This window comes from Schistocerca piceifrons, chromosome 1 (assembly GCF_021461385.2).
Source record: "Schistocerca piceifrons isolate TAMUIC-IGC-003096 chromosome 1, iqSchPice1.1, whole genome shotgun sequence".
In the NCBI taxonomy this organism is placed as follows: Eukaryota; Metazoa; Arthropoda; class Insecta; order Orthoptera; family Acrididae; genus Schistocerca; species Schistocerca piceifrons.
In genome coordinates, this window is record NC_060138.1 from 365,114,124 (window position 1) to 365,186,212 (window position 72,089).

At 40.9% G+C, this 72,089-nt stretch overlaps 1 protein-coding gene across 3 annotated transcripts; it reads right to left on the reverse strand.

Moving 5' to 3' along the window:
• Positions 1-15,242: 15,242 nt before the first annotated feature.
• LOC124794562 (MAD2L1-binding protein) lies at positions 15,243-50,787 on the reverse strand. Of its 3 annotated transcripts, XM_047258105.1 has the most exons (5): positions 50,191-50,787; positions 42,057-42,149; positions 35,301-35,476; positions 34,632-34,728; positions 15,635-15,768 (listed from the first exon to the last, which is right to left on the reverse strand). In XM_047258105.1, the coding sequence occupies exons 1-4, from the start codon at positions 50,410-50,412 to the stop codon at positions 34,644-34,646; spliced, it is 576 nt and encodes a 191-aa protein (XP_047114061.1). In that variant the 5' UTR covers positions 50,413-50,787; the 3' UTR covers positions 15,635-15,768; positions 34,632-34,643. The 3 variants fall into 3 exon arrangements, with proteins under 3 accessions (XP_047114059.1, XP_047114060.1, XP_047114061.1); XM_047258103.1 differs by lacking the exon at positions 34,632-34,728 and having other exon boundaries at positions 15,243-15,768; positions 50,191-50,776; XM_047258104.1 differs by lacking the exons at positions 34,632-34,728; positions 42,057-42,149 and having other exon boundaries at positions 15,243-15,768; positions 50,191-50,778.
• Positions 50,788-72,089: the final 21,302 nt, after the last annotated feature.

Sequence of the window (72,089 nt, forward strand, 5' to 3'; positions counted from 1 at the left end):
CTTTATGTACTGGAAATGGTACACGAGCATATGGCCAGACTTCACCCATCCACTGTTTCAAGACATGGGGCGGTAACTACGTTTGCGCACAAAGACCTACGGTGACTTACACATGTGATGCTACAGATGTTCACTGTCAAGTCCCCATATTCTGGGCCCTACAGAGTGCTCTCTCAGGATAAACATGCCATGCATATAGATCAAAAAGGGGAGAGCAAAATGGTATCATTGGGATGGGTCAAACCTGCACATTACTGACATACATGCTGAACATGGAATGTCACCTTACACACTGCTGGATACGGTTGATACTGTCTCAGTGCCAAAATAGTAAGTACCACCAACCCTGCCCGCATCAGAAATGGAACAAATTCAAGCAGCACCTTCAGTACACATGAGAGCTGGATGTCGGGTGAAATATAAATACCCCTACATTCCCAAAGCCCCACTCCCTGAGAAGCGAGACTGTGTGGGAGTCACCAGAAGAACATCTGTGAAGGCACAGTGAAGCACAGCATTATTCTGTGGAGATGAGGGCATGGAAAATCTGATTTATTCTTTGCACTGACAGATTTTTCAGTGGATTGGTGTTCGAGCTTAAGAAAATAAAAAGTTATTGCCTGACTACTTCGTTGGCTCTCTTTCGCAGACAGGGATACACTGTAGTTAGGTGAAAGGTTATCATTACATATAAATAACGTCTTCCTGGACTACTTTGGTCCCATTTAATTATTTTTGGAATTGTAACAGAACTAACTGTATGCACATTTATAGTTGATGGGGGTACAGAATATTTCACACTTTAATGTTTATGCCAAAAATTCTGAATTAAATAGATTCAAGAATGAGAATTTAACTCTGCAGTGGAATGTGCACTGATATGAAACTTCCTGGCAGATTAAAACTGTGTGCCCGACCGAGACTCGAACTTGGGACCTTTGCCTTTCGCGGGCAAGTGCTCTACCATCTGAGCTACCAAAGCATGACTCACGCCCGGTACTCACAGCTTTACTTCTGCCAGTATCTCGTCTCCTACCTTCCAAACTTTACAGAAGCTCTCCTGCGAACCTGCAGAACTAGCACTCCTGAAAGAAAGGATATAGCGGAGACATGGCTTAGCCACAACCTGGGGGATGTTTCCAGAATGAGAATTTCACTCTGCAGTGGAGTGTGCACTGATATGAAACTTCCTGGCAGATTAAAACTGTGTGCCTGACCGAGACTCGAACTCGGGACCTTTGCCTTTCGCGGGCAAGTGTTCTACCATCTGAGCTACCAAAGCACGACTCACGCCCGGTACTCACAGCATTATCAGTGCACACTCCGCTGCAGAGTGAAATTCTCATTCTGGAAACATCCCCCAGGCTGTGGCTAAGCCATGTCTCCGCTATATCCTTTCTTTCAGGAGTGCTAGTTCTGCAGGTTCGCAGGAGAGCTTCTGTAAAGTTTGGAAGGTAGGAGATGAGATACTGGCAGTAGTAAAGCTGTGAGTACCGGGCGTGAGTCGTGCTTCAGTAGCTCAGATGGTAGAGCACTTGCCCGCGAAAGGCAAAGGTCCCGAGTTCGAGTCTCGGTCGGGCACACAGTTTTAATCTGCCAGGAAGTTTAAATAGATTCAAATTCTGTACCCTCACACATACCACCCCACATAAATGAGTAAGCGTGTTTCTATTTTCTAAGCCATCTAAATCAAATATGACATATTATAACAAACCTTCCTTTTAATTATACAAGTACTTGAGTGTTCATCATGTGTTTATTTTTTTCTCATCAATTAATTAATAATCCACTAAAATATTTGTACCATTCTTGATTTTCTTTTGAAAGCTATTAGTTTTTGACTTACATTAGGTAAGTATGCACATGTTTTTAAAAAATATATTTTTATCATTACTTATTACGAGCATCATAAGCACCACCACCACCACCACCACCCTTTTTTTTTTTTAATCAAAAAGCTGTGTGGTCTTTAATGGAATCAGTTCTGTTAGTGTTATAATAAATCTAGAGTGAAATTTTCACTCTGCAGCGGAGTGTGTGCTGATATGAAACTTCCTGACAGATTAAAACTGTGTGCCAGACTGAGAATCGAACTTGGGAACTTTACCTGTCGCGGGCAAGTGCTCTACCAACTGAGCTACCCAAGCACGACTCACGATCTGTCCTTATACTCACAGTTATGACAGGTGGTGAGTTGTACTTGGGTAGCTCAGTTGGTAGAGCACTTGCCCACGAAAGGCAAAGGTCCCAAGTTCGAGTCTCGATCCGGCACACAGTTTTAATCTGCCAGGAAGTTTCATAATAAATCTATGCAATCATTTATCATTATCTTTATTTCCAATTGAAACTTAAAATATACCACATGCAGCTAGGTTCCACTTTAATGGAGCTGTTACATCTGACTCACCGCTTTTTCTACTCACCCTTATTACAACCAAAGACGCACTGACCTTTCAATGACAATATCAACACGGTATTTAGGTAATCTGCTTCTTTTACACTATTACATAAAATGTTTACTCCATATCTGGTTGAGACATTATATTTTAATATAGAGATGAAAGAGATTACTTATACAGAAAAACATTAGGTTCTTTCAGATGAAATACCATATATACCTTGACTGGAAGCGATTTGGACATTGCTTCACCTCAGGCGGACCTGTGAAAACATGTTTTGAATGTACTGGAAAGGAGAATGGTTCACTCAATTGAATGTTAGGGTATGGATTACGGACGGATAGAATGGTACCCCACTAGGGGAAGTAAGAATGGAAATTGAAGATTAGGAATACCATATATACCTTGACTGGAACTGATTTGGACATTGCTTCACCTCAGGCAGACCTGTGAAAACATGTTTTGAATATACTGGAAAGGAGAATGGTTCACTCAATTGAATGTTTGGGTATGGATTACGGACGGATAGAATGGTACCCCACTAGGAGAAGTAAGAATGGAAATTGAAGATTAGGGATGTTAGAGCCCAAGAAGGAAAGAAGACAGCCCTGAAAGAAAGACAGCCTTCCCATCTAAGATCCCTCCCTAGGAGTACTTTTCTGCTGGAAGAATAGAGATGTACATCAATCCTACAGAATGGACACTACCAGCTTCATCCCCATAGTCTCCAAAAATATTGGTTCTAACACCTTACGATGGAAAGTCTATGGAGAGAGCCACAATGCACACTGTAACTTTTGTTCAACATCTGAGTCAGACTACAAAGTGGACTAACTCTCACTATAAAAATGAATAAAACTATACATCAGTGACCTTAATCTAGAGTTGTTAGGGGATGGACACAATTAATAAATTAGATCATGTCTGTCATAGTGGAAGACTCCCATAGTATGTTCTCCTTCCTCCAGAATTGCCAATACTACCATTACCATTTCTGATGGATTCTCCTACAAGTGCTAAACTGCAATTAAACATGTAACAAGGGAAAAAAGATTCCACTTCTTCACACTACATCAGTATACACACTATCAGTACCCATCCCATAAAGCAATGGTTGTCAAACTTTACTCAAGAGCCAGTGCTGACATTTTTGGGGCAGAACCTCGGACTGCATGCATACTGATATTATTATTAACTGGTAACCTACATACATTAGTATGTTACGAGGCCCCAAAAGTATAGCTACAGTAATTGGAACTCTTTGTGTCAACTGTTGTCTTTTTCAGTTTGCTGCCACCATCAAGGGCCCCAAATAAGTGTTCTGTTAGTGTGTGAGCAGATGTGTAACTGATTAATAACAGTAACTGTACTTATGTGTCAATGCATTATGAAATGTGGTCACAAATGTTTACTAGATTTTTTTAATGTAATTTTTCTCCTAGTCACTGTGTTGTATTACAACAGCCTTAATATAATTTCAAATTCCTTGTTACAAATATGTACTCATTTGAAGATGACCATCTCTGTAATGCACATTCACAAATAAATGATTCTCATATTTGAAATTCATACCTTAGCGGCTAATCTGTAAAAGCTGTGCACACCCATGAGTTGCCAGTACTGAGAAGATGAACAATAAAACACTCTCACTCTCATATCCACCAGTCCTGTAGTGGGCACACTACATACCCCTCTGTCCCTTGGGTAAGTGGCCAACTTAATTTAGCTCATGGCCGAATTCACCAATGTCAATTAAAATTAAGCATGCCTTAAGTTATTACTATCTCTGTAAGAATTTTTGTTCATTACTGAATAGGAATGCAAACTCTCTTAAGAAGTTCTTATTGTAAGTAGACATTTTTGGTTTCAGTTGTTAGCTGAACGATACTTATCATTATAAAATATGACTGAGAAGTGCAGGCCACACGAATACTTCATTAGGGCTGCATGTAGCCCATGGGCCGCAGTTTGACAACCACGCCTGATTTTCGACACAAATTCAGTCTCCTGCTTTGTACTGCACAAGATCTCATGTAACCATCTTTTCCTCCATTTCTCTCCTTCTTTGATTAAAAAGGCCCTCAGCCACAAAATCCTAAAGGCATTCTGGTACTATTGGATATTTTTACTTACACACACACACTTGCAAAGTAACTACTTTAACTATATGCTATAAGGCCTCAGTATTTTCTTTACTGTTCTAAACATATTCCTTAAGTTGTAATGCTTTTTCATAAGCAGTACACACTGTGTGTGACCAAAATATAAATCCTTTCCTTACCTCACTTCTGACAAATTGATAGTTTAGATACTTACTGATATGTGACTACTGTGTATTATATCTTTTATCCCCACAGTTATTTATTAAGCATCCTATCTCAGCTTATACAGAAGAGAGTTCCTTCACTATCAGAAGATTCCATGGTAGCTTCCAATTTCTCCAATTGTGGTTCCATTTAATTTTTAAATACTGCAAACAGCTCAACATTCTTAGTTGTGATTTGGTCTAAATTATCCTTTGTCTCAATTAAAGCTTTTTCTAATATTTGTACTCAACTCACTAAAATACCTTTTACTGAGTAAATAGTACATAAAAGTTGAACTTTACTTTCTAACTCTTATTTTGCCAAGTCTAAATTATCACCTAAATCTTGAATATGTTTTTATTCGTAATTCCATTCTCTTTTCTAGTTTGTCTTCTCCCACTTAACTGGGAACCTAAACCAAGCACTTTACTGTTGATGTTAGAAAGTTTCCCATCATTTTGAGGGGAAAATCCTCTAGTCTATTTGAGAAAATCTTTTGCCTGCCTGATAATATCCTCCATCCATTACTGCTGCCTGGTGAGAAGCCATCAACAGAATTTTTTTGAATGCTTCCTTTCCTTCCATGAGAATCATGGCCATCAATCTCCTCACCCATAATAATCATAAAGAATCACATAAGTGGTATTTACAATAATTTGGAACATACTTATAGCAAAAGGTGCATGTTTCTTTTATCTAAGTTGCTCATAAATCAATGAAATTTGCTAAGCAAGTTCAGTGTGTAAACTGACATTCATCTCAACAGGTCACTCTATACATTGAAATTAATAACCCGCTGCACAATAAAATGATATCTCACCCAACAGAAATAATCAGCTTTCAATGAAGTGATCCCCAATTAAAGTTTTCATATGCCAAGCCCACTGCTCATTTATAGAGGATGTGGGCACACAATCATTGCCGGATTCCCACTGCATTGGCTGGTCACAATGTGGGGAATGGCTGAACACATATTTCCAGCAAGCAGGTGTACTATGGTCACTGTGTTCTCTATTGTTACAGCCTCAAGGTGATCATCTGGACAATAAGCTATTCGCCTATCACTCAGGTAGTACAAGAAGTGTCTACGTATACAGGGTATTTCAAAGTCTTTGCACAAAATGTCTAGGGATGAAAGATCCCATCACAGGGCACAACTTTCGTTGGAGACAAAATGTTTGTTGATGCTCCCTGACTGCTAGGCATACTTTAGTATTCACCAACCTTGGGATGACTAGATTTCACCAAACTAGCAGGGTCCACTAGCCAGGTGTGCTGAATATACCTACCACAGCAAATTTATAAGGTTGCTTTTCAAAAATAAAACCTTAAAAATGAGTGTCTCTAAGTAGAGAAACATATTTTAGAAGCAAAGCAGTAACTTTAATTTTGCTGGGCATACCCAATTTCACATGGAGTAGATGACTGGGTTATAAGTAACATGCAAGGTGCACGCGCGCACACACACACTCACTCTCTTTGCAGAGTGCCTAAGTCCTGCTGCCTATCAGTGGAATAATGAGTATAAAATGACGCCTTGTGTTGCTGGAGTGTCAGCGAAAATTTTGTCTAACGAAAGTTGTTCCCCATGACATGATCTATCACCCATAGACTTGCATGCAGAGACTATGAAACATCCTGTGTAACTCTGACTTTCAGCTTTTGATTTTTCCTCACTTAATACCATTCAAAATTACGTTCAGTTTCCACAGTGTTCTTTGTATTTAATATTAACCACTAAATATTGTGGAGCAATGGTTATTACTTTTTGTTCTGTCTGTTGACTGTCTTGTTGATTACTGTTGCTAATATATTTAATATATTGTGTGACGGCAACATTGTTACTCGCTCTTTTTTTTTCCTGCATCGGGACCCGATTGGTATGGTCATTAACATATGTGGCATTGTTAATTTAAGGGATTGCCAGATGACTTTCCTGTGCCCCCCTCCCATACATGTACCCCCAACTGTCTGTGTGTAATGTTGTTAATGTGAAAGTAAGAGAGAGTTTTCTAAATGTTTGAGAATCATGTAATTGAGGTGAGAGATGGGTACCAGCCCACTGTTCATCTAGTTGGAAGCGGTGCTTTAAAATGACCAGCTATCTGGGAGTGCCCTGTGAATTCAATATTAATTAATGTTTAAGATTCAAATCATGAAGCATTAGACAATTTCTTGATCCGTTAATCAGCTGTAAGGCTGACTTCCGATAACTGTAAACATTATATACACATATCTCACACTTCACTGAATCACGGTACTTCAATATCACTTGTAAATAATCCTTCAACTCACTTTAGAAAGGAAACCTTTAGTCCAATCTTCAGTTTTATAATAAAACCCAAAAATATCACTAAAGTCTGCAGTTCTTTAGTTTCTCAAGCCTTGATTACTGTACTATAGCACTTCCACATGTAATGAATTAGTTTGAATTTTTTAACTTCTTGCAGATTCAGTCTTCTTCACCACTATCTCACATGAAAGGCATGAAATTCACAAGAACTCACTATTAAAAGATGTGCATTTTCTTTTAAAATGTCTCTTCTCCTTTCTGAATTTTGAAAAACCACCAACCATGTAATATTTTCAGATCTAGAGCTCATCCGTTATCCGGTTTCTCCAGTTACTACAGTTTCATTTTCCAACATTTTTAATTCCCAGTTTCATGTTGATCTTGTTGTTTTGGTTTCTTACTTTTCTGTTGTTATTTACTACATTTAACTTCCATCATTTTTAAACAATAATGAATTTTTATTACAATGTAAGTACAGGTATGTGGTTTGAGCAATTGCTAAGCTTGTACTCAACTAAAAAGTTTTACAAGAATTCATATTACAATTTTTTACTATCTCCTTTTTTCACATCCATGGAACAAAGTACTCTGAAGTTCTTGGCATTCTACACAGTGTCGGTAGCTCCATACAGCACCTGCTGCAGCATATGGGTGTCTGCTGTCAAACTCCATCTGCTGTACACTGCCCAAGGAGTATGCTAACAAATAATAAAAATAGAAAACAAATATTTGAAAATATAAAGGATATCATCCACAAGCAAATAACATATTTCTCCAACACTTTGGTCCCATTTAATTATCATCAGAACTACAACATAATTAACCATATGCACAATTGCTCATTTATAGATGACATGGGTACAGAAAATGTCTTAATTAAACTTGCCTGACTTCTGTATCCATAACACACAGTACGTGTCATGCCATAAGGTGTCACCTAGATTCATAGTTGACCTGAAGACTGGAGTGGATACCTTAGCAGTTTGGTGAATATGACATACTAGCAATGTTCACTTTTCAAACATTTCAGCTGGCTTTCACAGCACCCATCTGGATGGTTTTTTGCTATTTCAGTCTGGTGTTTCTTGACTGAGGAATGAGTGTAATTCTTCAACCATTTCTCACTGATCAGTGTGTGCAACATCAGGAGAGCATATTGAGAGATTGGTAGCAGAGAATGACCCTGTAGTAATGCCAACATTCATGTCATATAGCATTCTCAACACCTTGAGTCAGAAGTCGGGTAAGGATTTCACTTCTGGAGCAGGAAGTTACTAAGCCTCATAGCACACAGTGTTTTGGAATCTTCACATAAGAAGAAGAATTGGGGAGCTTATTTGTCAAAATTTTCATAAAACTTTTTTGTGGGGTTACATCAAGGATCATATGTATACAACACAAGTCAATGTCACTGCTAACCTTCTTGCACGAATCAATGATGCAGTCAGAACTGTTGAAGCTGCCAGAACTCTAATAACACCTTGATGTTGTACGAATGCCTAGCAGAATTTACTTTAAAATTCTACCACAACAGAAAAAAAATTGAGAGTTGCTAAACATTTTACAACAAACCACAATGCTCTAATAGTTTCAAAGTTGTGATTTTTTTAAAATGATGCTGGGACATTATAGACACCCTGTTCTTACCTCATCTCAATAGGAATTCAGATCCAGCCTTTTTACAGCCAAAGCAGTTGACAGCTTGGTAATAAAGGTATAAAACTCTTTTGAAAATAAAGATATGATCTGTGCAACTGTGTCAGATCAAGAAATATATTTAATATGATCTCCTACAATATTCTTAGCAAAAGAATCCAGTACTATGGAGTGAGTGAGAATTCTCTATACACCTAGTGCAGTCGTACATGGGCAACTGGAAACATTTAATGAAGATAACTAATCAGAAGTCAGAATGTCTTCCAGTTGTAAAAGTTCTGCTTCAGTGATCTGTTCTCAGACCTTTCCTTTTCATTATTCACTTGAATGTTTTACCAACAGTTGTGCCATATGAACAGTGGTATACGCAAATGACACACAAAATGCTGCAGTGATTGCTTGTAAGATAGTGGTGTATGGGAGAAGCCAAAAGTGTGTCATTACCTACAAATACATGTATTTCCCCTTCAAAAATAATCCCTGAATGCAGGGGCATCATAAAAGAGTCTCCACTGTGTTACAAGTTTCAGTTCCTTTATGTATCCTGAAGCAATTCATGTTCAACTGTAGTATGGTAGCCACTTTAGTTGTAAGATCTGTTTCTTTACATCTGGCTGTTTTCTCCAAGGAGAGGAGATTATGGCAGATGGAGAGGGTTACTTGAGGGTTTGTTCAGGCAGACACTTAAGTCCATATCATAGAGTGAAATAGTTGTCATCTGAACTTTAAATGCAAACATGTTTGCTTAGGCTTTACTGTGGCTATTATTGATATAGAATGAAACAAGTTTACTGATACCAGTCACCATTTATTCATTTCCACGATGCATTTCAGAGGTTTAAACCTCTATTAACAAGTGGGATAATACAATGTGTGTGTGTGTGTGTTTTATGACTTTTGGGTAACCTGTGGCACTATTTCTAATGGTCATAGGCTCGTTTTCCTCTCATGCTACATCATATACACCATCAAACTTTGTGTCTGCAATAAGATTACAAGAGAGAGTAGTATAGGTTACCTGAAATTTATAAAAGAACACATACATGCCATATTAATCTACATAAACCCACCAGATGTAGGTTAAACCTCCAAAATGCACCATGGAAATACGTAAAGAAATACTGACTACAACATTGTAATTGTATGACGCAGACAGGAGTCCAGAGTTGTACTCAGGGTGCACATTGGAGCTAGCCAGTGTATCATTTTGCCATAGTGACAGCTTCCTCAATAGCGACCCTAGTCCCTAGTTCTCCAGGCAATGATCAGTCTTCAAGAAGTTTTGATGGCACTGAAGTATGTGGCAGTACTTGTCCTTCACATTAACAAGCCCTCATTTTCTGTATATATATACCCCTGGACAAGCCAAGCAGATCATCAGTATGGCTTGGCTATGCATCAATGGCTAACATGTGTAGATCTCTGCCAACGGGTCACTCTTCTGATGCAACTATCATTAACACAACTGATCTGCATCCCAATGACTGCTGCCTGACTGCCTAGCCATCAAGTCACCTTTCCTCTGCACCATCTCCAAGAGACTGCCAGTGGGGGTCCTACCTCATTGTCCGACGTACAAAATGAGGTCCTCCCAGTTACAAACTGCTGAGGGCTGACACTGTCAGACACAGTGCCCCAACCATCAGTCCAGGGTTTGTTATCTGGAATTCACTGATATATCCTGCTAGATTGTCCACTGGTCTGCTTCATTTTGGCCACCTGAGGTTGGACTCTATCACACCATCGTAACTCAACAGCAGCCAGTGGCTTGGAATGTACTATAGTCGAGACTTCTCAGTACCAGATTTCTCTTCGAGAAACACTTATAGCATTGCGTCCACACCTGTGTACCTGGATGCACAGTTGAATGCCCAACATCTATCATCTAATTGCAGCATGCACACTGCACTACGTCTGTTTATAGTTAAAAATAAACAACTTTCGCAACATCCGGCTGCCTTCGTCACCTAATCGTCCAGCCATCGCCTCCATAGAACCATGTGTCTACTCTGTTCTCCCCAATACCATTACAACTGGTGTCAGAAGTTGGATGGCGTAGATGGAGACAGAGTGCTGATGCAGATTGAACTGGTAGCTCAACATGTGTGAAGCAATGAATGTAAGTAGCAGCAACCGCTTATATCACTTATAGAGTCCCTGCACTTGTCCTCTTCCCATTTTGTAATCATTTGTCTGGCATAAACTCAGTTATGGTACTTGGGTAGCACCTGAGGGATGAACCAATGACACCAAATGTGTGTAAGCAATGTTATTTTTTTGGGCATGCAGCCCCATGAGCTGAATCACACATGGTGCACAGACAGAAAGGACATTACCCTAGGCAGTAAACTCAAAGTCTGTGGCTAAGGTGAGGAAGGCCCTGCATACTGAGAACATTTAGGTGAATGCAAATAATAGGCAAATACAAGCAAGGGTTGTTTTAAATAGAGAAATAGAAATTTAGTCGTTTGTTCTAGTGGATATGATATGTCTATCTGAAATAGAATGAGTGTTATAAATAGTTAAAGTTTGTACTAGGAAACGAAATAACCAATAGCTTATCAAGAGTTAATAATCTGGTAGTACGACAACCGTCATGATATTACTTAGTGAATACTGCTTAGTTCTAATAAGGTAGATGTGTTTCCATAAAACAACATGGATTAAGTGTCACAACAAAACTTTTTAATGTTTCCTGACTTTGAATCATGTGCACTGACTCAAAGCAGCAAGGCACCGAGATAAAAATGAGTCTTTGGCCATGATGTCATCAGTTAAACTGCTCCAGGTCCTTGAGTTACAAGGAGCATGATGGCAGAAAATCCACCTCATATATATGTTCAAGTCAAGGAAATGACATCATGGGGAATGCTTCAGATATTAAGGGAATAATTATAAAGTATTGACAACAGCCTTGCTGAAGTCATAACACCGGTTTCCTTCAGATCGCTGAAGTTAAGTGCTGTTGGGCGTGGTTATCACTTGGACGGTTGAGTGTCCAGGTTGGCTGAGCACTATTGGCAAGGGGAGGGGGGGGGGGTGCTCTCAGGCTGATGATGACACGGCACTCTGTCAGTACCGTTGGGCCTTCTGAGGCCTATTTGGATGGGGTTAGTTGTTATACAGTATCATAGAGTGCACAGGAGGGAGTTGTTGAAAAGCAGCCCCCAAACAGTAAGTCAGTGATATTGGAAATCTCACGTAGCACAGTACATTGGACAAGTGTCTCTGGATGAGAGGTTTTATTACATTGAAATTTTTGTAGTAATATGAGCCACAGAAATGTGGAGTTTTGATAGTTTCCCGGTCATTATGTCTGAGAATTCGACCATAGCAATGTTACCAAAGACTCCTTCCTTCTGTAACTAATAATTACCCTTATTTGTTATAAGGCACAATAGGGCACTGTGAATATGGGTAAGTTTGTTCAAGCCAAGACATGCTTGCTTTGACCTTGAGTGCTGGAAGATTGCCAAATACTGCTTACTTAGGATAGCACACGGCATGGCTCTAGAAGACATACACTATGTGATCAAAAGCATCTGGACACCTAGCTGAAAATGACTTACAACTTCATGGCGCCTTCCATCAGTAATGCTGGAATTCAATATGGTATTGCCCCACACTTAGCCTTGATGACAGATTCCACTCTCACAGGCATACGTTCGATCAGGTGCTGGAAGTTTTCCTGGGGAATGGCAGCCCATTCTTCATGGAGTGCTGCAGTAAGGAGAGGTATTGATGTTTGTCGGTGAAGCCTTGCACGAAGTCAGCGTTCCAAAACATCCCAAAGTGTTCTATAGGGTTCAGGTCAGGACTCTGTGTGTAGGCCAGTCCATTACAGGGACATTATTGTCATGTAACCACTTCGCCACAAGCCGTGCATTATGAACAGGTGCTCGATCATGTTGAACTCGGTCATGTTGAAAGATGCAATGGCCATCCCCAAATTGCTCTTCAACAGTGGGAAGCAAAAAGGTGCTTAAAACATCAATGTAGGCCTGTGCTGTGATAGTGACACACAGAACAGCATGAGAATCATGATCACACCATAACACCACCACCTGTGAACTTCACTATTAGCACTACACTGCTGGTAGATGATATTCACCAGGCATTCGTCATACCCACACCCTGCCACAATGTATTGCCACATTGTGTACCGTGATTTGCCACTCCACACAACATTTTTCCAGTGTTCAATCGTCCAATGTTTACACTCCTTACACCAAAGTGAGGCGTCATTTGACATTTACCAGCATGTTGTGTGGCTTATGAGCAGCCGCTCGACCATGAAATCCAAGTTTTCTCACCTCCTGCCTAATGGTCATAGTACTTGCAGTGGATCCTGATGCAGTTTGGAATTCCTGTGTGAAGGTCTGGATACATTACGATGCTCTTCAACTGTCAGTGGTCTCTGTCAGTGAACAGACAAGGTCGCCCTGTACACTTTTGTGCTGTTTGTGTCCCTTCACATTTCCACTTCGCTATCACATGGGAAGCAGTGGACCTAGGGATGTTTAGGAGTGTGGAAATCTCATGTAAAGACGTATGACACAAGTGATACTCAATACCTGACCATGGTCAAGGTACATGAGTTCCGTGGAGTGCCCCATTCTGCTCTCTCATGATGTTTAATTACTATTGAGGTTGCTGATATGGAGTACCTGGCAGTAGGTGGCAGCACAATGCACCTAATACGAAAAATGTATGTTTTTGGGGGTATCCGGATACTTTTGCTCACATACTATATACATTACTCTGCCTTCTTAGAAGTACTCAGAATAAGTGATGTTGAGAAAGGCACTAAAAATGTGGGTATTGTTAGTGAGGTTACAGTGATACAATGCCTCCAATTCTGATCCCCCCTTCTTACAAGGTGGAACAACAGAGTAGCTTACTGGGTTAAAAAGGGAGTGAGAGATGAAGCAGGGTGGTGCAAAATAGGACCCAAAGACTCTATGTCTGTGCCTCGCAAGAGTGACACTCTGAACATAAAATAAATACAGAAATGGAAAAAAGACAAAGTTATAGTTTACTCAAGCACGATTCCAGTGGACTCAAGTAGAAGAACGCATACTGCTCTGGGTCTGATATCACTAGGAACAGTGCAGCAGCTTTCAACCCAGTGTTTATCATCCAAATGTCACCACCATCTTTCACTACGCTGGTCAGCAGGCCGCATTAACCCAGCCATCAGAGCCAGAACAGTGTCACACCATCCTGACTCAGCCACAGCTGCCTGACTGGAATACACCAGTAGCCAAGGCTGTTCACTATCGAGCCACCTCTTTGAGAAAACACATACAACAGCATATCCAAACCAGTGCACCTGGGTGCAGGGTTCAATTATCATCGTCTGCTTAGTGTAGGCGCACTGCACTATGTCTGTCTGTGGTTAATAATAAAGATAATAAAGAACTTTGACAAAATTTGGCTGCCTTCATCATCTCTGGCTCCACCCAGCTCTAGCAGAGAACCACTCACCCACTCAAATCTAAACAATACCATTACATTAACATATGCATTCTTTCGCTACTCCATGTTTACCTAATGTGAAGATTATTGTTCCTCTAACAGTACATTCAACTGTCACTGTTAATTTTGTTCAAGGCATATTTGGACGTTTATTACCCACAGATTTGCAAAATCTCACCCAGCCACGATCAACCAAGTTCCCTAATGTGTTCCCCACCTGCATTATCTATGGAACACACAGAGCTTATGAAATGTTATAGATACAACAAGCATTACTCACTCTTCTCAAATTATAGCTTATTATCTATTAATTTGTGTCTCTATTATATTTCCAACTGTTGTGTAATAGCATTGGTAATTTATATTCTGACCATGCAAGTAGTAAAAATGCCTTGTCATGAGACTTTTTTCTTAGACAAAATGCATGTGGTAATAAATAGTATGAGAAACTTCATTACACATTAAAATAGTGAGGAAGATCAGGACTCAAACATGGAACATGTTCATCGCTACGAGTATGAAAATTCAGCTTACAGGAGAAGCACAAGACAACTGATCTGAAAATTCTTTGAAGCTGACTTACAGCACACAATACTCACGACCTCCGGAGGGGGGGGGGGGGGGGGGGGGGGGGGGGGGGGGGGGGAGCAGTGCCTTATGGTATTCCCTATTAATGAACGAAAGCATATTCCATTTCTGCACAAGAAAGAAGAATGAATTTATGCACACATTGGCACCTGAAGTACAGAGAGACAATCTATGTGTTGTTGATGCAGTAATTTTTCTTAGAACATATATATGAATAATGCAGTTTTCATAAAGCCTACAGGAATTTGGGGCACTCTAAATGATAAGCTAATCCTGTTCAGCACAACTCTACAAGAAAAGGATCAATGAAAAAAACAACTGTGATTTTTTATTTAGTGTGTCTGTATTTTATCACACTTGTGTGTATACGCAGTGTATCTTTCTAGTTGTGTTCTTGACACTTGAAATAGAAATGTGTGGGTGACACAGTACGCAAAAAAAGGCAAAACAAGGGAGGAAAAAATGGTAGAGACTGTAACACATATAAATTGATTGAAATACTACACATATACTAGACACTGCTCTGCTCCAAATGCACTTTATTGTGAAGCACGTGAACACCACCACGATAATTTAATTTTTTTTGTACACAAACACAAACACACAGAATTAAAATTGCATCTCATTTACAAATCCTCTGAACACATGTTTTGCTTGGTACCAGTGCATGTCATCAAAATTCTTATCCACAGAATTCTTTTTTAGGTCATGTGACACATAACTGTTTCTATGTAAGGGATTATGTCCTTCATTGTAAGGAAGCCTGAACTGTTCTTCACTATCTTCAGTCACTAAAGCACAATCTGGATAAATCTCTGCCTCTTGACCAGTATCATTATCCACATTACTGCTGATAGACTGTTCTTCACTAGTAGAACCTTTCAATGAAAATATAATATGTTGCCCCATGTTAGGTGGTTCATACAGTCTTTTGGGAAGAAGCCATGGACTATTCAGCCCAGCTCTCTTTTTCACAAACAGATAGGTGTTAGTAGTGCTGAGTGACTTGGTAACAAAGTTCTGCAACTCTTCACAAGTCATAATGCCCCTGAAAATGAATAAGAAAAAGTGGTTTCAGAACAACTGGCATACAATGTTGAGATGTCTTTAATATACAATGTTGAGATGTCTTTAATATTTTAAATCTGTCTATTAGTATACAGCAAACATTCAGATTTACTCTAATCAGTAAATGTACTGGACAGCAAATTAAACTATGTTACTTAAGTAATTTGTGAAATAATAAAGTTATTTCCAAAATAGAAGTTCAAAACATAGAATCACAACAATCTTACTAATAATAGGGCAAAAGCAGGAATCACATGAATAGGTGGTGACCACAGTGCATGAATCCATGGACTGTATTCATCACCACAGGACAAAAGGCTTGACAGCTACCACCTACACCTTCCTGTGGCAATGGTTCAAATATTTTTCGGCTGTAATCCTGATGATTTCAGATAACATGGCTTTTCAGAAGGTGTAATATCAATATGCTTGACACATTTTGATCCAATATAATGGTGAATCAGATAATTGTGATGACAGGTAAAGCGTCACTCGGTGTGAAAAAAGTTGATAATTCCCAGGACAAAGAAACCAATTTCTCTGTTTCTCCTTAAACATTAAATTTCTGTAAGAGATTTGAAGCTGATAAAGAATTTTTAAATGCTGATCACAATGTACAGTGAGAAAATCAACATTTTTTAACAGCTAAAGGAAATAAAACATTGTACGGGTTGTTACTGATACAACTGAAAGAGGGATAAAATTAATTCAAGACTTCATTTACAGGTTGATAATAAATGAAGAACAATAAGTTTCTTTAACAGGCTCTCTAAACATAGACAATTTTTGCTGAATCTTCAAAAACTATCAAACCAAACCCATTACCAACTTAATCACAAACGTTTAACTTACATTGATTTAATATGTATATTGTATAATTTAATAATTTATTAGCAAAATTAATTTGAATGCCATTACTTATTTTATAACTCCCATGCTCCTCTTTTTTTCCTAATTTCTTCATTTATAGTTTGTACATAGTTGCACTTACTTTTGTAAACTTCTCCAATTACCGATTTTGGACATACAAAATGAAAAAAATCTGGAGAGCAAATGCAAGTGACTGATGTAATGGTATTTTCCCTTCCTAAGTCAACTAGGAATGAAACCAAAAGAAAGTGCTGGGAAGTTAAATGAAATGGCTGCAGGAAAAATGCAATGAAACAGAAAAGGAAAAGGTTGTCAGAACAGATTTAGCATATAGAACAGCCGAAATGAAATTAAAAGCAAAGTTGTCAACACTGAGAGTGTAAGAGGAATTATATTGTGAAACACACAGGATAGAGCAAAGATAGGAAAAGAGTGAATTGAGAGCTCCTGCGAGGAGGAGGAACTATCTGCTGACAATAGAACAAGAAATGGATGTTTCTCCAGAGGACATAGGGGAATCTAGTACTAGAGTAAGAGTCTGGCAGAGCTTTAGAAGTCAATCAAATAAGACAGAAAGTATAGAAAACATTAATACAGAATTGGAGAAATTACAGGAGAAAGTGTCAACCAAACGATTATTCAAGATAGTCTGTGGGGTGTATGAGACTGGAGATGTACCATTGGGCTGTAGAATACCATCATTCACTCAATCCTGAAGATACTCACTGGAGATGAATGTGATACATATTCCACAGTCAGTTTACTAGATCTTGCATCCTCATAAGAATAACATACAGAAGAATGGGAAAGAAAAATTGAGGAATGAAATGATCAAGTAGCCTCAGTTGTGGGTAAAGCAGGTGGTAGGGTTTGGTTTATTGGTAGAATACTGGACAAGTGCAATCAGTCTACAAATGAGACTGCTTATAAATCATTCATGCAATCCATTCTAGAGTATTACTCAAGTGTGTGGGACCTGTACCAAATAGAACTAGCATGGGGTACTGAACACATACAGAGAAGGACAGCACAAATGGTCACAGGTTTGTTTGACCTGAGGGAGGGTGTTGCAGTAATACTAAAAAAACTGAACTGGAAGACTCTTGAAGATAGATGTTGACTACCCCACAAAGTCTAGTAACAAAGTTTCAAGAACCGGCTTTAAATAACTCTAGGAATACATTACAACTCTCTACGTATTGCTCACACAGGGATTGTGAGGACAAGATTAGAATAATTACAGCATGTGCAGAGGCATTCATTCAATCAATCATTCTTCCTGCACTTCATACATGCATGGAATGGGAAGAAACCCTAATAACTGGTGGATGTAGCTGTGTTACATGACAGTTAGCTTAGCTTTAGGCATGGTAAAAGCACCAGAGAGGCAACTGTGATGATGTGCTTTTATTGTTGAGACTAAACTTTATAAAAATCAAAAAACAATCATAGAAGTTGTCAACACAGGAAAAGCTTCAACAATGTAAAATGTTGTAAAGTGTTTGAAATTCTCAGAAAAGTAAGGACAAGTTATAAAGAAAGATGGGTAATATACAATATATACAAGAACCAAGAGGGGAAAAATATGAATGGAAGACCAGGAGAAAAGTGCTTGAATTAAAAAAGGCAAAAGTTTTTCTCCATTACTGTTCAACTTTCATGCAGAAAAAGCAATAATGGAAAGAAAGGTCCAGGAGTGCGAAAAAAAATTGAGAGTGAAAGAATATCAATGATAAGATTTGTTCATGATACTGCTAGTCTCAGAGAGGCTGAGGATGAATTACAGGATACATTGCATGGGATCAAGAGTCCTCTGAGCACAGAAACTAAAGGAAAATGAAGGCAGTGAGAAGTAGCAGCAATGAGACAGCAAACTAAATATCAGAATTGGGTACTACATCAAAATTGGCATCACAGCTCAATGAGTATGAATACAGACATCGTTACAGATCATTTAAAATACACCATGGAAGAACAATGTCCTTTTTCAAAATTTGGGACCACATAATAAAGGAAGTAAAGGAAGTCTTCTAAACTGGAAGCAAAAGATCACACACCAAAGGAAGCTAGTGGGAAGATGATGCAGACTAGCAGAAGAAAAAAAAAGATAGCATTCCTCGATGCAGACTAGCAGAGAAGAGAGAGCATTCCTCACTTCAAGAAATCTACCAGTATCAAATATAGGCCTTAATTTGAACAAGAAAGTTCTATGAAAGTGTTTTTAGAACACAGGGTTGTATAGATGGGGGAAAACAAAAAATAAAGAGAAATGTGGTGTTACAGAAGGATGCTTAATATTAAGAGCAGACCAACAAGTTAATATTTAGCTTTTTCTTTGTTTTCTTCCTCGTTTAATTCTTTAAATTCCGTGCATGTTTTTCTATGTAAGAGCTGGAACCTCATTTTTTGTAACTGTAAAGTGTAGATCTGTGCAGTCTGTAGGTGAGTTTTCACTTCTTTTGAGCAACCATTTACACAGTTCAGTAGGAGTCAGCTGCCATTGGAGAAATGTCAGGAGGGCAGCAAGTTGGGTATCTACATTGCTCTTTGTACTTTTATAGTATACTTCTCCAGTTAGTTTTAATAGGATGGGAAAGAGGTGTGCATGCTGTGTGCAGACCCAAGAGTAGCTGGCCATAGTTTGTAACAGCTGAATACATTTTTGGTTATGGTAGCTGTCCTGAGGATAATGCCTCAGTATGTAGTTGTGGCAAAGAATCTGGTACATTGCATGTGACAACTCAGGTGTCGGCCTTATCAATGTACCCAATGCTGTGGATACACCCTCACCGCAGAGTGGGTGGCAGGTTGTAATGTGTTTGCGCCACTCAAGACGGAGGGTCAATGTGGAGACTGGCTATCTGTCCTCGCACATCCACTCTATGAATGGACAGGTGGTCGCTCCTTCAGCAGTGTGTGATCAGGCACACAAGGGCAGGGGGCTTGCTAGTTATTGGGAGCTAGGCACATTACGGAGCCCCTTAAGCAAATAGCATTTGGGGCCAGAAAGAAAGTCAATGCAAACTCAGTATGCCTGCTGGGTGGGGGGTCTCATCTGTGAGGTGGTGGCGGCCTTGACTGTGGCTACTGAGCATGCAGTGGGCAGTTATCTGCAAGCTATGACTTATACCATCACCAATGACACCTGCTGCTTGGGTTCTGAGGCCATCCCCAGTTAATATTAGTGGCTAGTGGGCAGAAGAGGTGATGGCTGTTGTTGGCCTTGCTTTGGGGGGGGGGGGGGGGTCCAAACTAAGCTCACAATTTGATTTGCACCTTGGCTGCAGGTTTCTGGATCAGCATGATTGGATGGAAAACTATGGGACTCCCCTTGATAGGTCAGGGATGCATTACACACAGGAAGCAGCTACTCAGGTAATAGAAGACTTGTGGAGTGCACATGGGTCTTTTTAGGCAATGTGGTAGGCTGAGGTATTGTGATGAACACTTACCAATGAATACTCAGATAGTGAAATCAGACCACATTCAGAGTAAAGACACTTTGATTGTTAAAATTTTATCAGTAAACTGCCATTACTATTTGTAATAAAATCCATGAATTTACTGCCCTCCAGGAAATATGCCATGCTCAAATTATTCTAGAGACTGAGAGCTGGCTGAAACCTTAAGTAGAAAGCTGTGAAATATTTAGTGAATCATGGAATGTACAGCGGAAAACTGATCAGATGTCATAGGAGGGGGAGCGTTCATTGAGTCTACAAAAATATTCTCTCTATTGAGATTCAATTTGAGTGTGACAGTGAAGCCATCTGGACATGTACAGCAGGTTTAGGTGAAATCAAGCTAATTGTTGGATGTTTTTGCCAGCCACATGATCCCACTGTGACAGTTTTAGTCATTCAAAGAAAGTTTATGCTCAGTGGTGTGGAAATGCCCAGACCATGCAATGTTAGTTGGAAGCGACTTTAATGAACCGAGTATCTACTGGGACAGGCAGCCTTGTGAAATATGTTTAAACATATCTGGTAGAAAGAAATTAGAATTATATTAATACCTTCAGCTGCTAACGGGCGTTGATATATATCAACGGGGACAGGTGAAAATGTGTGCCCCGACCGGGACTCGTACCCGGGATCTCCTGCCTACATGGCAGACACACTATCCATCTGAGCCACCGACGGCACAGAGGATAGTGTGACTGCAGGGACTATCTCGCGCACGCCTCCTGTGAGACCCACATTCTCACCTTGTATGTCCACACACTACATTTGTACTGTACCACCCCAACACACTCATTACTCGTGGAATACATTCTTACCAAGTCCCGTAAGAGTTCGGGGAATGTGTGTACATGCACACAGAAGGAGGTCATGGCCGGTGTTGCCAGAACTATATACTTATATGGCTATAGACACAGACACAGAATTCGTGCATCTGTAAAAAGATCAATGTGCAAAGCATACAACTACCACTATCATACATTAGCAAAAGATCTTGCTAAGATCCTGAGAAAATTCTGGTCCTACATACAATCACTATGCAGGTCAAGGCTTCTATCTAGTCACTCATTGAGCCATCTGTTGTAGCAATACAAGATAGCAAAATGAAAACTAAAGTTTCCACTTTCACATCTTAAAAATTGTTCACACAGGAGTATCGTACAAACATACCATTATTTGACCATAGTGCAGACTGCCAAATGGAGGACAAAGTAATAGGCATCCCTGTCATAGAAGGCAACTGAAAGAGTTCAAAACAGATAAATTACCAGGTCCGCATGGAATCCCAATTTGGTTTTACAGAGAGTTCTCTACAGCATCAGCTCGTACTTAGCTTCCATTTGTCGCAATTTTTCTGCCCAGCACAGAGTCTGAAGTGAACAGCTCAAGCAAAAAAACTCTTGTATATAAGAAGGATAAAGAGCAGACCTGCAACATTACAGACTGATATTCTTAACATGGTTTTCTGCAGAATTCTTGAGCATATTCTTAGTTTAAAAATAATAAATTTTCTCGAGATGCAAAAGCTTTCGCCCAAAAATAAGTGTGGATTTAGAAAAAATTGCTTGCACAATACTCAGCTTTCCCTTTTCTCACATGATGTCCTGTGAAACATGGATGAAGGGCAACAGGCAGATTCCATATTACCTGAAAAGTGTTTGGCAAGATGCTCCACTGCAAACTATTAATCAAAGAATCAGCATACTGAGTAAGTTCCCAGATATGTGAGTGGCTCGAAGACTTCTTAAGTAATAGAACCCAGTATGTTGTCCTCAATGGCGAGTGTTCATCAGAGAGAAGTGTATCATCAGGAATGATTAGGGAAGTGTGGTAGAACCACAATTATTTCCTATATACATGAAAGATCTGCCAGACATGGTGGACAGCAATCTGTGGTGGCTGGCTGATGATGCTGTGGTGTATGGGACAATGTTGATATTGAGTGACTGTAGGAGGATACAAAATGACTTAAACAAAATTTCTAGTTGGTGTGATGAATGGCAGCTGGCTCTAAATGTAGAAAAATATACGCTAATATGTATGAATAGGAAAAGCAAACCTGTAATGTTACACTACAGCATTAGTAGTGTCCTGCTTGACACAGTCACATCATTTAAATATCTGGGCATAAAGCTGCAAAACAATATGAAATGGAATGAGATGTGACTGTGATTTTCACATCTCATCCAAAATTCACTCTCATTATTTGCCGCAAATAGGGAAGAAATGCATCTGCCCATAAGTGAAAGAATCCCTATGTCCCTAAAGAGGCACATGAAAGATATTCAGTTATCAGTTTTACAAAATACTGTTACTGCACACTTCTGTAGATTAAACACTTTTTGACCTTAGTTGGACTGTGCCGGGTAGTTTCGATGATTATCCTCTAAAACAAATTATGTAATCAATTTTTCGTTTGTTTGCTGATACATGTCTGCAGTCCTGGTACACATTGAAATCCCTGCACCACAGTAATACAGCACAGCAGTACAGACGCCAAAACAAAATGGCGTAGTTCATTAGTAAACTAGAGTATCATTTAGTCAGTTACTTTCTACAGTTGAAGGCAAACAACACTGCAACAGTCCTTGCCAAGTTTGTGGAAGTTTGTCAATGCTGCACAATCATATAACAGTGGTTAGCTGACACAGACGCTTCCAGTGTGGTCAAACAAATATGAATGGGGATGAACCAACTGGTAGACCATGTGTCCTCTGGAGAACTGGGATTTACAAGAGAAACCACCACTTGTTGTCACTCATTAGTAATGTTAAAATGCCAGATCAGTGAACCACCTAGACTGTTGCCCCTGCAATTACTGTAGAGACTGCTGCCTCTATTCAGAAATCCATAGTTACCTTCTGTTGTAGTTGCATTTAAACTACGGCTATCTGTATCACTTAGGCACACAAGCCACACTGCAAGATCCATGGTTTGTGGGGGTATCATAGTTATTTAACAAGATATCTACTCGTTTCCCTTTACTGGAACCACACTTGCCAAGACTGTGTCTGCAACTGTACATTCAACTGTGAAAGCGAGAGAAACCATCTGTAAACAGTATATAAAATTTATAAATCACAATGCACTTAGGAGTATTAGCTCCATTTTCATATGGGGAGTTTGAATACTGGATCATCCATAGAGCGCTAAGGTTCTGAAACCTTTAATGACTGATATATAAAAATTTTAATTACTGACTATGAGGTGTTTCGTTAGGGCAATGCCCTTAATCGGTTCTTGACACTGAAGAAGCATTGCGTAAATCACTATAAAAATTTAGCTCAAAGGACAAATCTCCTCCCAAATTGGCAAGAAGGAACTGTGCTGTGGAGCTGCAGATGAAGTGTCCGGTGCAGTACTTGCCTATGAGTGTCATGCTGCTAAATATGCACTCCTGTGTTCCCATACAGCTATGTTTAGCTGAACAGAACTATGAGTGATAGTCTATGTTAAAAGTACCACCATCACAGATCCTCAAATAGAAGATATCAAGGTAGAAATGTTAAGGATGGTAACTTCCTGTGCAGATGTATCTTTTATAAGACCTCACAATACACACAAATTAGCTTTGGCGAATTTCAACATCAAATGTTTCAGTACTACAAGACAACTGGTAGCATATCGGGATGAACATCCACCCTATTACATCCCTATGATTCAGAAGCCAATGTAGAAGGTTAAGCAATGTTACCCTATCTGACACAAATGTTCTAATCTCAACCAAGTCAGTAGTGGTCATGGTAGATGGTCTGTAATGAGGAAATTGAGTATTCAATAAAGTGCTGGTATGGGTGTTGTGCAGAGGAACAGACACTGTACAACAATAACCACACCATTCATTTGATGATGGTCTGAGAGAGTTACATGAGGTGATACCAATTTCTGAAACCTGGCAGTGAAACATTATTTGTGATTATTCTGTAATTAATTTATATCATCATCATAGCTATGTCCAAGCATGTTTTGTTACCTCACTGTGAAAAAACAGATTGGGCCATTGGACTGAATAATGACAAGTGAGATAGTATGGGGCACCTACACTACTAAACAACAGAAAACAGTCTGTCCCAGTATAAGGTTGCTATCTTACGGCCCTAGGGCAACAAAAATCTGATTTTAAGAATGTCATACAATTACCGACCAAAATTAAAAAAATAAAATGCTTACATAATCTACTCATTAACAGATATAATCTTACAATAGAGGTTTAACACATTACATCAAGTATTAAAATTAAAAACTCTGTTTATGTCTTGATGCTGTGTAACTCATGACATGCAAAGTACCACTATATTCATTCAGCATTTAAGAATGAGAGCGCTTAGTGCCTTTCAACAACATTTTCGCTGTTCATGCAGTAAAACTTGAGCATCAGGCATGACATTTAAATTTATTGTTTCTTTACTATTAACTCTATTTGCAACACATTTTGCAGACAGTTTCCACATATACCACTGAAAGCAACTGCAAAATTATATTGTTGTTTGATACACAGTTCAGGAGATATGATACCATAAACATTGAAATGCATGAAAAACTAGGTTTTCCTAAAATGGAATGTTTTCAACCATAAATGTTTTACATGCTTAATATCAAGATTTAACACATTAATTCATTTGTAGAGTAATCAGACATTTGAATATGTTCTATACATGGGACTTTGATTCTTTAAAGAATCAGAGTGGAGCTGCTATTTGTGACAATTAATTATTTACTATGTGTTTGGCTTGTATGGGCGCCCAATGGCAAGGTCATCAGCATCCCTACAATTATCAGCACAAATGAATGTGGAAATGAATTAAAACTGTGTACCTGTGTGCACTCGAGATGGCCACATACTCACTCTATCTCACATGCAATGAAATCAATTAGGAGGGAAGATAGCTAATCAACAAATTAAAACAAAGAGAAAACAAAACACAGAGGATCTAAAAGAAAAGCACAGGGAAATGTGACTGGCTGACCACCACTGAGCCAGCCAACATGTTGACACATTAAAAACATCTCCCTAAAATCTTGTTAACAATGTTGGGCAATTCACAAAACTTTAAAATTCAAACCACATTTGTTTCATCATTACATAAAATACACTGCAGGTCCGTTGGAAATTCTTCTGAAGACAGCTGGTCAGCAAATAAAATACAGTCCAATAAAACGTGGCACACTGTTACCTGCACACCACAAGCACCATACATTGGAGGGTCCTCTCACCAGAGTAAGAAGCCATGTGTCATAGGGCTGTGGCCTGTGTGAAGACGAGTAAGAAGGACCTCATCCCGTCAACATGCCTGGAAGGAAGTACTCCATGGCTGAGTTGTGGGCTTGATGACACGGAGCTTGTTGTCAGTCACTTCCAGCCACTCATCTTCCCATTGACACATCACTTTGTACTTCAACAGCGAGGTGATAACTTGCAGGGGGATAGCACTCCGAAATACTTGAAGATCACGACAAGCCTCCTTGGCTGCTCGATCTGCCAATTCGTTCCCCGCAATCCACAAGTGCCCTGGTTCCCAGCAGAAAGACACCTCCTTCCCCAGTTGTTTTAGTTGGAGGAGAGCATCCTGGATATTTTGGATTATTTTATCTGCTGGGTACAAACACTGGAGGGAGTAAAGGATGCTCAGAGAATCCGAACAGATGAGAAATCTAACACTGGGAGAACACCTTATCTGCTCCAGGGCCCACAAGATCACATATAATTCCGTGTCGAAGATATTAAATACTGAAGGGAGTCTGACGTCAAAGACATGATGTGGGAAAACAACAAAGCAACCAACGGAGTCTCCCTGCTTAGACACATCCGTAAAAACGGCTACAAGGTTGTGGTGCTAAGATAAAATGTCTGAAAATGTCGAATTAAAAACAGGAGGAGTGCAATCTCTCCCGTACTAATCCAAATCTAAAATCACTCTGGCCCTCTCCAGTAACCAGGGTGGCAGACGGTTAAAACTCTGGATTTGGGGTCGTACTGGCTTCACACCGAGTGACTCCAGCACATGTTCCACACGGATCCCAAATGGCATCATGGCTCATGGACAGTTAGAAAAAAGGTGCTCCAGAGGCGGACGAACAAAAGTATGGTGTGTGGGTGAATTTGGAGCTGTGAGGAACTTATGCGCCTGACTCACCATGAGGAGCTGGCACTGGATGGCAAGTGGTGGTTCCCCCCGTCTCAGCACAGAGGCTGGGTATGGGACTGGTCCAATAAGCACCCGTGGCCAGCCGAATCCCTGCATGGTGCACAGTGTCAATGATCCACAAATAAGAGGGTCTCGCTAACCCATACACCATGCACCCGTTGTCCAGCTGTGAATGCACGAAAGCCCAATAAAACTGGAGGAGACGTGCCCTGTCCACTCCCCGAGACCTGTGGCTATAGCACTTGATGGTGATCAGTGCCTTTACGGTTCTTGCTTTCAGGTCTTGCAAATGTGGCAACCACGACAATCTGGAGTACAAAATCAGGCCCAGAAACTGCACTGTGTCTGTAAAATGTAGGATGGTGTTCCCCATAGTCAAAGCAGATAGATTAAAAAAAGGTGACAATAACGATTAAAATAATGAACACACACACACACACACACACACACACACACACACACTTATCTGCAGAAAACTGAAAACCCATCTTTGCAGTCCACTCCTCTAACCTCCACACTGTAAGTTGCAACTGATGTATGCCTTACTTATATCAAAGAATATGCCGATACATTGAAGCTTATGGAGGAAAGCCTGCTGAATAGCTGCCTCTAGGAGTGTCAGATTGTTGATAGTGGACCAAAATCTTCGGAATCCACACTGAGAGAGGCTAAGGGGTTGCCTGGTCTCTAACAACCAGACCAGTCGACGGTTAACCACTTGCTCCAGGGTCTTTCCTACACAGCTTGTTAAGGCGATATTCCAATAACTGCTGGGATATGTGCAGTCCTTTCCTGGTTTGAGGAGAGGGATCAGAATTGCCTCCCTCCAAGAGTTGGGTTGGGGAAGTTGCCTGTCTGCCAAATTAGATTAAAACATTCGAAGAGGATTTCCTTTGCACCGCTGGCAAATGTCAAGGCATGCAATACAGGATTTGGTCGTGACTGGATGCAGTGTCATAAGTCTCAGTCAGTGCTGATTCAAGCTCCCACATGGAGAAAGGGGCATTGTAGGCCTCAGAACTGTTGGACCTGAAGTCCACCTTTTCCCTCTCTAAAAGTCACATGGTAGAGACAAAACACCAGATCCTGGCTGGCATTGGCAGTAGTTTGTGCAAAATGCTCGGCCAGCATCTGAGCAATATCTCTGGGTGTTGTTTGGAGGCAGCCCTGTTTCAGCATTGCTGCTATCAATAAACGGCTTCGTTTACCGGAAATCCTTTGGATGGCTTCCCATACTTTTACAGAATAAGTGGAATGATTGATGGAGTCCAGAAACACTTGCCATGACCTTTTCTTACTCTCCCTAATGACGCGTTGAGCCTTGGTCCTCACGACTCTTAAGGCCCTAAGGTTGCCTGCTGTTGGTCAGCATTTAAAATGTTGAAGAGCGCCATACCCTTCCCGGATCACGGAATGGCATTCACCTGTCTACCAAGATACTAGTCACCTCCTAAGATGACCTGAGGACTGTGGGATGGACAGGTCAGCAGCATGATGATCACTCATGTGATGTGGTCCACCCATCTGTGGAAACTGTCACAGTGTTAGAACACAGCCAGCTGTCTGAAATGCATCCGGTTAGCCCTGCTGACCATCCATTTTGGTGGCTTAACTTCAGGTGGTGAGCAATTTAGTAGGTGAAGGCGGACTGGGAACTGGTCACTGGAATGAAGGCCGTCAATGACCTCCCACCGAACAGAGTCGGCGAGGGTGGGAGAACAGAAAGAGAGGTCGATGGCTGAGAATGGCCCAGTAGCAGTAGAGAAATGTGTGTGAGTACTCGTGCCGAGGATGCACAGCTCATGAGATGTCATGAGGCCCTCCAAAACCCGACCCCAATGGCAAGTAGAGATCAAACCCCACAGGACATGATGGGCAGTGAAGTCTCGCAGGAGGAGGAATGGTCACGGGAGTTGTGTGATAAGATCTGTGAGAGCCTCAGTGTCTATTGCATCTTGCAGAGGTAAATGCAGTGAGCAAACAGCGATCCTCCGATACACATGAATTTGAACTGCAACTGCTTGCAGGTCAGTAGCCAGGGGGAGAGCAGAGGAGTGGTGCACGTTAGTGACAAACACTGCGACACCTCCCTTGGCCTCTACTGATAGGTCATCATTGCGGTATAGTGTGTATCCCTGTAGCACAGGGATGTTTGTATACAAATACAGATGTGCATTTCTTGTAAACATAAGCACAAGGGGCGTGCCTGTGCTATGAGTTTCTGTTCCTCCATATTAGTCTGGAACCCATTCATATTCCATTGTAGTATGGAAGCCATGTCATTGGTGTGGTTCTAATTTACCCATCTTAGTACCAGGGAGGTGAAACTTGAAGAGCGAGGCGGAGTGGAGGGGCTGCCTGGATCTGAGGCATCTAACTCCATGATGTCCTCCTCATCAGATAAACAGGAAAGAACGACAGCTGATGGTGGTTTTATGTGACTTTCCTTGCAACCTGCCCCTTCGAGGATGATGGAGAAAGCAAGCATTGAGAGGCACTCTGTTATTCTTGCACCTTCTGTAAGCTCACTGCGGAACTATTATTGGTCTTTCCTGGTGCAGCTGCCTGGATTGCTTTATCCTTACTCTTTTTTCCTTGACATGTACATGTCAAGTAAAGGTGCTTGTGGTAGATACAAGCACGCTTAAAGATGTCTGTGTCGAAGCAGCCGCCTTGGGAATAGGTTTGTTTTCCATGGAAGAATATGAGGTGGCAACGACAAAGGATTTCGTCGCCTTACATTCTTTTTTGGCTTCAGCATAAGGGATCTGCTTGGTTACCTTTATCTCCTGTATTTTGCATTTCTCAGCAAAAGAAAGACAGTCTCGGCTCCAGACTGGATGGTTCCAAGAGCAGTTGATGCAGGTCGCTGGTGATGGGCAGTCGGTCCCAGCGTCATGAGCGGTTTTTCTGCAGTTCCCACAGATCACTTCACATCCACACTCATGGTCGTATGGCCAAAATTTATAGCACCGCATAGGGTTTGGAATGTAAGGCCAAACATTAAGTCAACGGAACCCCGCCATACGATGTTCAGGCAGTGTCGAAGAATCGAATGTGACAATAAAAGTGGCAGTCTTTTCAGTAGCTCCATTATTCCTGTGCATTCGTAGCTCTACATCAACTGTTCCCTGGGATACCCATTCTTGCTTCAGTTCCGCCATGTCCATGTCCATGATATCTCAACACGTGCCCTTACTGAAATTGAGAGATGTGTGCATCTCAACAATAATATCACAGTCACCCAGTTTCTGCAATTTATTAAGAAGTTCCACCTCCTTTGACCCGTTAGTTTCGACCAACAATGGACCATTACGCAATCGTTTCATAGATTTTAATGTCCCAGCATGGCCTTTGAAACCCTTATGGATATAAAAGGGGGACACTTTTTCAAATGTCCCCTCCTTCCTCTTTACCACCAGAAACACACTGTTATTCACGACTCCATGAGCCCTGTTACTGCAGACCAAAGTATTCTTATTACCAGGATGACTAGCCTCTCTCATTCTTTTGGATGAATGGGTGTGAATACTCCCTGGCGGTACACCCTTCCCACTGGGAGAACAAGATGATGATTTAGAAGGTTCCATCCCGGTCCCACGAACAGCTAGGGTCCACTCACACAGAGCTCCGTGTGCCTGAGTAAGACTTATACAACTGAGGTGCGGCAGGTTTCCCAGAGGTTGCCCGCTAATGACTATGCCACCTCAACAGCCATGCATCCCATCAGTGTGAAGCACACCTTAAGATTTAGTTTTTTTTAGAGGTTTATTCTGTCCTCGTGATCTAGGTGGTCAAGCCAAGATCCTCGTTCCATGAGACACACAACGTTCCACCGCTGTGCCGCACAGTGGTCACTGAAGCATGCCCGGAGCTTACGGTGACAGGGGCTGGCGGCACTTGCCAGCCCCCAGCTCAGGAACCCCAGGGTCGCCAAGTCCGTACCCATCAAATGAAAATGTTGAACCCCTGATGGGTTTATTATTTATTGTCATTACTCTTATTAGCAACTGCTGCTTCAAGAGATCAGATAAGTCTATATAATTATTGCTTTAACTCATGTCTGATAATACATTTAAAAAAGGAACTGGGCTATAAGCTGTCTGGGAATGCTTAAGTGTTCTACATGCTACACAAATACTGTTTTGCTCCTGGCCTACCCATTTACCAGCCACATCATCATCATCAGCATCATCATCATCATCTACAAGAGCCGTTCAATAAGTAATCCAAGACTTTTTTTTTTCCTCAGCCAGTTTCAGTTGAAGCAAAGTGAAGTTTGTTGTGGGACAACATGGAATATTCCCATTTCAGCCCCTACGATTTCATGAAGTTCCAATAGGTGGCGGCGCTATATGCAGCCTTCAAATGGCATCTGCAACAGAGGTGCATTCCAAGCACAGAGCTTTTGGTAGAAACCAGAGCATCACAGATATTTATAGGTGCTTGAAGAACATCTGCAGAGACCTGGTAATGAATAAATGCATGGTGAATCATTGGATGAGGGATCTGTCATCATCACACTGAGGTCACACAAACCTGTCCGATCACCTGTGTGCCAATCAGTGGCAAACAGCTGTGACTCCTGCAATGTTTGAACATGTGGGCACTTTCATTTGAGGTGATCAATGGATTGCAATTGAATACCTTGCTGCCCAACTGGACGTATCTGTTAGAAGTCCTGACACACTCATACACCAGTTGGGTACTCAAAGGTGTATGCATGCTGGGTTCCTTGCCGCCTAAAAGAAGACCATAAAGAGCAATGAAGGACCATCTGAGCAGAATTGCATGCACTTGTCAACAGATTACAATCAATTAATTTTGTCAACTACATGTCATTCTGGTGATACTTATAAGCAAAGTTAGTGACGCTTAATCACTTCGTTTCGTTATGATGAAAATGGGAAATGCTTACACTGGAAATGTGTCCATAATGCACATATCTCATTCTATGGTGTCCTAGATATGTTCAATAGGATTGAGGTTAGCTAACCTTAGGGTCACACAGTTATCATCACAATGAGTACTACACTCTACTGTGGAGATTATAAGTTTAAGAAACTTCCCTCTGATTAAAACTGTGCACCAGAGTGGGACTTGGACCCGGAACCTTGCCTTTCGCATGTGCCTGATGCCTGTAAGAGTATGCTTCTTGAAAGGTAAGGTTCCGGGTCCAAGTCCTTTTACATCACACAGCTTTAATCTGCTGGGAAGTTTCAAGCAACCTTATGTCCGTGGAGATTTTCTCAAATCATTCCAACACTTTTTGGTAGCAAAAGGGTGAGCATGTTTTGCTTAGGATAGAGATTACCTGTTGTGTGCTGCACATGAGTAAATGGATGTCCAGGACTGAACAGTGGGATACCTGTATCACTTGCCAGCATGACCTAGCCTAATTTTTGAAACACTCGTACCACACCATTGGTGTGTACTGACACTCATCAATCCAGCTGACCTTTTTCCATGTTAAGAGCATTCAATGGTGGTAATCCTAGACCTGTACGAATCCCTCTCTTGTCAGAAGTATAGATCAGAGGTACCAGGTGGTTAAAAAGCAGCTACTCACAGAGGTCTAGAGTATGCTGGAATTACCATATGGCAGAGAAACTTGGTACATATGCTAACGCGTTAATGCGGAACTGATTTATGGTTGAAAAAAATGTAGTTCCAATTTTGGCCACCAGGTGCAAATCTGGCGCTGTACACTGTTTATATGCTGGTGTGACAGCTGTGTTGTCATTTGACAAGCCATAACATGTGTGAACAGTATGTCTATCGCAAAGAGAGACCGTGTGCTGTTAGTGAAACTATTTTATATGAAGGGCAGTAATTACAGTGCTGCACTGAAAGAGTATTGCTGACTGAAAGGTCTGAGGAGAGGCCCGTTGACTTTAAATGATTTAAAGGTGGTGGAGATGAAATTAAAAAAGAAATGGGTGAGTCTGGTGTGACACCTGGAAGTGTAAGGCATCCTATCTCTGTGGAAGTTATTGATGAAGTTGCTGTTGCTGCAACTGACCATGTAGCAAAATTCCAAATTTGCTCTTCGGTCCATTCTTCTTTGAAGGGACTTGTGAGGGGTACTGTGACATCTGCACTTTATTGAGACCTCCTTGTATACAGTATGTGATTCCTGTTTTGGAAGAGTGCAACTGTATGGAAACCACTGTATTCATGCAAGCTGGAGCACCACCTCATGTCACTCACACAGTGAAAGATCTACTTAATGCAACCTTCCATAAATGCATTACCTCCAGGTGTTTTCCAGATAAGATCATCTGATCTTAATACATGTGGCTTTTGGCTCTGGGGTTATCTAAAAGAACATGTTCACCAGGAACACATTCAGTCTTTGGGTGATCTGAAGTCCAGTATACAGGAACATATTGCTCCGATCCCACTGGAACTGCAGTGAACAATTGTTGAGTGCATCGTTCTATGGGTGTAGCATCTCATTGACAGCTTGAAGGCTCATATTGAACAAATTTTGTAACTGGTTGTTAATAATAAAATCAAAATTATGCCTTTCTCACTTGCTTCACATTTCTTGCTCACATCTTGTTCCTAATCCACTACATATGGAAACATTTCTGCACCTTTCTCGCAACCACATAAACAGAATTGCACTTGTTGACCAACTGGAACTAATTTTTTTCCAGTGTAAATCAATTCTGCATAACAAGATCTACCAAGTTATGCTGCCATAGATAATTACAGGACAAAGAAAACCTCTGTAAGTAGCTGCACTTTTATTATAACCACTCGGTACTTGTGTGGGGCAATGTCATCTACACCCCCTGGCAACAAGCTGATTCTGGACAGGATGGTTGCAAACGGGTTATTGTTGTCATTGTCCAACACTGAAATAATGGCAGTCAATTTGACTTGATACTGTGGTTTGTGAGAACCCCAATATCTGCCTGACTACAAAGAGGGCTTGACATGGTGGCTCGTAAGAATCCCTGACTCCAGAGACGAGCTTTTCTATATGTCAGACACCCACAAACTAACTACAACCAAATGCATTGATACAGTGTGTCTTGTGCAACTGAACTTGGCTGTCAGATGGTCAGCACAAAGTATGATGACATTCCAGCCCTTTGATGTACCAAACTATACTCTTGCCACTGGACTGGAGTACCCTCTCTAAAACAAGTGTGTAACAGTACAACGTTTACGAAGTTTTCTGATTATTAACTCTTTGTAGAAAACGGTGTTTTCTGTCACAAATATTTCCATTTCCTTTCTGTGATTATCTCCAGCAGCAGTAACTTTGGATAAGAGTACTTCTGGAGGTTGCTGTTGGCTAAGATGTTTGTCCAGTTATTGGTATTATGTTCATTTAGAAATGGAAACAAAGAAATATCATTTTGTGTTATGTGGTTTTAAATTTAAAACTAGATTCATCACATGAAATGCATTACTTATCTGCAAGTAAACTGCTCAAAGAGAACTTTGCACAACTGTGAATGAATATGGGCTGCGATTCAAGAGGAGCAAGAATGAAAGAATAAGCTCTATGAAACTAAAAAAAAATATCTGTACTTTGAAATAAAAATTAAAGGCAGTCTGTCCAAGAATGCACATCTTTGAACTAAACCACTGCTGCTCAGTAACTTTCAATGGCATGTTGATCAACTCTGTGCATTGTTACATACTTGGATCCTCTTTAACATGCTGTATGGAAAATGGGCAAGATGCCGTCGTTCAATTGTCCCCCCCCTCTTTGATGGCAGCTCATTTGAGATCATCCAGTGAGTGGTGAATGTTTTTGTGAGAATGCACTGCAAGTTTCAACTGGTCTCAAGTACATCCAATTGGATTCCTGCCATCTGATGCAGCAGGCTATTCCACACAGCTGACCCTGCCTTTTGGGAGAAGGTGTTCACAAGGCGGGCATGAAGTGCTTGAGGACTACTGCCATGAAAGATCAAGCGATCAGCAACACACTGACTGTAGGGATGGATAGTGGCTTGAAGGATATGGTCCCTATGCTGTACAGCCTCCAACATTACCTCTATTAGCAATGGATTCGGTTGATTTGGGGAAGGAGACCAAACTGCAAGGTCACTGGTCTCATCGGATTAGGGAATCATGGAAAACCTTAATCAGGATGGCCGGACGCGGGATTGAATGCGAGTCCAGTGTGTTAACCACTGCGCCTCCTCACTCGGTATTAGCAACGAAAGGCATCGATACCTGTATGTTATACCAGCTCAAAACATAACTGACCTACCTCCCCACTTCATATATGGGAGAATGAGCCCGAGACATGCATCGATACCGGCAACCTCTATGCTCTTCTATGACAATCATAAGGCTTCATACAAACCCCATACGTTTTGGTAAAGTAAGCCACATACTGTAATTCCATTTCAGGTGTTTCCTTGCCCATCTTCTCCACACCCTACATTGCTGGAGTTTGTACAGATGTTCACAATGGGTGTCCACAGAGCAGGCCTGGAAACAGATTAGTACTGTCTAAGTCGACTAAGCACTCCCAGCTGTACCAAAAAGAGAATGTGCAATTCCATTGCATTCTCTTTGGGGGTAACTAAGAGTCATAATTTGTATGTTGCAATCATCATTTGGTACAGTTGACTACGAGCACCCAGTAGCTGTTTTCTGTGGTCAAAAGAATATTGAAAAAGAGGTTTCTGATTGAAGAAACACTAACATGCAAGTCTTTATGGTAGTGTTAAACTTTTTTGAGCATTTTACACAAATAACAATAAATGACAATAAAATCAGTCATCAGCTGCTCAACTGAAATATTTTAATGTACGCAACCAGTTTCAACAGATTAATCACTCATCTTTGGAAATCTACAAACGTAGGAAAATACACACGATTTCCTAAATTTTGTAGACTTCCATAGATGACAGATTAATCAATCGAAACCAGTTATGTGCAACAAAATAATTCAATTATGTAGCTGATGGCTGATTTTATTCTGAGAAAATTATACCACTGTTGCTGCAAAAAGTGAACAAAATCAATAATAATAACACGCATTTAAAGAATTATCATACCTGAACATGTGAAAAATATTAGTTTTTGGTGCTATGTCACTTGTTGAAGAAATTCTTGAATGCTGAGGCAAGATGATTCTATAAACTTCTTTTGGGCTCATTGGTGTGGAGCCAAGTATTATCATCACTTCAGGCACTAAATGGTTGTTACACTGGTCAAGTTCCTGGCGCACATTCTAAAAAATAAGTAGGATTCCCCTTAAACTATTTTTCATGTAATTGTAGAATAATTCATTACATTTGAACATTAGTTTGACATGTAAATTCACACTGTAACCTCCATGTACTGTAAAACCATACAAAATTAGTAGTCATGAACGATGGAAGGTAACAGTTTAATGACCTCAGTGCTGACAGGATGATAGAGGTGGAGGGCTGTATTGTTTGGAGCAGGATAAGGAGGAAATTTCCACTTGTTTCAGTACACACTTTGTGAGATTCAGGGAAACCACAGTAACATTAAAACTAGGCGGTCATATGGGGATCAACCCTGTATCCCTGGATGAATGTTGTTCACGTTGTTGGAGTGTCATTTGGGTTCTTTTAATGGCCACTCATTTCATGATTCCATCACTGCACAAGTTTCGAGTGGTAGGTATGTGAGGAGAAAAGGACTGTTACTTTCGTATATGACATCGCTTCACAAAGAAACTTTAGAAATGCTACACAAGGAACATTAAATCTCTTAAATGAGGAGAGGTGGTGGTATATTAAAGATAAAATCTGTGATCATCTGGCATGTGTGAGATCACCTCCTCCAAAGGCACATAAGTATTACAAAGCATAGAATCTATCGGCATCAGTATGTCCACAGCTACCATTTCCACTTCCAGTAAAGTACTTTAAATGTGAAACTTCCTGGCAGATTAAAACTGTGTGCCCGACCGAGACTCGAACTCGGGACCTTTGCCTTTCGCGGGCAAGTGCTCTACCAACTGAGCTACCGAAGCACGACTCACGTCCGGTACTCACAGCTTTACTTCTGCCAGTACCTCGTCTCCTACCTTCCAAATGTGTCTTTGTGGAGAAATGCACAAATTCCAGTAGAGGCCCTCGAAGTCTCAGTTCGATATTTGTAATAGGCTTTGCAATATCTACCAAGGAACCCCTTGAGCATTGATGTTAAGTTTACCACTAATCTAATTTCTCCACTTCCCACTCTTCTTTTGGTATACTTAAATCCATAATATATGCTCATTAGACTGTTCATTCCATTCAATAGGTTCTGCATTTCTTCACTTTCACTACGGACAGAATGTCATCAGAAAACCGTATCATTGATACCATTCCACCCTGAATTTTAATCCACTCCTGAAACCATCTTTTATTTTCATCATTCCTTCTTCAATGCAGAGGTTAAACAGTGGGGGCAAAATATTGCATTCCTGTCTTACACCTTTTTTAATCCAATTCTTGATATTCCATCTTAATATTCCCTTTTGTTTCTTGTACATATTGTATATTACCCTCCTTTCCCTATAACTTACTCTTATGTTTCTCTGAATTTCAAACATCTTGCACCATTTTATGGAGTCGAATGCTTTTCCTAGGGTGATAAATGCAATGAATGTGTATTGATTTTTCTTCAGCCTAGCTTCCATTAGTAACTGCAACATCAGAACTGCTTCTCTGGTGCCTTTACAGTTTCTACAGCAAAACTGATCATCTAACAGATACTAATTTTCTTTTCCATTCTGCTGTATATTTTTCTTGTCAGCAATTTAGATGCAGGAACTTTCAGCTTATCATGCAATAGTTCTTGCGTTTATCTGCCCTAGCTATCTTTGGGATTGTGTGAATGATATTCTTCCGAAAGTCTGACAGCATGCTTCAAGTCGCACAGATTCTACACACCATCTTGAGTAGTCATTTGGTTGATATATCCCCCAACGATATTAGAAATTCTAAAGGAATGTTGTCCATCCTTATTTGCTGCCTTATCTGCACACAAGTCTTTCATATCTCTGTTAAACTCTGACTCTAATACCTATCACCAACCTAGTGCAGCGGAAAGTTTAGTGACTGTTCCTGGCACAACACAGATAATGTAGTCAGGTAGAATGGGGTACTTCCTCTTTCACTGGAGAGACTGCTATCTCCATCAGTGATGTTGAGAAAACTGCTTTCTTCGGAAATGGAAAACTGAACTACAAATGAACAATTCAAACCTATATAAAAATGCACATTTAATGAAACTGACATTTATGTCTGGGTAATTTAAGTGTGCGTTGTCTCTATATGTGTGTAGGCTGTTGTATTTCGAAGATAATTATTTTAATTGCAGCACCCTCACATTCTAATTATTGAAGGGTGCTTGTAGCAAACATCGATTGGTTTGCCTTTCTAATTTGTAATCTAACAGCCATTTGTCTAATCATCCTTTTGATACAAGGAACTTTTATATAGGTTATTCAAATAGGCGGCCTACTGTAAATTTTAAATTGTATGCTCATGCAGAGAACCATTTTAGATGGCAAAGCGGAGATTGTTCATGTGTGTACTTATGATTTATGGATCAACTTTCATGGTTAAATGGAGCAGGACAGGTCAAGTAAACAAAGGGTCAAGATGTCAATCTGAAGACAAGTTTAGTGCCCTGGAATCTTTTTCTGAAACAATAAATCTTTAACATCTATGCATGTACAGTGTGACTGATCACTTTATAGAATATGTAAATAAGGCACAGATATAAAAGAAAAGAAGTCAGTGATTTATTTGTAGATATTTTGGGTACTCTCACTTCAAACTGATCACACCTGGTAGATTGTAAGGTTTATTATTTACTGTTCGTATAATAAGTAAGTGATATGTCAGGAATTAACCCTTTCAGACCCTCTGGCTACAATTGTGTACATTAAATTTTACTGTGTCCTGGCTGCAGCAGAAGTATTTTTTACCAATGTTAACCTGAAGCATACATTTGTGAGTGTTCAATCTTTCCATCCTGTGCAAGTGCTGCCAACTGTTGGGCTTCATTGTGAAAATATCAGCAAGACAGTGTAGCAAATGATGAACAACAGTATACACAGTTGTGGTAGGTTCGATATATTACACCGTATAATCCAATATTGTTATTGTTATTTTGCATGATAATTATTGAATGAATATTTTACTAATTACTACAGTAGAGAAAATTTTGAAATTAGTTATCTTGGTCAATATAATGAAGTCAAATATAAGAAATATGTTTTGAAAACAGGCACAGAATTTTGTATAAAACTTGCATATAAATTCTTTAAAAAGTCATCTAAGAGCATTATCACATAAATAAAAATTTTCCTTCCACCAGAAAAAAGTCGGGTCTGAAAGGGTTAAATGAGAAGGTATGTTACAGATGTCACCTCTGAAAGTAGGCAGAACAACACTCTGCAGCTACCAAAAATGAAGGTCTCAATACATCATTCAGAGTGTCTTTTCATACAAATCCACTGTAACAAGGTTCTGTAGTTGATGGTAGTCAAGTATACAATAGTCTAAATATGCAGACATACTTTGCTCTCTTTGAATACTTCAATAAATTCACTTAGATATTTTTTTCTTTAAATGTGTGTCCACACAGCACTGACACCTTGTCACTGATTAAATAATTTAATTGTATAGATAAAAAAGCTACTCCTCACCAAGCAGCGGAGTAACACACACATGAAAGAGGTTGCAATTAGGTAAGCTTTTGGAGCCAGTGGCTCCTCCTCCAGGCAGAAGGGTTGAAGGGAAAGGAAGAGGGTTGAAGGAAAAGGACTGGAGAGGCCTAGGAAAAGCAGTAGATTTCTGGAAAGCCACCCATAACTACAGGCCTGGGGAGATTTACCGCACGGGATGAGAAGGAAATTATTTTATTATTTTGTCAAAAATTGATTGTTTTCCTTGTTACTGATTAGTTCGATGCAGCTCTCCACAATGCTCTGTCTTGGGCAAGTCTTTCCATGTCTGCATAACCACTGCATTTACATCAGTCTGAATCTGCCTACTGTAGCCAAGCTTTTTTTTTTCTTCCTATATAACTTTTAATCCCCCCCCTCCCTTCCCTAAATTACCTACTATTCATGACTCAGGAGTGTACTAGCAATCTATCCATTATAAAAAAATTGTGTAATACATCCTTTTCTCTTGAATTTGATTCAGTACTTTTTTATTAGTTGCTCAATCTTCGGCATTCTTCTGCAGAACCACATGTGAAAAGCTATTTAAAATTATATTTGATGTTAACACAATCTTTTCCAGAAAAGCCTTTCTTGCTATTGTCAGTCTATATTTTGTATAGTTATTTCTGCTGCTGTCAGTTATTTTGCTGTCCCAGTAACACACACTGTCTAATACTTACATTGACTCATTCCTTATCTACTTCCCTAAGAATCACCCGATTTAATTCAGCTATAATCCATTACCCTTGTTTCACTTTTATTTACATCTTATAAAATCCTTTTAAGACACTATCATTCTGCTCACCTTATCTTCCAAGTGCTTTGCCAAAGGTGTTTCTGACAACTATATGTTTAGCAAAGTGCAAAGCTCTTATATCTTCTTTATGAACTGAAATTCACTTTCCAAAATTTTCCTCATTTCCTTCGCTGCTTCTTCATGTACATATAGAACGATAGTGATAGGCTTCAATCTTGCATCACTCCTTTCTCAATTATTGCCTTCCGTTTTGTCCTCTGTATCTCATGAGAGCAGTGTGGTTTCTGTACAAGCTGTAGGTAACATTTTACTCCCTGTATTTTATCTTCCCTACGGATTGGCTTCTATGAATCATTCCATCACCTGTGTTAGTATTTTACAAACATACAAGAGTGGATAAAAATAATGCCTCCAGTACCATAAAAAAAATTAACAATGAAGATATAATAGTGGAATTAGTACATATCATAGTCTGAACTAACTTCTACACAACACTATCATTCAACATAGTCATCAGGTGTTTTTATACATTTGCAGTATCACTGAACTCAGACATCAAAACAAGTTTTGAAAAATTCACAGTTTTGCTTCTTGAATATGATTTTAAAGCTACTTCAATTTCATCCACGAAGAAAGTGTACAGAGATGCTTTAATGGATGGTGTTGGATGATGAATTTTGGTGACAAACAAATGGACATAAACCATGCAGCAGCTGGTTGACATTTGCCACAGATATTAACTGAGGATGTGCTGTTGAAGGGATTTGAGAAGAAGACTAATTAAAGTTCACAATCAACTGTAAAACTTATGTAACCACACTTAAGAAGCTTAAGGCTGCAATAATGTACACCCTTACATATAATCTTCCACAACCCAAATGATTGTGAAAATGGGCTGGTTAATGGTACTTCATGCACTCTACCAGACCTGATTTGGGCCTTTCTGGTTTCTATCTGTTTTGATCTATGAAAGACAGCCAATGATATTACTGATTCAATTACTTGGATGAGGTTAAAACAGTTTTAAAATTATGGGTCAAGAAGAAAAACTGCAATTTTTTCCAAATTGGTTTTGAAGCCTGGGTTCAATGATACCACAAATGTGCACATATTCATGGTGACTATGTTGAATGGTATTGGTGCTTATAATACAGTGCAGGCTATGATCTGAGATAACTCCACTGTTATATGCCCATTGCAATTTTTTTATGGTACAGGAGGTATTACTTTCTGACCCACTCTCATAGAACTGTTCATGCAGTAATACTGGCTGTTAGTATCTGCCTTATTTAGGGTTGAGATTATTGCATTACTGATGTGTGATTGTATTTCATGTGTGTCATATACGGTACATAACCAATGGAACATTTGTGTTACTGTTGCTTCACCCAAGAATCTTAATAATGCTGAAGGAATGTTGTCTACTCCAGTTGTCTTATTTTGAGTTAAGTCTTTCTCAGCTGAGGCAAATTCTTCCTGCAGTATTGCATTCCCTGTCTCATCTTCATTAACTAATTCTTCTCTTTTCGAGTAATTTTTCTTTATATAGTCCTTCCAAGAGTTCATTCCACCTTTCAGCCTTCCCTTCTTTGTTTAGTCCTGGCTTGCTATCTGAGCTCTTTTTGTAGTTACAGCTGCTTCTTTAATGTTCCTGATAGTGACCACCTCTCCTACAGTCAAGCATATGTTTACATGCTTTTCATTTCTTCTCTAATCATTCCACATTGCTCTTCCTGTCAATGACATTTTTAGGTGAATATATTCCATTTTGCTTGTTTTATTTGCATTTTTACACTTTCTCCTTTCAACAATCAATTTTAATCTCTCATGTGTTATCCAATAATCTCTCCAAGGCCTTGTCAAGTTTTTACCCTATTGCCTTTACTACCACTACTACGACAGATCTCAAAGCTATTCATTCCACTTCTATTGTATTCATTTCCTCGGTCACAGTTACAGTCAGAGTCACTATCTGTGATCTCTCTAAAGACCTGGATAATCAATCACTGGTTGTAACACTGCCCAAACCACCTAAGTAAAAACATAAATCAGAAATACTGACAGTATATAATGGTCCCCTAAAATAAATCTTCATACACATTAACAAAAACATTTTTTTTCTCTTTAGCTCACTTCCTGTAGGTATTAACTGGCGAGATAATTGCAGCAAACTTTTCAGTATTTTCTAACACTCAATGAATCAAAAGCGCAATAAGTGTACCCAAAATGTTACAAATCAGTGAAAAATTTGTGCACCATAGTGATGCAGCTGTTTTAACAACTCCTGACATGTAAGGAAAATTATGTAATACCAACTTCAAAATTTACACTCATAATTACTTTTAATTTTGGGCCTACCTTAAATATTTCTTCCAACATTTCAAATGATTCGACAATTTTTTGATATTTTTTCCACTGGGTTCTGACGTCCCGAAAGTGAACACCACGCCCCTGTGGAGGGTGGAAAAAAAAAAGTTATTGGAGTTCTTACCACATACATTTGATACTAAAGATCTCTCAGCAACGGTAATAACATTAACCCTAGTTCAGACAAACTGGCTACAATTGTGTACATTAGTTTTTACTGTGTCTTAACTGCAACAGAAATATTTTTGTACAATAGAAACCTAATATACACGTTTGTCAATGTTCAACCTTTTCATCACACTCAAGTGCTGCCACCTGTTGTGCACCACTATAAAAATATGAACAAATGAATGTAGCAGTGCACAGCAGCTTGGGACCGTGAGAACAGATGGAAGTGGTTGATCAACTACTTAAATGAATGTTGTTGTTATTTTACACATCAGTTCATTTATTACAACAGCGAAATTAATTACTTCAGTCCATAGAAAGAAGCCAACTTCTTCTATGCACACAATTGTTACCATGAGATCTGAAGCACAACATGTGACACAACCTAAAACTTTTACTTTTACTTGATGTGAAGTGGTGTTCTAAATGTTTAATTGTTATACAAACAATTTTTAAGAGTTTTGTTTGAGACTTCTTCAAAACAGATATGTCTGTTGTATTACCAGTAATTGTTATAATGAGTTACAACTAGGATGATTACTATATCATTCAAGCTCCAGTTATTGCCAATGCTGTTAGATCTTTGGGGACATTCATCCTAGTGCGACCGAAAGTCTTTGGCATGAGCGGTGTGGAAGCTCTTTGGGACAGCATAACATGGTTTTAGTGCAAGCTGGACAAAGAGACTGACTAGAAGCTTAATCTCTACTTCTTACAATGGTACTCCACGTCAAACGTGAATAAGTACAAATTTGTCTCCATACTCAATTGTGCTTACTACATGGTGACAATGTGGCCACTTTACACGACATCACTGGGCACAGTATCTACATCAATGAATGCCGCTCACAGGAATATAGTGCAGGATCAGTGTGGACACTGTGTGAATCCGACTGTGAAAACTGAATGTGCAAATAATCCATTTTGTTACCACTAACCAACAGTGGCACAACACATCAATGAATGCAATGAACCCATTACCTGTCTTAAATCCAGTGAATTCCACAGACTCCTTTGAGTGCTTTCTAGATTCTAATCATCTCTGCAATGCCATGTTCACCTCACCCGCATCTTTCATGCCGTGCAGTGTTATTCAAAATTTGCCATGCAACAACTAATTATACATGAATAATTGGCAGCCATCTTTCCTCACTTCACAGGCACAGTGCGACGACCAGTAAAATGACGTGGTCGGGAGGCACTCAGTTCAAAGTACCACTTTTCGACACCAAGAAACCGAGCTTGAGGTTCATGATCATATAGTACATTTTTCAGACAACTGGCAATTTCAATGACCAATCAAAGTATACGCATACAATCAGCCACCTGGATCTAATTTACGATATTATCACGTTGCCTCTGGCAGAGGATAGATATGAGACGGCCAAGGCAATGCTGTTACAGAGAGAATCCCATATGCCGGAACAGCAACTTCAAGAGGTCATGATGGATTCAAACTGGGTGGTAGTACACCATCACATCTCTCACACCGCTTCCGCACCTCAGCCTGTCCTGCTCTTATACCGGTCGCCATGCTGTGGGCTGTGTTGGTGTTCAAGATATTGACACACCTACAGCTCAACATGTTCATGAATGAGACAGAGATGATCACAGGGTACTAGGCTATGGCTGACATAATGTTCACTGTAATTCACTATAGGCAAAAAGTAACAATGTTCCAAGATTCGACTCAGTAACACAAACAACAGACCCCACTCTCAACACCACACAACCGGAGCTGATGGGACAGAAAGTGCCACAATCACAGCAGACAGCACCACTTCTCGCTGCCTGCACGGCAATGCACACCAGAGCCCAAAGCTACACATGTCAACAGCATCATCCAGTTTGTACCCGCTCCAGGTCCTGCTCCCTGCCAGTATCATATGCAATTCGGCACTGCTGTATGCAAATGCCTGGATCCTTACTGGCACCCAAACTCCATAAGTGGGTCATAATAGGCATTTCAGTCTGAAGTGTCTCATCAAGTCACCTTCAATTCACCAGAAAAGTGGAAATAAATATATTCTGGTGCATTGAATGATATTCCACGAGTAGTGTATTTTTAAATAAAACGAGAGAGAGAGAGAGAGAGAGAGAGAGAGAGAGAGAGAGAGAGAGAGAGTGAGTGAGTGAGTGAGTGAAAATTTCCCCTTCATAGCAGTGAAATCTTCAGAGAAGCGTCTGGTGCTAGCAGAAGAGATCAGCACTGCAAGAAAGCAGAACCCGCATTCTTCAACAAGTAAGTCCACGAAAACGCTTAACATTACACCGGGCCACCGCACTACACCTCTTCCATGCCTCCACAAACAGCACCAGTTGTGCTCTCCCTCAATCGCACCGTCCATGGCATTCTCCATTAATGTGCCAAACTCTCAGATGACTTTCCCACGCAAATCGACACTATACCACTTGCAATGTGCAGACACAACCGCTCCATACATAAAACGAGAGGTTCAACTTCGTACTGCTGCCACTGCCATGGCCCTAGCAGCTGCACATGAGCAGCTGGACACAGCCCAGCCTCTCTCACCAAGGTGTGCCCTCTCTCCAGCACACACGACACCAACACAGATGCTGACAGCGATTCCAGGATCAGTAAACTACAGCGTGCAGGGTTTGTTAACAGTACTACCGAATCCACCACCTCGTGCAGATACACATGCACCTGTGTTGTTAGTGATGAAACCATACACTGAATAATAACCATCGACACACACCCAGTTTGACACAAACCAAGACTGTTTGCCCCAGCAGATCCACAATTTGCCAAAGATACAGAAAACAAACTCCTTCAAGCAGGAATTTTTCACTCGTCAGATAATCCCTGGGTCTCCAGAATCGAACTCATTCCTAAGAATAACTGCTCTACCAGATTGTGAGGCAATTACAGGGTCTTCAGTTCTCATCAGACAGCACATGACAGCTACCTCATTCCCAACATATAGAACTTTACTTATGACCTCGCAGGCGCTACAATTTTCAGCATGATCGATTGCTAGCGTGACCAGAAACATACTACGGCCTACGATGATTCTTCAGGATTCTCAACTTTTACCTCTGACACCTCCCGCAGGCAGCTGAGTTGCAGATCCCGCTAACAAACACTTTGAAAGGCAAAAACAAACAGAGGAAGAGGAAATTACCTTGGCCACAGAAATGAAGGGAGCGTTCTGCCACGCTAAACCGTTCAAACTGCCTCCTGTTACAATGGTGCACCCACAACTGGATGCTCAATTGGCACTTACACTGGACATAACTGGAGCAGTTCTTCAACAGACTGTTAATGATGTGCCACAACAACTTCGATCTTTCTCCAAGAAACTCTTAGCTACGCAGTCAAAATGGTCAGCATTTGACCATAAGCTGCTTGCAGTTTATCCCATTGTGCCTTATTTCAATGAAGACATCAAAGGTCGCCATGTAACAATATTTACAGATCAGAAGCCTTTGACCGATGCCATTCGCAGTTCATCTTATTGGCCAATACATGAACAATATTTGTTGTGCGCACAGAGCTGATAATAGCATCACTAATTATTTTTCATGTCTTACAGCAAACTCCGTTCAGTACGACTACGAATGCATGCCACAAGAATTAACAAATGATTCTGCCACTCAACTGCTTACTGATGGAAAAACAAACCTTCTGACTGAACAACACACTTTGCCTTTGACAACCACCACTTTATTTTGTGATTCTCTGTGGAAACCATGCCCACTGGGACCCCTCAGCATTGATGCGAAGTATATGACAGAGTTCACAAGCTCAGCCACCCTGGTGCCAATGCAACGCAATAGATGATCATGGAGCATTTTGTGTGGCCTAATGTAAAACATGACCATTGCCATTAGGCACAATGCAGTTTACCTGCCAAAAAAAACAAAACTGGGTGTCACACTCAACCTATATTAGGCAACTTTCCCATCCTGACAATGCATTTCAAACATGTCCACACTGACATCGGCACACCACAGCCCGAGTCCAAAGGATTTTGTTATTTCCTCTCTGGCATTGATAGAATGACTTGCTAGGTGGAGGCAGCCTCCTCAGCACACTATAGAGAGGGCTTTTGTCGAACTACAGGTTGCGCGCTTTGGCATACCTGAACTTATGACTGACAGGGGCAGACAGTTTGACACAGCCCTTTTCCACACTATCTGCCACCACTGTGGAATCAACCATATGCATACCACTGCTTACCATCCACAAAGCATTGGCCTGGTGGAGAGGTGGCATGGAACAATGAAAGCGGACTCATGTGCCACGGGGACTTATGGGCCGAGGTACTTCCATGGGGGTTGCTATGCATACAGAGTGCACATAAAGATGACCTTAAAGCCTCACTCACCAAAGTGGTGTATGGAGAACTGCTTGCACTCTCTGCAGATTATACTCAGCCTACGTCCAACATTGGCGAGTTTGATCTTCCACAATTGGTAGGACTCATGAAAAATCACATTTATCACACACGAATCCTGTGCCGTTGCCACACTCCACAATGAATGTATTCACTCATGGGGATCTCTAACACTGTGACAAGGTGATAACACCATAAATCCTGCATTGCGACCTCCTTATACCAGGAACCCATACCTTTGACATACTGATTAACGAGAAATCTACCACTGCCTCCCTTAACCATCTTAAACCAGGGCAGACACTGCAAGACGGACCACCTCCACTGTTACTGGATGTGGAACCAACACTGTCACACACAACGCTTCACTTTGGCCGTCACAAGAGCCATGCGGCACTGCTGTGTCTCTGCACAATCTGACTAACCCATCCACACCTCCAACATCATGGTACGGTCACACTAGATGACCACTGCAGCACCCCACCCCCTACGACACGTACAGCTTCTGCCATTCTACATCTTCCTCTGTGAGAAATTATCTGATTAAGTTTCATGCAAGTGCCGGCCACAGTGTGATCAAGCACATATAATCCCACATTCTCCACAAGAAACAGCACAGTCAGGCCCTCTGCAGGCATCACACATGGGTACGTGCACCTGCACCATCACAAACAGCAATGCTGCCTGGCACTCCCGCACCTGTCAGCGCAGACTAGTCACCATACTCCACAGTGCTTTGTACTCCCAGTGGGGGGCTCTGTGGGGGTATTCGTCCTAGTGTGATCAAACATCTTTGGTACGAGTGGTCTGGAAGTTCTTTGGGACAGCGCAATATGACTTCAGTGCAAGGTGGGCAATGCGACTGACCAGATGTCCCACACTAGTGCTCTGTTTAATAAACACTACTCTTGTGATACGGGTGTGTTGTCTCTATCGGTAGCTTACAAGTGCTGTAGTATACGACTTCCTACAGGTCTACTGTATATCATTATATACACAAAAGTACTACGATTATTGTTTGTTATTTTATAACTTATAGGCTCCATTCATCATGTCAAAGAAAAGGTATTTCTAGAATCTTTCTGCACTTCCAGGAGAAAAAAGAAATGAGAACAAGGGCCGATAAAATAAACTGGAAAGAAACCAATGCTCAGACAAAATCGGATAATGAAAATGACGTGTATAATGACAATGACAACAGTGATAGCAATATTCAAAAAAGTGATGGAAATACGGAAGCGTCCGATCCCGCCCGTCTGCTTTGACCCATGACGTCACCAATATGGCGGAAACAAAAACAAACATGCACACTTTCCACAAGAAGCCTATTGACACTAACGGGACAAGCGCGGGAAATAGGGTGTTTTGGGTGGGGGGCAAACTAAATATAAACAAATTTAGACGCCTTGCGTAGCTAAAACGTGTAAGTGAAGACAGCCATGCATGAATACCCACCCACCTCCCCTGGGGTCGTAACCCCTGCAACCCATAGAAGATAAAGATGCTTCAGAAGCTGATTAATGTTTTTTGCCTTTTTTTTAAAAAAAAAAAATCTCACGAGATAGAACGAACAGATCAGAAAGATAAATATAATAAACTAAAACAGAAATTGGAGGAAACAGATAATTAAAATAAGTAATAAGTGTTTTTAAATTAAAAAAAAAAATTCTCACCAGATAGAACGACCAGATCAGAAAAGTAAATAAAATAAGATAAAACAGAACTGGAGACAGCCACACTCAAACCAAACTCCGTGCCGTCATGACGTCACACACGACAACACCCTTACGTCACGGGTCAAAGCCGTCGCGTGGGATCGGACGCTTCTGTCGACCCCTAAAATCAATCTACAACAAAACAGTCATTCCAGGTTCAAATTTTATGAGAAAGTGACACAGTCAAATGCTGGGACAAGAGAAAAATGGTATAACATCTTTTTTGCAACAAGGTTATTAGAGATGTGTCACAAGCTTGAATTTAGGAGGGATGTGGAAGGAACTCTGTAACATCCATTTCAAAGGAAACATCCTGGCATTTTTCGGGACTAGTGTAGCAGGGGATACAACCCGTCGGCTTTGGACATTGACGTCACAAGACGCCAATCGAGAAGCGATTCTTCTTAGTGTTGTAGCTCCCTTCAGTGGCTGATAAGTGTTTTTTGGCTTTTTTAAAAAAAATCTCACGAGATAGAATAAACAGATCCACTTTATTAAGCAATCAGTAAAAAAACGAAACTGTAACATAACAGCAAAAGCGAAAATGGTAAACTGCTATCTGGGGACTTGTGACGTCATTGTCCAAAGCCGACGGGTTGTATCCCCTGCTACACTAGACCCCATTTTTCTTAAGTAATTTAGAGAAACTACAGAAAAATTAAACATGGATGGGAAGCTGGAAAGCCTTCTTCTGAAACACAAGTCTAGTGTTTTCCCACTGTGTTCAAATTACCTTGTATTACAAAAGTTATATTTCAGCAATTATTACACATTCCTTCTCCACAAAAGGGCTATTGATGAGTTACAGTATGCAGGGGGATCTGTAATGGAGCTATATCAGTACATACTTTTAACACTTCTGTAGACCACTTGCATTAGTGACCAAAACAGTGAAACATTTTATGGCATGAAGTGATTACAATCCCAGAAGAATTCTTAGTGAAATTAGGAAATTTTAACTCAGGTGAAATCCTTAGTACTGTTACAACCAAGGGGCATAAACTAATATTTTCTGTGGTCTGTAACAAAATAGAAAGCTGGAATTACCTTTTGATTACACCTATGAAAAGAAATTCAAAATATATCAATACAAAGGGACATCATGGGTGTGTTACACACCTTGTATTGCAGAAAATTCTGTACTCAGAGGATATATAATGAAAGACAGTACAACTACATCTACAAGCTGCATATGGAACTTAACAAAAATCGTCATTTCTCGAAGGGTTTTTTATGGTAAACCATGAAGTGCATCACAAAATAATTTTCAGTTATCTGTAATGAGTTAGGACAAAAATGTGTTTTAATCATCTAATTACATTATCATATCCTATCATTATTAAGAGTTAAAAAATTAGAGAGTTTTACGTTCTATTTGCAGACCCTGAGAAAGATGCAACTGTTTGGGGATTTTGTCGAAAATATATTGCGGTTCGGCACATTATCCCTACTTCCCTCAAAAGTTCATCACGCTGAAACTGCATTACAGGAATTTTCTGTATCAGTTGAAACGTAAGCTTCAGCCCGCCCCCCGTTTTCCATAAGTGTAATTCTGTGGTCAGTTAATTTTCATGTACAGTATTTAGTGTAATATACGGACATGCAGCACGGAACAAGCATAAGTACTTTCGAGGAGAAAGGGTAAATACGACAGAAAACATTCTCATTTTCGCTGGCGCATCTCACAGGCGTTAAGCAAATGATATTACATCTATAAGCAGAATGAAATACATCAATGAAAATTTCCAAGGAAAGGAACAAGCATACTGGCTTGTAAAATATAACGCGCCAGCATGACCGTTGAGTACGGTAGCAACAGACAATAAATATAACCAGATTTCGCATAAAATTTAGATGAGCTCTTGTAAAGTCAGTACTTACTGCACCCTCTTTAATTTTTGAATCATTGAGTACTGCTTTGCCTTTCATGGCGAGGTCCATTAAAAACTCGTAAGTGAAAGGTATTTGCTGTCGTTGATATAGTATATATTTTATGGTTTTTATTACAATAACGGAGCTTGGTTCATGAGAAGGTGTCATAATATTAACCGTAATCGGTTTACATAAATCATTAATCCGCGAACATCGCGTTTGAGTGGCCATAGTTTCACAAAAATGACATTCTGCTCTCTACACTGACAAACGGAGACACTCGTACTTTTCAATCCTAAATATTGCCGCCTTTGACGTGTACCAAAGATACAGTTGCCTTCATTTGGTTCCAATAAAGGTTGCTGTGGTCCAATGATCTCTAAAGAGATCACTGACTGTTTGTATGGGTACGTTAAACACAATAAATAACACATAATCTGAATTGCTGTATCAGAACAAAATTTATTTTATAGCTTGCAGTGATCTGCTCTGTTTAGTGCAAACAGCGATCTACAATTTAAACCACAGGTACACATTACACTCGAACACAGCAGAATGGACCACCGGGAATGTAGGGGAACTGGTATCGAAACCGACGCCCGACCCTGGCGGCAGTAGCACTGATTTCTGCGGAGTGTACTTTGGAGGTGAAGCTGGCGGCTCTTGGTACGGTGGGGGTAGTGGCAGCGCTGAAATTGGATATCGCTGACCCTGCTCGTCTCATTTGGTGACAGGGGAGACAGGTACCGAGTGAGTAGGCTGGTAGCAGATACATTGGCTTTACCTTTTGAGTGACACGTCGTAGGTTTACCTCTATAAGAGCTGCATACTGTGTTCATTGTGCTTCAAAACCTCTTATCGGCCAGTGTAAGGAGGTTTATACTCTGCTTCTCTGACCGAGAGGAAGAATTACATTGGTAAAAGAAACTATTTGAGAATGTAGATATGTGAACTCATTGTCCGCTGCCAGGACAACAGCCTCATAATTTCTAATTCGCGACCGCGTAAATATTAATTATTACAGATTCTGCTTGGACGTCGGACTTCGTAATGAAATAATAGCTGCTGCTCTGAAAATGTTTACTACTGCCAGTAGCAATCTGCATGAGGCGTAGAATATGGTAGACGAAACTTCCTGGCAGGATAAAACTGTGTACCGGATCAAGACTCAAGACGGTAACTTGGCCTTTCGCAGGAAGTGTTCTACCATCTGAGCTACGGAAGCACGACTCACGACCCATCCTCACAGCTTTAATTCCGCCAGTATTTCGTCTCCTATCTTCCAAACCTTCGAAAGGCAAAGGTCCCGAGTTCGAGTCTCGGTCTGGCACACAGTTTTAATCTGCCAGGAAGTTTCATATCAGCACACACTCTGCTGCAAAGTGAAAACTTCATTCTGAAAATGGTTGATAATTGTCTGTCAGCAAGCTGTTATTCTGGAAAGCTTTACAGGTACTTACAGAAATTGGAAGCTTTTTAGTTGGTCAGCTGTGAGAGTGGTAATTATTACTTTTAAAATAAACACAAGTACATAATTTTCAATCAATGCATTTATTATTAACTAAGAATTACAACTGCTTACATAAGCGATGGCCAAGGCAGAAGAGAGTAATCTAACTGGAGAAAAATAGGAAAAAAAAGAATTAATCGAAAACAAATCATGAATAACTTACAAAAATTCAGACAGACAATTTTGTTGATTTTTATCACAGTTACTGATGTACAAAGGAAAATAAATCGATGTATTGTTACAAGTTGTAGTGGGAAGTGGATAACGTCTGTCCTTAACTTAACATGTGAGCAGGTCTTCAATTATTATGAATGAGAATGTTGGCTTCTCTGTGGCGGTGTAGGGTGAAGCTTTCAATTTAAAGTCTTAACTTGCTGCAGTAGGAACAGTGGTTTGTGCATGGAGAGGGATTGTTGTGGTAAGAAAAACTCTAGCGTCAGGTTTCCACATGTAAGTCAGCTCACATATGGGAGCATCCCACTTGCACACTGTTATGCCAATTATCCATAAGATGCTAAAATTAATTGCGTTTAACTTTATTGCACAATGTTGCTTCCGCCAGTCATCGTCTGTAAACTTCAACAACTGCAGCAGTGTGGATCTATTCTCATTCTGCTATCGTTGTTGGACGGTATATGTCTTGAATCATTTGTTTATGTGTTTGAGCAGTCAGTGTCCTGAAAAAATAATTGGCTTAGTCTCCAAATACCGTGATAGAATCACATTCTAGCATTCAGAAATCCCTTGCAATTACCTATTTGTTATAGAATATCATGCCATTGTTTAAAATGACGAACTGGATAATAAAAGTAATTTAGCTGAGTGTGTGGACTTGCCGAGGTTCATGTTACTGCAGAATGACCACAACCGTAAAAGTATGTTATATTTTAGTATAACGATAATAGTTTTCTTGCTTCACTCATTGAGTTTAAATATGATGGTGAAGTTGAAATACAAAATTAATTTGTGCCTTTAGAGAACGTTATTCATGACCATAATTATCCTTATGTAAATACAACAGTGTTTGCACTGTGGCAGTCATTGAGTAATAATTGTTCTGCACATTAGTACAAAGTTTGGTTACAAAATTAAGTACTGTACTAGTAAAGGTTACGTTTACAGCACCTGTGACCCATGAGAATCATGATTAACTCTAAAAATAAAAACGAAACACAACTTTTGAGGAAAAAACCTTACTTTCTGGTGTTTCTTCAGTGTATTGTAGACAGAATCTAAGTATTTACCACAAAAAATTAGAAGTAGTGCTCTATGGAATGCAATGCTGGTACTGAAATGATGATTGTCTCCAGTTGCCAGATACCAAATTTTACTTGTACTTTAATGTGGACTGACACAGAATCTCCCGTGAGTCTAGCAGATTTTTGTATAGAATTAGAAATGTGGCCCAAAAGGAATTCAAAATTGATTTTACACACTCGAAAATGATCTTTGTCTTTGGCAGATGGCTCTGTTATAGTATACTGAATATCAACTTCTGTGGGTCTGTTTTTCTTAGTCAATGTTAGTGTAAGCACTTCAGCTAAAAGCTGCACAATCATATTGTCTCCCCCACACATAAGGAAGAAGCAATATTTATCTGAACCTTACTAGTAAACTTCAGGTGACACTAGTTCTCCCAATGAATAACTTCACTTGTCGCCATCTTGAAAGTTGGGTAAGTAGCGTTTCCAACTTCAGTATGTGGAAATGCTAACTTGCTTGTAGGGGTAGTGGGGGAGGAGGAGGCAGGATTCACATGTAAGTAATTCATGTCTGTGGAAATCTGACTTAATGGAAGTTGCAGTGTCTCTACACAAACCATTTCATGCTGATGTCGTGATTGATAGTGGTATGGACATCAAGAACCACTAGCGCTAGAACTGCTGTTCACATCGTGTCATGAGATATAAGTGCAGCTTTGAGTGTCCTGTACCAGAATTCTACCATCCCATTGCTGGATAGGTGATGACTTGTGGTGAGATGGTATTGGAATCTACTTAATTTAGCGAATTTGACAAATAGAACAGGCTTGTACTGCTGTCCTTGATCGGTTGTGACATGTACTGGGCAACCGAACTGGACAGACCAAATAGCATAGAATGTCTTAGCCATTGTTTCCACAGAAATGTCCTTGATTAGTAGGTTCAGCTCAATCGATGTGCTGGTTAATAGCCATGAACATGTATCTGAATGCTTCAGACTGAGGCAGGCAGTGAATTTCATAGCTGATGGTACAGGAAACTGGGCTTGGCAACTATGTTATCCTTACCTTTTATGTGTCTTAAATCTGTTGTAAATTGACTGGTAACTTCTAACTGCCATAGGAGAAAAGATTCCTGAGGCCTTTTGATGGCAAAAGTTATGAGTTTGTGATCAGTGTAAATGGCTTGCTTCCAACATACAGGACAAAGTGAAGGATAGCTTAGAATATTGCAAACAACTCCTGATCATAACCTGGTCTAAGGAACAAACAGATTACGAGAAAAAAGGAATCTAGGGGTTGTCATGTGTCGAGTATCACACAAGTTGCTAGCTAACTAGTGTCCACAATCACAGCAATAGGAGCCACATATGTGGTGAGTACCAAAAGAAGCACTTCGTGTATGCCAGTCTTCACGATGCTCAAATGATTTTTTGGCAATCTGAGCCACATTACATTTCTGTAGTCTTTGCTGGTGGGTGGCGACTGGTGGTATTTTGGCCCACGAAACCTGCAATCAAGGGTGCCTGAATTGTGACTGCAACCAGCAAGTGTCACTGATGAAGACTAACATCTCTAAGAATCTTTTTAGTTGTGAGAACACGATAGGGCGAGGCAAGGTTTTTATGGCGTCGACTTTCTGCTTAAGAGAACAGATGCTAAATTGCAGAAACTACGTGCCCTAAGAATTGTGCTCGTTTTTTCCAGAGCACAGACTTGTCAAATGGTTCAAATGGCTCTGAGCACTATGGGACTTAACTTCTGAGGTTATCAGTCCCCTAGAACTTAGAACTACTTAAACCTAAATAACCTAAGGACATCACAAACATCCATGCCCGAGGCAGGATTCGAACCTGCAACCGCAGCGGTCGCGCGGTTCCAGACTGTAGCGCCTAGAACCGGACTTGTTGTCATTCACTATCAAACTGTACTCTACTAGTTTATTAAATACAGTTCTTAAATGCGCATCTTATTCCACTGCTGTTCGTAAAAACAACGGTACATCTGCCAGACAGGCTAAACAAACGGATAGTTCATGCAGTACTTCATCTACAAATCTTTGCCAGGACTGTGTAGCGTTTTTTAGACCAAAAGGCATTCGTAGGTATTCGAAGAGGCCAGCATTTGTTATTAATGCTGTCTTCAGAACATCCTGTGGCCCACCAGAATTTAATGGTAAGCTTTCTTGAAGACTATAACAGAGAATATGTTCGCTCCTACTACTAGAGTTGTAAAATTTTTAATATTGGGATCGAGGTAGCAGTCAAGTACAATTTCAGCACTTAATGTGCATTACATGCTAGATAGTCTCCATGTTCCATCTTTCTTTTTAATGAAGTGCAGTGGAGGTGCCTAGGAGCTGCTTGACCTGTGCGTTATTTCTGCCTGAAACATTTCTTTGATTGCCCAGAGCTAAAAATCGACATTTCCGGGGACAGGTGGACCAGGTGTGGTCTCAGTGCGGTGCAATGTATTGTGATTGATGCCGCTATGCTGTGTTGGTATACGTAAATTGGTCGGAAATTGCAACTCACGATCCTCAAATGATTTTTTGGCGATAAACACTTTCATTTTCCCATCGTTCTACGAGGGTTGAATGAAAAGTAATGCCTCCACTTTCGTTAATTGGGTTTGGATGGGAATATTTTAATAAATCACTCAGATAATCCTTAGAATGTGATCTTTAATTACCAGTATTCACTTTTCCACATAATTACCAGGCAATTGGATGCATTTCTGCCAACGATGAACAAGTTTTCTGAAGTCATCACGGAAAAAGTCGACACTGTTTCCGCAACCACAGTCTCACAGTTCTCTCAAAGAATTCATCAGAAGCATGATGATGTCCCCACAGATTGTTTTTCATTATCAGGAACAGATGAAAGTTAGACATTGCTAAGTCTGGGCTGTATGGAGGATGCCGTATGGTGGTGAGATTCAGTCTCTGAAGTTCTGCTGTGGTGACGAAGTGTGTCGTTTGGCATTGTCATGCCGCAGGAAACATTTCCCTTTTCCTTTCGGACGTTGTGATGTAACACTCTGAATTTATTGTTGTTCCACGATCAAGGAAAGCAACATGGATAACACCATCCGCATCCCAGAACACTGTGGCCACGATTTTTCGAGCTGAGAGCTGCGTCTTGAATTTCTTTTTCGGGGGCGAGTCTTTGTGTCGATATTCCATAGACTGGCGTTTTGTCTCCGGTTCGTAATGGTGTACCCACGTTTCGTCACCTGTCACAATCGAATGAAGAAAGGCGTCATCTTCATTCTTGTGACGCCAGAGGAGTTCCCGGCGAATTTCAAGTTTGTGCACTTTCATTTCAGGAATCAGCATCGGAGGTACCCATCGTGCACAGATCTCCAGATAGCCAAGCAAATCAATAATGTGACCCACACGTTCTTGTGAAATACCGGTTGTGCTTGCAAATTCTCTCTGAGTGATACGACGATCGTCCTGAATCAATCTGTCAACATGTTGCTTGTGAAACTCGGTGGTTGCTGTCACCGGACGTCCAGCTCTTTGTTTGTCACGCAAGTCAGATGTTTCCACCTCAACATCTTTAAACTTACTCACCCAACGACGCACAGTACTCACATCTACACAGTCACTGTAAACGCCTTTCATTCTTTGATGAATCTCCTTTGGGGTGACACCTTCTGCTGTCAAGAATTCAATGACTGCACGTTGCTTAATTCGTGTTGACTGACCGTCTGCACAGGGTTACATACTTTACACTGTAACAACACAACTGTTCAGTGCTAAGACTTTCCGCCAACTGGAGCTGTAGAGAAGGGGCTACGAAACATGCCAGTACCTACCGCATACCAATGCTTCCAACTGCTGGAGAGTTACAAAGATGGTGGCATTACTTTTCAGCCAACCCTCGTAGTTTCATTTTTGCAGCACCCGATTCCCTTTTTACAGAATACAATTCTTGGTTTTCAGCATATAATTTTTCTATTTGTTCTTTAACTTAGATTTGTTCTTTAGCTTAGGTTTCAAAACATGGAAATTATCCTTTACTTGCGAAAGGTCTTCTAGATTACATTGTAGAGGATCAGATTTCACCTCGAGCAAGTCTAGCTTCTCTGTATCTGTCTTTAACGTACTGGATGAGGTGCCAATGTTTCCTTTGTTCTTGCTCACACCTGATGTCCACTGAAGATTACATGAGAAACGCTGCTGTTTCTCGAAGACTTGCCTAATTGCCCAATATCATCTTGGTCTCCCTCTGAAGCTGTGCTGTGTATAGACTGATTTCCAGTCCACAATCACATAAGACATATGCACCTAACTTAGGTTCAGATATACTAGTCAGCACAAAATTCTTTCCAATGGCCAATGAAAAGCAAGGTTCACCATAATTTTACAGTCACTGTAAGTGGAACTACCTGAACTGTTAGATGCAGTATGACATATACATGCCTGAGTATTTTTCTCCATTTCTGCTGCGTGACCAGTAAGGTGCTCAATTCAGAACTTCAGCCCATCAGATTTGTGAATATATTGTTTGTCATTTATGTATAGCCGTCGGAATTCTTCAAAAACACTAGCCTGTTTATCGTAGATAGGCAAATCACAAACCATGAGTGACCACAGGGCCAATGTTTCCTGTATATGGAACATATTAGCTCGTAAAGAAACTGGCACTTGACTGTTTTGTTTTGATGGCTGGCGAGTAGTCGGTTTGATATGGCAATATTGGTGACATTGTGTGCCCTCATAATTGGCGCTTGTAGACTGTGCCTAATACAGATTACCGTTTGCATTTGCAAGGTGTGATGCAATCCATAGCCCAAGCTCAGAAGCGGCTGATACCAGTACACGAGTGTTGCTTCATGTACTGTTCTTTTACTGGTCATGGGGCCCAGAGGGGTGGAGCTACAGAATTTTTGCAGCTTCTTGTGTGGCATAGCCTCATGACTTGTCTTCCTTCTCGTTAATCTCTTGTTTGAGTGCATTCAGATTGTGTTGTGAAGTCCAGATCTGCTCAGAAACCGTTAGCTAGTATTCCTTTTCGATGGCAGAGACTGCCACCATGGTGATGCCATCTTGGGATTTCGTCATTGTTCATACTATTTCGCGCTGAAGCATGCGGCTTAATTTGTTTGCAGTCTCTGTCTGTGAAATAATGTAATTTTTATTGCTTGATATAACTGTATTTTGAAGGATGGTGGCAGCTGATTGAGCACTGCAAAATGTACTGTTGACTATGTCTGTATTTTCCGACACAACAATAGCGCATACGATCACCAAAACTCAAATGGCGCTTTTCACTAATTTTCTCTTTGTTTAACACATATTGAACGCGCTGAACCTGTGATTTGCAGATCCTTTTTACTAAAGTACTTTTGAGATTCTGGTAACTGTCTTGCACTTGCTGTTTTTAATTATGTATGGCACCAACCCCCCCCCATGAACCATGGACCTTGCCGTTGGTGGGGAGGCTTGCGTGCCTCAGCGATACAGATAGCCGTACCGTAGGTGCAACCACAACGGAGGGGTATCTGTTGAGAGGCCAGACAAACGTGTGGTTCCTGAAGAGGGGCAGCAGCCTTTTCAGTAGTTGCAAGGGCAACAGTCTGGATGATTGACTGATCTGGCCTTGTAACAATAACCAAAACGGCCTTGCTGAGCTGGTACTGCGAACGGCTGAAAGCAAGGGGAAACTACAGCTGTAATTTTTCCCGAGGGCATGCAGCTTTACTGTATGATTACATGATGATGGCGTCCTCTTGGGTAAAATATTCCGGAGGTAAAATAGTCCCCCATTCGGATCTCCGGGCGGGGACTACTCAGGAGGATGTTGTTATCAGGAGAAAGAAAACTGGCATTCTACGGATCGGAGCGTGGAATGTCAGATCCCTTAATCGGGCAGGTAGGTTAGAAAATTTAAAAAGGGAAATGGATAGGTTGAAGTTAGATATAGTGGGAATTAGTGAAGTTCGGTGGCAGGAGGAACAAGACTTCTGGTCAGGTGACTACAGGGTTATAAACACAAAATCAAATAGGGGTAATGCAGGAGTAGGTTTAATAATGAATAGGAAAATAGGAATGCGGGTAAGCTACTACAAACAGCATAGTGAACGCATTATTGTGGCCAAGATAGATACGAAGCCCACACCTACTACAGTAGTACAAGTTTATATGCCAACTAGCTCTGCAGATGACGAAGAAATTGAAGAAATGTATGATGAAATAAAAGAAATTATTCAGATTGTGAAGGGAGACGAAAATTTAATAGTCATGGGTGACTGGAATTCGAGTGTAGGAAAAGGGAGAGAAGGAAACATAGTAGGTGAATATGGATTGGGGGACAGAAATGAAAGAGGAAGCCGCCTGGTAGAATTTTGCACAGAGCACAACATAATCATAACTAACACTTGGTTTAAGAATCATGAAAGAAGGTTGTATACATGGAAGAACCCTGGAGATACTAAAAGGTATCAGATAGATTATATAATGGTAAGACAGAGATTTAGAAACCAGGTTTTAAATTGTAAGACATTTCCAGGGGCAGATATGGACTCTGACCACAATCTATTGGTTATGACCTGTAGATTAAAACTGAAGAAACTGCAAAAAGGTGGGAATTTAAGGAGATGGGACCTGGATAAACTAAAAGAACCAGAGGTTGTACAGAGATTCAGGGAGAGCATAAGGGAGCAATTGACAGGAATGGGGGAAATAAATACAGTAGAAGAAGAATGGTTAGCTTTGAGGGATGAAATAGTGAAGGCAGCAGAGGATCAAGTAGGTATAAAGACGAGGGCTAGTAGAAATCCTTGGGTAACAGAAGAAATATTGAATTTAATTGATGAAAGGAGAAAATATAAAAATGCAAAAAGGAATACAAACGTCTCAAAAATGAGATCGACAGGAAGTGCAAAATGGCTAAGCAGGAATGGCTAGAGGACAAATGTAAGGATGTAGAGGCCTATCTCACTTGGGGTAAGATAGATACCGCCTACAGGAAAATTAAAGAGACCTTTGGAGATAAGAGAACGACTTGTATGAATATCAAGAGTTCAGATGGAAACCCAGTTCTAAGCAAAGAAGGGAAAGCAGAAAGGTGGAAGGAGTATATAGAGGGACTATACAAGGGCGATGTACTTGAGGACAATATTATGGAAATGGAAAAGGATGTAGATGAAGATGAAATTGGAGATACGATACTGCGTGAAGAGTTTGACAGAGCACTGAAAGACCTGAGTCGAAACAAGGCCTCCGGAGTAGACAATATTCCATTGGAACTACTGACGGCCGTGGGAGAGCCAGTCCTGACAAAACTCTACCATCTGGTGAGCAAGATGTATGAAACAGGCGAAATACCCTCAGACTTCAAGAAGAATATAATAATTCCAATCCCAAAGAAAGCAGGTGTTGACAGATGTGAAAATTACCGAACTATCAGCTTAATAAGTCACAGCTGCAAAATACTAACACGAATTCTTTACAGACGAATGGAAAAACTGGTAGAAGCTGACCTCGGGGAAGATCAGTTTGGATTCCGTAGAAACACTGGAACACGTGAGGCAATACTGACCTTACGACTTATCTTAGAAGAAAGATTAAGGAAAGGCAAACCTACGTTTCTAGCATTTGTAGACTTAGAGAAAGCTTTTGACAATGTTGACTGGAATACTCTCTTTCAAATTCTAAAGGTGGCAGGGGTAAAATACAGGGAGCGAAAGGCTATTTACAATTTGTACAGAAACCAGATGGCAGTTATAAGAGTCGAGGGACATGAAAGGGAAGCAGTGGTTGGGAAGGGAGTAAGACAGGGTTGTAGCCTGTCCCCGATGTTGTTCAATCTGTATATTGAGCAAGCAGTAAAGGAAACAAAAGAAAAATTCGGAGTAGGTATTAAAATTCATGGAGAAGAAATAAAAACTTTGAGGTTCGCCGATGACATTGTAATTCTGTCAGAGACAGCAAAGGACTTGGAAGAGCAGTTGAATGGAATGGACAGTGTCTTGAAAGGAGGATATAAGATGAACATCAACAAAAGCAAAACAAGGATAATGGAATGTAGTCTAATTAAGTCGGGTGATGCTGAGGGAATTAGATTAGGAAATGAGGCACTTAAAGTAGTAAAGGAGTTTTGCTATTTGGGGAGCAAAATAACTGATGATGGTCGAAGTAGAGAGGATATAAAATGTAGGCTGGCAATGGCAAGGAAAGCGTTTCTGAAGAAGAGAAATTTGTTAACATCCAGTATTGATTTAAGTGTCAGGAAGTCATTTCTGAAAGTATTCGTATGGAGTGTAGCCATGTATGGAAGTGAAACATGGACGATAAATAGTTTGGACAAGAAGAGAATAGAAGCTTTCGAAATGTGGTGCTACAGAAGAATGCTGAAGATTAGATGGGTAGATCACATAACTAATGAGGAAGTATTGAATAGGATTGGGGAGAAGAGAAGTTTGTGGCACAACTTGACCAGAAGAAGGGATCGGTTGGTAGGACATGTTCTGAGGCATCAAGGGATCACCAATTTAGTATTGGAGGGCAGCGTGGAGGGTAAAAATCGTAGGGGGAGACCAAGAGATGAATACACTAAGCAGATTCAGAAGGATGTAGGTTGCAGTAGGTATTGGGAGATGAAAAAGCTTGCACAGGATAGAGTAGCATGGAGAGCTGCATCAAACCAGTCTCAGGACTGAAGACCACAACAACAACAACAACATGGCACCAACACTAATGAGGTGTTAACTGGCATTATAAACTGCATCTAATCACTTGAAACATAATATGCAGCAAACGAAAGTTCCAGCATACGAAAACTTAACTATGGGTGTTTTAGTAAATATGACGAAATTTCCATTTTACATCACGGTGCTGTTGAAACATATCGAGTGACAGATATGCGAAAATCCCGAACTTCGTGGAAATATTGTCCTACACAATTTGAAGTTGCCTGGTATTTGAAGTCACTATTTGCTCTGTGTTTGGCTGCATGGTGATTTCCGAACAAGGTCTCGACATAATATTGTCTGTTTAGGCGTTGTTGGTTCACTTTTAATTTCAGTTCTCCTTACTGTCCATTTTGCTTCTCAGGTCAAGAACTATGATAAATAACACACACTCGGAACTTCAGAATAATAAAAAAAATATTTTATAGCTTACAAATATTTTGACTATGTTACACTGAGGTGCCAAAAGTCATGGGACACCTCCTAAAATAGTGTCGGACGTCCTTCTGCCCAGCCTACTACAGCAGCTCGACGTAGCTTGGGCTCAATAAGTTGTTAGAAATCCCCTGCAGAAATTTTGAGCCATGCTGCGTCTATAGGCGACCATAATTGCGAAAGTGTTGCTGTTGTAGGATTTTGTACACGATAGGATGCATGTTCGGCGATCTCAGTGGTCAAATCATTCTCTCGAATCCTCCAGAAAGTTCTTCAAATCGAGAACAATTGAGGCCCATTGAGATAGTGCATTGTCATCCACAAACATTCCGTCGTTGTTTGGGAACACAAAGACCATGAACAGCTGCAGACGATCTCCAAACAGTCGAACACAACCATTTTCAGTCAGTGATTGGTTCAGTTGGATCAGAGAACCCAGTCCATTCCACGTAAAAACTGCCCACATCATGATGGATCCACCACCAGGTTCCACAGTGCCTTGTTGACAACTTGGTTCCAAGGCTTCATGGGGTCTGCGCCATACTCGAACCCTACCACCAACTCTTGCCAACTGAAATCGGAATTCATCTGACTGGGCCATGATTTTCCAGTCACCTAAGGTCCAACCGACATGGTCATGAGCCGAGGAGAGGTGCTGCAGGTGATGTCGCGCTGTTAGCAAAGGCGTCGCGTCAGTCGTCAGCTGCCGTAGCTCAGTATCGCCAAATTTCGCCGCACTGTCCTAACGAATACGTTCGTAGTACATCCCACATTGATTTCTGCGGTTATTTCACGCAGTATTGCTTGTCCTTAGCACTCACAACGCTACGCAGAAGCCACTGCTTTCGGTCGTTAAATTGAGGCATTCAGCCACTGCATTGTCCGTGATGAGAGGTAATGCCTGAAATTTGTTATTCTCGGCACATTCTTGACTCTGTGGAACTCGGGATATTGTCTTTCCAAACGATTTCCGAAGTGGAATGTCCCATGCGTCTAGCCTCCAACTACCATCCTGCATTCAAAGTCTGTTAATTCCCATGAAACGACCATAATCACGTCGGTAACCTTTACACATGAATCTTCTGAGAACAAATGACAGCTCCGCCAACGTACTGCTCTTTTATATCTTGTGTAAGCGATACTACCGCCATCTATACATGCGCATATCGCTATCTCATGACTTTCGTCGCCTCAGTGTAAGTCGCATTCCGCGCTGGTATTGTTTCATCACCCTCACCACACAACTTACACTGAATGGCTTCCTTCTCTATACCTATCATGTGTAAAGGTTTCTTTAAGTCCCGATGGCCTGTCATTCCTCCTGTTCAAGCTCAGAATTACAGAGCTTCTATTAAAACATGGTTTTGGCAGCATTAGCTTGCTATGTTTTTGTTTCTGGATTGTTGTTCAATATTTTACATGCTACCTTCTGATCTAGTTTCGTAGTTTTGATTTAACCATCGCCTTATTGGTGGTTAGGACTGTTTCCAATCCAGTAAATGGAATCGTCGTGTCTGCCATGGCTATCCTATCAGCTTGTTCAGTGCCACTGATTCCTGAGTGACCAAGGATCCACAGCAGGTTTACTCTATTGCTCTCCTCTAGTCTCACAAGGAGTTAGTGACTTTCAGAAACGGTCTTTGATCTCATTACAGGGTCTGATAGAGATTTTAGAGCTTGGCCGTTTGAATAAATATAGCTGCTACAATCTTTGTAACGCCTACACACATTTTCCTTTATACACACTCTGAGAGCGGATATTTCCGCCTGAGATATCATAGCCAGTTCCCTAGAGAGACTGCGTTCTCTAGTTTAGGCTGTACCCCATATAACCTGGAAGTTATTGTGCAGTCAGCCTACATTTTCCGACCGTTTCTATATTTAACACATTCCTACTATTGGTGTGGGATTCAGGATTTCCTAAAAGTGTCCAGTTATTTCCAGTTGTTAGCCTGTCTGCCCTTTCCACTGCCGCCATTTTAACCCACAGGTGTAATGGGGGCACGTCTAGCATTGTCTCCACCCCAGCAGTGGCTGTACTGCTAATTCCGCCCGTTATTTCTAATCACACTTTGTCAAGCTCCTTAGCAGCCACCTTTAGTTCTGTTTCTCCATACTGCAGCCCAATAAATCATCGATCTTATTACAGTGGCACATATCCAGTGCATACTCCTGGGGTTTAGACCCCAATTTTTTCCTTAGGCTCTTCTAATTTTCGTAAGAGTGCATACCGTCTTGGAACATACATTCCTTACATGTGGGATTGATGATAGTCTCCCATGCAGGGTTACCCACAGCTACTTCACTGAAATAAAATGTCGTGTGGCTAGGGCCTCCCGTCGGGTAGACCATTCGCCTGGTGCAAGTCTTTTGAGTTGGCGCCACTTTGGTGACTTGCGTGTCGATGGGGATGAGATGAGGACAACACAAAACCCAGTCCCTGAGCGGAGAAAATCTCCAACACAGCCGGGAATCGAACCTGAGCCCCTTGGCATGACATTCTGTCACGCTGACCACTCCGCTACTGAGGCGGACAGCTCCTTCACTAACCCTTCTACAGGTAGTTTCATCGAGAAACTTAATCTAAGCTAATGTAACGTCGCTACACAGTTTCTAGTAGAGCTTGTAGGAATTTCTAAGGAAGGCACTGCAAAGCGTTGTAGTAGCAGCCATGGGCTTTAACTGCAGTGTGTATGGGTCAGAATAACACATACCGAAAAGGACTGCAAGACAGGCCAGATGAGCTTGGCGAAACCTACACCATTCACCAGTAATAGCCAAAACAGGCAGGACGACGTCACCATACCATGGCAAGACTCATGTTGTGAGCTACATAACCAGGGAATGGCTAATAGTGCAACAAATGCACCTCAGAATCGTATAAATATGTGTGAATTTTCAAGCAAATTCATTCGGAGTACAACAGCACGTCAAATCGGCATTAGACAATGAGACAACTGGGCACTACCAATTGCAGCCATAGGTTTGAGACCCATTGCAGCAGAAGTAGGAGAGTGCCGCAGACGTTAAGGCCAATGCAGAACACACATGTGTGTGCATCTCTTCACTGAAGCAGAAGCCAGCTGTCTGCAAGCTGATGCCAACCAGGATGCCTGGAGCCAACAGACACATTATGTCACTGATGAAGAAGCCAGGCAATCGTTAATTGATCAGGTAGCGCGGTCAAGGGCAGAGAGTATATTTGTGAATAATAAGCTAGCAGAAAAGTATCAGGAATTGGTGCTGTTGAAATCACAGAGTCTGTGATAGATTCAGCTGTTGAGAACCTTTTTTCTCTCTTTTCTGGTAGGACATCTGAGGACGTGTTTTCATTTATAGAAGATCTCTTGTCATCAGCTGAAATAGGGGGTTGGTCAGCCAAACAGTTGTTGCAAATAGCAAGAGTGAGCCTGTCAGGTGAAGTGAAGTCGTTTGTATAGGTAGATGTACTGGACAAGGTGGAAAGTTTCGAATAATTCAGGTAGGGATTTGTACAGAGATATAGGAAGCAGAATGGTGCATAGCTTTTTAATGAACAGTTGAGTATATTTTCTAAGAGGCGTAATGAGGCCAAAGAGGCTTTTGAGGACTTATTTAGGAAACTTAACATGCATACTAATGGGTTGATGCAGAGTGATGAGCCAAATAACAAGTTTTATAGGAAACCAAACAACAGGTACTTGAGGCTTTCTTGAGGGGTCTACATCCAGAAATGTCTGGGAGGGTGCACAATGGTGCGCCTAGGGATCTCCCTGCAGCAGTTATACTACCGACGGAATTAGAGACTGATGATGCGACAGGAGTAAGAGATGTGTTTGCAGCAAATATACGATATTTTAATTGTAGGCATATGGGGCATGTGCAGAGGCAGTGCTCCCAGCCATGGAATAAATAGGGGTAGTACGAACTATCAGCGGTTTTGTGGGAATAACATAAGGGTGGTATGAATCAGCAGCAGGCTTATAGGACTGGTGGTAGGACTGATCTGGGTGGCAATAATCGTCCGTTAAATCGAAAAGGGAAGCCAAGACCCACTGAAAGGCATTCCCAGTAAAAGCAAACGCAGTGAATACCAATGCACAAGCAGAATGTGCCATAGTGGTTGGTCACAAGGGCGCATGTGCCGGCAGCCTCAAGAAATTTGATGGGTAAGAGGCAATTGGACCCACAACGTTATAATTTGCGTGGGATGGGGATAATGATGTATGGCCACTGGGTCCGATAACAGTGCATTCTCAATTACAGGCAACCAAATTTAGGCAGTGCGTGGAAATGGTGTCTCATGCAAACGAGGGCTACAGCAAGATCCTAGTGTCAGACTTTCTGCATCAGCATCATGTCGTAACTGAGCTTCGACAATGTGTGGTGGAATTTAGTGGGAAAACATTCTGGCTAGCACAAACTGTCGTCAATGTTGATCCGTCATGAGAAGTGTCTGTTTTACAAGATAATCTAGTTAAACCGTGAACAATGACATTAATGCTTAATTTACTTGATAGTGTGTCGAGTGGCACCAGTAAGTCACTGTGGGTGAATGTGGAGACTGACTTACCAGCTGATATGTTGTGTATAGTGGAACCGCTGGAGGATAGTGAAGTATTCGATGAAGCGTGTTGTTCAGTAAGACAAAGTACTGTACACATACAGGAAAAGGACGGAAGTTAGACTCATCAATGCGGATAATTTTGGTGCCAAGGAGATCAAGTTGTTGAAAGGAACGTCAGTGGCGACGTTAAAAAAACCTGAAGAGATAGACTGCTACGCAGAAGATGTAGGCAACGATGCTAAGGCTGCATCGCGTTAGAAGGTGAAACATTCGAGGGGAAAAGACAGGGCACAGATGGTAAAACTGTTGCTAGAGTCTCAAGACTTGTTCTTTTCGTGAGGACGGTTGCCTGCAGTGGCTGTGATAGAACACAGGATTCCTGCAGGGAACGAAGCGCCAGTGTATTGGAGGCTGTACAGAATACCGCGGTCTCTGTAGCCGATTTTGGAGGAGTTTATCAATCAACAGCTGGCTAGTGGCGTAACATAAGAGAGCAGTAGACCTTGGGAGGCAGGAATGGTACTTGTATCGAAGAAATATACGAATGGTTCAAGGAAATATCGATTCTGCTGCGACTAATAACATCTACATCTATACTCTGCAAACAAATGTGAAGTGCATGGCTAGGGTAATTTCCATTGTACCAGTTATTAGCGTTTCTTCCCGTCCTGTTCACGTATCGAGCGAGGAAAGAATGGTTGTTTGAATGCATCTGTGTCCACTACAATTATTCTACTCTGGCATTCCTCACGATCCCCACGTCAGCGATAAGGAAAGGGTTGTAGTATATTCCTAGAATCATCATTTAAAGCCGGTTCCTGAAACTCTGTAAGTATGCTTTCTCGAGATCGCTTATGTCTATCTTCAAGAATCGGCCAGTTCAATTTCTTCAGCATCTCTGTGATCTGGGGTATCTGTTTCATTAGAGCTTCTTTACAATGACTGTATACTAAGGAGAGTCCTACATCTACATCTACCTACATCTACATTTATACTCCGCAAGCCACCCAACGGTGTGTGGCGGAGGGCACTTTACGTGCCACTGTCATTACCTCCCTTTCCTGTTCCAGTCGCGTATGATTCGCGGGAAGAATGACTGCTGGAAATCCTCCGTGCGCGCTCGAATCTCTCTAATTTTACATTCATGATCTACTCAGGAGGTATAAGTAGGTTGTTGTTGTAGTCTTCAGTCCTGAGACTGGTTTGATGCAGCTCTCCACGCTACTCTATCCTGTGCAAGCTTCTTCATCTCCCAGTACTTACTGCAACCTACATCCTTCTGAATCTGCTTAGTGTATTCATCTCTTGGTCTCCCTCTACGATTTTTACCCTCCACGCTGCCCTCCAATGCTAAATTTGTGATCCCTTGATGCCCCAGAACATGTCCTACCAATCGGTCCCTTCTTCTTGTCAAGTTGTGCCACAAACTCCTCTTCTCCCCAATTCTATTCAATACCTCCTCATTAGTTATGTGATCTACCCACCTAATCTTCAGCATTCTTCTGTAGCACCACATTTCGAAAGCTTCTATTCTCTTCTTGTCCAAACTATTTATCATCCATGTTTCACTTCCATACATGGCTACACTCCATACAAATACTTTCAGAAACGACTTCCTGACACTTAAATCTATACTCGATGTTAACAAATTTCTCTTCTTCAGAAATGCTTTCCTTCTCATTGCCAGTCTACATTTTATATCCTCTCTACTTCGACCATCATCAGTTATTTTGCTCCCCAAATAGCAAAACTCCTTTACTACTTTAAGTGTCTCATTTGCTAATCTAATTCCCTCAAAAAATGGCACTGAGCACTATGGGACTCAACTGCTGAGGTCATTAGTCCCCTAGAACTTAGAACTAGTTATACCTAACTAACCTAAGGACATCACAAACATCCATGCCCGAGGCAGGATTCGAACCTGCGACCGTAGCGGTCTTGCGGTTCCAGACTGCAGGGCCTTTAACCGCACGGCCACTTCGGCCGGCTCAAATTCCCTCAGCATCACCCGACTTAATTCGACTACATTCCATTATCCTTGTTTTGCTTTTGTTGATGTTCATCTTATATCCTCCTTTCAAGACACTGTCCATTCCGTTCAACTGCTCTTCTAAGCCCTTTGCTGTCTCTGACAGAATTACAATGTTATCGGCGAACCTCAACGTTTTTATTTCTTCTCCACGGACTTTAATACCTACTCCGAAATTTACTTTTGTTTCCTTTACTGCTTGCTCAATATACAGATTGAATAACATCAGGGACAGGCTACAACCCCGTCTCACTCCCTTCCCAACCACTGCTTCCCTTTCATGTCCCTCAACTCTTATAACTGCCATCTGGTTTCTGTACAAATTGTAAATAGCCTTTCGCTCCCTGTATTTTACCCCTGCCACCTTTAGAATTTGAAAGAGAGTATTCCAGTCAACATTGTCAAAAGCTTTCTCTAAGTCTACAAATGCTAGAAATATAGGTTTGCCTTTCCTTAATCTATTTTCTAAGATAAGTCGTAGGGTCAGTATTGCCTCACGTGTTCCAACATTTCTACGGAATCCAAACTGATCTTCGCCGAGGTCGGCTTCTATCAGTTTTTCCATTCGTCTGTAAAGAATTCGCATTAGTATTTTGCAGCTGTGACTTATTAAACTGATAGTTCGGTAATTTTCACATCTGTCAACACCTGCTTTCTTTGGGATTGGAATTATTATATTCTTCTTGAAGTCTGAGGGTATTCCGCCTGTTTCATACATCTTGCTCACCAGATGGTAGAGTTTTGTCAGGACTGGCTCTCCCAAGGCCGTCAGTAGTTCCAATGGAATGTTGTCTACTCCGGGGGCCTTGTTTCGACTCAGGTCTTTCAGTGCTCTGTCAAACTCTTCACGCAGTATCGTATCTCCCATTTCATCTTCATCTACATCCATTTCCATAATATTGTCCTCAAGTGCATCGCCCTTTTATAGACCCTCTATATACTCCTTCCACCTTTCTGCTTTCCCTTCTTTGTTTAGAACTGGGTTTCCATCTGAGCTCTTGACATTCATACAAGTGGCTCTCTTATCTCCCAGTAGGGGGAAGCAATATATTCGATACCTCATCCAGAAACGCACCCTCTCGAAACCTGGCGAGCAAGCTACACCGCGATGCAGAGCGCCTCTCTTGCAGAGTCTGCCACTTGAGTTTGCTAAACATCTCCGTAACGATATCACGCTTACCAAATATCCCTGTGACGAAGCACGCCGCTCTTCTTTGGATCTTCTCTATCTCCTCTGTCAACCCGACGTGGTACGGATCCCACACTAGTGAGCAATACTCAAGTATAGGTCTAACGAGTGTTTTGTAAGCCACTTCCTTTGTTGATGGACTACATTTTCTAAGGACTCTCCCAATGAATCTCAGCCTGGCACCCGCCTTACCAACAATTAATTTTATATTATCATTCCACTTCAAATCGTTCCGTACGCATACTCCCAGATATTTTATAGAAATAACTGCTACCAGTGTTTGTTCCGCAATCATATAATCATACAATAAAGGATCATTCTTTCTATGTATTCGCAACACATTACATTTGTCTATGTTAGGGGTCAGTTGCCACTCCCTCTACCAAGTGCCTATCTGCTGCAGATCTTCCTGCATTTCGCTGCAATTTTCTAATGCTGCAACTTCTCTCTATACTACAGCATCATCCGTGAAAAGCCTCATGGATCTTCCAACACTATCTACTAGGTCATTTATATATATTGTGAAAAGCAATGGTCCGATAACATTCCCCCGTTGCACGCCAGAGGCTACTTTAACGTCTGTAGACGTCTCTCCATTGAGAACAACATGCTGTGTTCTGTTTGCTAAAAACTCTTCAATCCAGCCACACAGTTGGTCTGATATTCCATAGGCTCTTACTTCGTTTATCGGGCGACAGTGCAGAACTGTATCGAACGCCTTCCGAAAGTCAAGGAAAATGGCATCTACCTGGGAGCCTGTATCTAATATTTTCTGGGTCCCATGAACAAATAAAGCGAGTTGGGTCTCACACGATCGGTGTTTCCTTCCGTTCCGAACTGTTCTACTGGGTGCATATCTATCCATTGCATGATTAATTATTCTTTTTAAATTGGGCCATAGTTCCTCTACATGCTCTTGTCCTGAAAGTTTCAAGTTCCACATTGAGATATGGAGATGAAAGATACTATTACCGAGTTGCAAACTATATGTAAAGATTTACGTGAGGAAGTACAGGAACTGCCTGTATGATTGAATAATTTAAAATTGTCCAATAAGCTCATAAAGAAAACCCAAGAAAGATTTGATAAGGATGTAAAGAACTTAATGGAAAAGCCAAATCAGGATTGCTAGAAAATGGTACGACTTCAGCACAGAAGGTAGTACAAGAGCACAATACCTGTGTAGAAGGGATCCAAGAGGTAGTCAAGAAGAAAGAAAATGAAATAATTGCCAGGACTGAATTAGGTTTAAAGACAATGGAAGAAAAATTGCAGAACAGTTTAACTAGTGGTACTGATATCACAAATGAGCCACTTATCGCTAGCAGTCAGCTGCAGTGAGGCAGAATAGAGAGCTTCAATACCTTTCCACCCTTTACCATTAGTCCTTCAAGAGGAGAGGAAGCGGAGTATAAAATGCAACAGGCACTGCCAATGTCAATACCAGCTGCACCGGCATACACCGGCGGTCCCCTTATGCAGCTGAGCAATGCAACGATGATAGCAAACCGTACCTCCTGCCTCTCTAGTCTACTACCTTATGAAGACTTACTAAAGCGTAGGCAGCTTCTGATTTTTACTACAGAGGGTGTAAGGTGTCAGGCAAATCCAACACCTTCCATGAAAACCCTGACATGATAGCAAATCCGGCAATATGTCACATAGCTCCGAATAAATCATGATCTTTAATTAACCAAAGTAATACAATCAATGAGTGAGCAAATGGAATACCACAGACTAACACAAGAACGCCTAAATGCATGTCATACCTTCCTACTGTGAAACAGACGCAGTTCTGAGGGGAGAAACGAGAACAGAAGCTGAGAGCAGAGCTGTGTAGGCTAGAAGGCCCTACGATAAGAGTGGGACAATGGGACACTCACATTGCTGGCCCAGCCGATGTTAAAAGATAGAGCCCTCCAGAAGAACAGTATAGATCTTATGATAACACTAAAAGGGCCACACCAGCTGCAAGTTTTAGAGTGAGACTATACGCGTCTCTGTTACATAGCAAACATTAAAAACATTGCCCACCACGAAAAGTATAACGTTTCTCATTGTATAGACAGAATTTTTGTAGGCGGAGCTTAAGGCTAACATTGAGATGCTGTTTGGTCAGTTGAAAACACAGCCAGATACCTTTTTCTTAAACCAACTTTGGTAAACGGTAGTGGGGATAAGTTCGAGAGAGTTGCTACCGAGACGGCGAGGTGTGTGGAGCTGCGCCACCCACCGCCCCTGATGCTGCCTAACCACCGACAAGGCTAATGAACACACACAATGCTGCATAAGAGCACA

Excerpts from the sequence above, each read along its gene's own strand:
- LOC124794562 (XM_047258103.1), bottom strand. The coding sequence starts at position 50,412 with ATGGCCACTCAAACGCGATGTTCGCGGATTAATGATTTATGTAAACCG. Across the intron at positions 35,477-42,056 it reads TGTTGGAAGAAATATTTAAG|AATGTGCGCCAGGAACTTGA; the intron begins GTAGGCCCAAAA and ends CTTATTTTTTAG. Across the intron at positions 15,769-35,300 it reads AATATTTTTCACATGTTCAG|GGGCATTATGACTTGTGAAG; the intron begins GTATGATAATTC and ends ATTCATTTTCAG.